The 71,406-nt window shown below is 44.7% G+C and overlaps 3 protein-coding genes across 11 annotated transcripts in view; 1 reads left to right on the forward strand and 2 right to left on the reverse strand.

The window, feature by feature from the left end:
- magi3a (membrane associated guanylate kinase, WW and PDZ domain containing 3a) overlaps positions 1-12,094 on the reverse strand; it is a 29,158-nt gene extending 17,064 nt beyond the window's left edge. For all 5 annotated transcript variants that reach the window (XM_042342099.1, XM_042342100.1, XM_042342098.1 and 2 more), the window contains exons 1-3: positions 11,824-12,094; positions 928-1,044; positions 23-142 (exon numbers count right to left, since the gene is read on the reverse strand). In XM_042342099.1, the coding sequence (XP_042198033.1) occupies positions 23-142; positions 928-1,044; positions 11,824-12,094 (508 nt within the window). The remainder of the gene's footprint in view (positions 1-22; positions 143-927; positions 1,045-11,823) is intronic.
- A 5,019-nt stretch (positions 12,095-17,113) lies between these two features.
- Positions 17,114-35,291, reverse strand: lrig2 (leucine-rich repeats and immunoglobulin-like domains 2). Of its 3 annotated transcripts, XM_007899398.2 has the most exons (20): positions 35,010-35,023; positions 33,647-33,754; positions 30,428-30,499; positions 30,224-30,298; positions 29,615-29,749; positions 28,903-29,046; positions 27,915-28,058; positions 27,246-27,389; positions 26,046-26,189; positions 25,592-25,672; positions 25,407-25,478; positions 24,937-25,005; positions 24,582-24,745; positions 24,145-24,465; positions 23,117-23,398; positions 21,900-22,343; positions 20,639-20,791; positions 20,352-20,498; positions 19,771-20,040; positions 17,114-19,103 (listed from the first exon to the last, which is right to left on the reverse strand). In XM_007899398.2, the coding sequence occupies exons 3-20, from the start codon at positions 30,460-30,462 to the stop codon at positions 18,904-18,906; spliced, it is 3,024 nt and encodes a 1,007-aa protein (XP_007897589.1). In that variant the 5' UTR covers positions 30,463-30,499; positions 33,647-33,754; positions 35,010-35,023; the 3' UTR covers positions 17,114-18,903. The 3 variants fall into 3 exon arrangements, with proteins under 3 accessions (XP_007897589.1, XP_007897587.2, XP_007897588.2); XM_007899396.2 differs by lacking the exon at positions 33,647-33,754 and having other exon boundaries at positions 35,010-35,291; XM_007899397.2 differs by lacking the exons at positions 20,352-20,498; positions 33,647-33,754 and having other exon boundaries at positions 35,010-35,291.
- Positions 35,292-48,149: 12,858 nt separating this feature from the next.
- Positions 48,150-55,803, forward strand: LOC103182398 (monocarboxylate transporter 1). Of its 3 annotated transcripts, XR_488317.2 has the most exons (6): positions 48,150-48,272; positions 48,648-48,883; positions 51,284-51,427; positions 52,726-53,535; positions 54,316-54,618; positions 54,727-55,803. XR_488317.2 is itself a non-coding variant. In XM_007899399.2 (5 exons), exons 2-5 carry the CDS (start codon positions 48,676-48,678, stop codon positions 54,543-54,545), a joined length of 1,392 nt encoding a protein of 463 aa, XP_007897590.2. In that variant the 5' UTR covers positions 48,150-48,272; positions 48,648-48,675; the 3' UTR covers positions 54,546-55,803. The 3 variants fall into 3 exon arrangements, 2 of the variants coding, with proteins under 2 accessions (XP_007897590.2, XP_007897592.2); XM_007899399.2 differs by having other exon boundaries at positions 54,316-55,803; XM_007899401.2 differs by having other exon boundaries at positions 48,150-48,251; positions 54,316-55,803.
- Positions 55,804-71,406: the final 15,603 nt, after the last annotated feature.

Genomic DNA, 71,406 nt, shown 5'->3' on the forward strand with positions numbered 1-71,406 from the left:
TGAATTACAAAATTTAACGTACCATCAAACGTCCCACTTTCTAAAAGTGCTCCACTGTCCTCTAGCACTTTGAACTCTTCAAGAGAAATAAAGTTATAATCAACTCCAGGCACCTCACCATCCCTTGGAGCCCTGGTGGTGCCTGAAACAAAATACAAAATAAAATCAATTAATATTGATGCTCAAGATTCCATGAACTTTTCTTTAGTTTTTTTTTAAGCTTTGCAGTTATGTACAAACATAGGATTTACAGACCCGGAAAAGACTAGTTCTGTTAATCTCACCAATCCCAAAGTAAAGAGGGGACTATATCACATATACCCACACTCAATTTCTATGCCAAATGAGAATGGAATTCCATGTTGAATCACCCCACCATATCCTTGAGTAGTCCATTCCAAGAACACACTCAGGGGTATGATTACTGTGAAGGATGGGCAGTAACTGTTGAGCAAAACCTTGCCCATGTTCACATACAAGACCTGTTTTTAGAGGCTTTGCTAAACATTAATCAGAAGCAGGAACACTGGGCTCAATAGCTTCTCTCATCCCAGGTCTCCAGAGCAACTGAGGCAGCTCACCACCAATTTGCCTGCGATCAAAAGCCTGGATCAGCAATCGAATCTTAAAGATTTTCTTAATCTGTATGGCTCTGTACCACAGCACATGGTGGATTTATTCCACTGAATCCCTGGGGTATCTATCAATTCTTACAATGTCGGCCTCTCTTCCAATTTAGTCTTTACCAATGGTATTGCCATCAAATCGTGTAATAAAAATTTCTCATGGTAATAATCCTTGTATTTGATACATCATCTTTTTAAAATTATCAAGATGTCTCAAAGTGCTTCACAAGATTTTACCGTGTGTTGGGTAGTGTGGATGTGAGGGAAAGGCAGGGGGCAGCTTTGCGGAGGCTGGACTTACATGGAATTGTTCTCAGGTACAGATTGTCACGGATGACCTGCTGAAGATGATGGTCTACTGATCCTTTCTGGAACTGCAAACTGAGGTAGTGTCGAAGATCCCGATTTATGATTCGGCCTGTAAATAGTACATCAATCAACAAAACTTATAAGGTAACACCCTGTAAGAAACAGAGATTTTTTTCCCCCTCAAGATTGCTCCGTCTCACTTGCCCTTAAATTCCAGGATCACAAGTTAGACTTTCCCTTTCCCTGGATTTGTTATTTGGTTAACATTTATACAGCATCAGCTTTGAATATGTAATGCCTCCAATTTAGAGTTCCTGAATATTTTAAGTATAAGCTTTAGCAACCCTTCAGGCTGCAATTAGAATCGTGGAAATTACAGCACAGAGAGAGGCCATTCAAACCACTGAGCCCATGCTGGTGCTGCTAGTTCAATAACAATGACAAACTGTATTTACACAGCGCCTTTCATGTCGATAGGACATCCCAAGACAATGAAGGTTTGCACCTGAGCTGTGGGTTGGAGGTATGGAGGGTAAGAGGGAGTAGAGGTGGGAGGGTGACCAAAGGCGCGGTCAAAGAGGAAGGTGTTGAGGCAGGCCTTGAAGGAGATAAGAGAGGGGGGTTCTGGGATGAACTTCCAGAGGGTGGGGGCAAAAAGGCTGAAGGCCTGACTGCCGATGGTGGAGAGGGCAGGGCGAGGGACATGAAGCAGACGAGTGTCCACCGATTGGGAGGAGCAGACAGGTTGATAATATTTTAATAGGTCCTACAGGTAGGGGGGAGCAAGATCGTGGAATCCATTAGTGGATATAAAGGGGGCTTTAATGGATGGAGAAGCCATTAGTGGATATAAAGTGAAGACGATGGGAAAGATAAGAGTGAAACTACGCAAGGACGGAACCTTGAAAATGGAGGAGAGACACGGTTCATCCACAGAAGCCAACTATTAGATTACCAATTCCCCACTCTTTATATTTCCTCTTCAAATTCAAATAATTATCCAATATCCTCCCAACTATAATCCCTGGCATCATCAATGTGAATTTATGCTGAAAAGGTTCCACATAGACTGATTAAAGAGATCTGTAAACTGATTTCTCGCCCAAACTCAACCTTCCCATAGCTTTAATGTCCTTTGTATAATGGAGTATTTAGAACAGCATATAGCACTCCAGCTGTGGCCTAACCACAGCCTTTGCATAAGTGTAACCACTTGTTTGATTATATATTCTATGCCCTTATATACTAAACCCAGAATATAATTTGGATTTCCCATAAAGGTTCATGTATCTGCACTTCTTTGATTGAGGTCCCAGCTGCCTGCTCAGCTAGATGGTAAACATCCCATGGCCCTGGCAAAGAGAAAAGAGAATTTCTTCTGGTGTGTTGGCCTACATTCCCCAGATAAACCTGGTCATTCATTGGCTGTTTGTGGAAAATTGTTGTGCAAGTTGCCGTTGTATGTGGCATCTTCCAGAGGTAGAATATGTACATCAGCAACTACATTTCAACAATTTGTACAACAAGACCTGCCCTTCATAATACTCACACAGATCCCTGTCTTTCTAAGTGTTTACAAATTCCATCTCATGACGTGGTCTCAATTACCAGGAGTATTGCTTGCGCTTGTGCTCAAGAGTATGAACCAACATTTCACAGGAATTGTGCTACCAGATGGTTGTAGGATTCACACATTTGAAAATGTTATTAGCTGCTTGATCAGAAGGCTCCTACCTGAGACAGCATGGGTTCAGTTGAGGCAGGTTTAAAACCGAACACCATCAGTGTCAGGTCTTACATCCTAATGGGACTTTTGGTTACTGATTATTTCTGAATTCACTTGAGTCAACAACCCAAGAGTTGAGACAAACTCTCCCACTTGGCACACCATCCATTATAGTCGTGGCAGGTTAAGTGACTATATCATGTCCTGCTCAGTGGTGCTGATGGGGCCGAGGCACAAGCTCCTGTCGGGACAACACAAGAGACACTTTTCCAAAAGTTTCTCTAGTAAACACAGGCAGGATGGTTCCAGTATTAGGAGTTGTTCCAGTATTTGCATGAATATGATTTCTATTCTGAGTGTGAAGCTAACAATGACTGGGTGGCTTCACAATCTCTACATACTTCAGTAGAACTTGTGTAACTGGAAAAAATTAGTTGTAAAGTGCAGAGAGGAATCTGTCAGCTGACACTGCCAGTACTAGCCTGTCTTCTTCCCGAGCTTTAGCCCTCGTTAGAAGCAGGTGCCATCCACACCTCAGCCCCTGGCAGCACCACATCCTAGCTCAGCCCCTGGCAGTGTTAGACCTCACTCTCCCACTTTTTGCCAGAGGTTTTGCTGTAGGCAGTGAAGGTGGGTGAAATATCTTCCATGGGCTGGTCCCAAAATGGCTTCATTCCCTGTCCAGCTCAGTCAAAAGCTCAAAGACTCAGAAATGTTTCAAAAGTATTTTTGAAATCTAAGGAGTCAGGTAACAGTGACACTCCTTATATTCAGAGGCATCAATGTGAGGAATGCAATGTGCAGATAACAGAACTGGCTTGTTTAGTTAATGATTACTTCATCTCCTTTGTGAAAGTAATCACTGAACAGAAGCCTCCCAGCTCTGGAGAAATTGCTATTAATTACAGAATCTTCAATGCTGACTTCAGTCACTATCATGGTAATTTGCTTTTGTGGACAAAATGCAAGTTAAAATTTGTGTCAATCTGCAGCTGCCGTGTGTGTGCTGCCACTCTCTGCATAAAACACCTCTTTCCCATTTGGCTCAGGATAACGGAGCTTCATAAATTAACTATCAACAAGGTAAAATTAATCAGCAAAATGTGAATGACAACGGTCCCAAAAGAATTCAGACTCAAGGATTCGGAGCTCTGCTCTCCTGCTTCTTAGCCACAAGCAGAAGAGAATGGATGGCCTTTTGCTTCCACTGCCTCACTTGCATTAGTAAGCTGATGATGTGCATACCACTGAAACAATCCACTTAGCGAGCTAGATACTCTACGAAGGTAATATATTATATATATTTATTGCACTTTTATAATAAGTTCAAAGTGTTGACTCACTATAAAAATTCCCCTCAGCCCAAGCTGATTAATCATTTATAAAATGTTAGTGCAGAGGAAGATGGAAAGTAAAATATTAGATATAAAGAGGCATAATAAATAAACAGGTGTTACACCCTCATAAACCATCGGTCCCATTTGCTCAGTAAAACCATTTTCCAATCAGCTGATCTAGGTTAGGTTTAGAAAAAAGACCCTCCTTCCTATCCCATTACACACAGCTACACTGAATTTTAGCTATTAATGGCAATTGTAGAAGATACAATGCAGACTTGTAATCAAGCTGCCAATGTTTAATAGCAAATTGTGGCACTCATTAGATAATCAGGTACTTTATTGGGGGAAGATAGGGCAGAAGAGAAATAAGAGTAAAAAAGGGCAGCATGGAGAGGATAGAATCTTGACAGCTACACAAGCACAGGGTTAAAAATCAATTCAGGAGGTAGCCTGCGGAATAACAACTGCAGGACCTACGATTCTCTATTCTTAGCTTCAGCAGAATGCTCAACCTCTGGTCACTCAAGCGTGGAGAATAAACAATCACAGCACCTAATGCATTAACCTTAATGTCTTTCTCTGAAATGGCAGAAACCTTTTTGAAGGATTGAAGCTCCATCAATCATTCTGTACACATACAACAACTTGCATTTATACAGAGCCCCTCACGGCAAGGTAAGCGTCCCAGAACGCTTGACAGTGGCAAACAATCTTGTAATGCTGTGCAACACATATGCTGTTTAGGGCTAGGTGACTGCACTGGATGTTGTCTGACATACACTGAGGGCTTATGTTTTTGAGGGTTTAAAATGTCATTTTTCAGGTTATTTTTAGCATTTTGGGGGGGGGGNTCTATATATACACCTATAGAGAGAGATACACTGTATATATTAATATATTAGCGGAGGCGGGGAAAGCAGGAGGGGAAGAGCGGGGGGGGGGGAAGGAAGAAAGGAACAACAACAATAACAAGGTTCAGGTTAGGATGGAGGTGATAGGGTGACGGAGGACACAGGCTGCAGAGTTCTGGATGAGGAAGAGAGGGAGGGGAGGGGAACGTAGTCAGGACAGGTACCATTTACAAGGTTTTGCTGTGTTTATTCGGTAAATACTGATTTCATATTGGGGTCTTTTACCTGGGTTTGTCGGTTAGAACTAAAAATCAGATGACCGACATACATTCTGCCTAGGAATAATTAAAGTTTCCCTGTGTAGTCTAACGTCAAACTTTAAATTTAAAGCCCTGATTGGTGGAAATGAAAATCTCAGAATGAATGAGTCGAGGCTTGAATCACAGCACATGGAAAAGCTCCAAATGGACTGTTCTATTTTGTTATCCAGCTCAATGCATGAGGTCCTGTATCACAATAGGACACAGTTATTAATGCCACACTTACCTTACAGCCCAGATTCCAGCTGCAGCATTGCCTTTGGAGACAGTGCTTTAGCTTAGAGAAGACGGGGTAAGTTATTACCAGCTTCTGAAAAGCTTAGTCCTCCCCCTTCGAAGGCTAAGACCATGGCTTTTGCCAGGGGCCGTGTTTCTGGCAATGGGTGGGGGGCGCAGGAGGACACACACTATTTATCCAATTCTGGAGAATATTATACGTAGATTATTGAGAGCCATAAGAGGGGAATATTGGAGTTTAACCAACCAAAGGCTCTTGTTTGAGTTCCCTTACAAAGTGTAACAAGAGCTGAGTGGCTGGACACTGGACACTGCTCCAACAGCAGCTCTCACTGAATGCATTTGTGTTTCCTAACAAATTGATTTCCTATTCTCTTGCTAACCACAGCTCCAGACAAATGAAAGCACTACACATGAAGAAGCCACGTGAAGCGTAAAGATGTGCACTTATTTCTGAAATATGTCCCTTAAAATTAAAAGTCAAGAATTGATGCCTCAATGCAAAGCAAAGTAATTTATAGCACAATTTCCATACAGAAATGGACGATCAGTTCATGGAACAGTTCTTTAAGTCAATTTTGCATTTTATTGAAGTTTCACATGTGCCTAGAGGGGGACACAAGATCAAGCAGCCATGTTGGTGATCTTAATCCACTTCCATAAAAAAAATTTCAGCCCCAAAATAAATTGTTCTCCAATAAATAATCTAGATTTCTTCCTTGAAAGGCCATCAATATCTCACATTCTGGGCTGGATATTAAGGTTTTCATTCACAGAATACCAATCCTAGACCCATTACTGCACAGAACAATTCAGGATTAATCAATCATACGGTGAATAGTCACAGCAAATTCAAAAATAATTTCTATGACATGAGCTAGTTCAACAACAACCTGTGTTATAAAGCATCCTTTACACGGGACTGTGCAACAACACAACAGTTGGCAAAGCTACAATACACTACAGTTAGCAATTCAATTGCATTTACGGGAATATCTTACATACATTCTCCCTTTTGGCTTCAAATTTTCGTTCCATAGCTTAGCACCTACTTTGATTGGTAAATAAAGAGACAAACCCTCATCCACGCTTTCATTTCGTCCAGGCTTGACTACACAAACTCCCTGCTTGCTGGACTTCCTAACTCTCCCCTCCATAAACCTCTGCAGTTCGTGTCCTCTCCTGCACTGAGCTCTCTGAGCCAATCACGCCTGTCATTGCCTGACTTCACTGGCTCCCCACAGGATTCAGTTCCTAAGTATTTGTACTGTTATGCACAATAGACCTCACCACAGCTACTTCAGAGCAAGTAAATACAGTTATTATTATTACCACAACAACAAATACAGTCACTGACATGACATCATGCCTTGTTAATAGGACTTTAAATATGAACACTTCAAATGCTATTTATTGATGTTTGTAGTGACATTTTCTTGATATGGTTGAAATTTCAGAGAATCCTTTAATGTGGATTTTGTCCATCACAGACATCAAAAAAGCACCATTCTTCAGCCATTGTTGAAGCAGCAGAATTTAATGCCATTTAGTAGCCAGTCAGAGCAAACCCTAATCTACCTAATGTTCCCTGTAAGCGAGCAACAGACCCCATACCTATTTTAATTAGATTTCTATTCATTAACTTTGTTTATCTAAACTCGTTCACAAAAATGCTTCACAGAATGGAGAGACAGCTTCAAATTACAAAAGGCAGTGAACCTGCTTGGCTGCTATTTATTGTCACAGTGTGTAAATCAACAACAATTACTGTGTGGCTATGCCAGGGTTAACAACACACCTTTACCTTCAAGTTACACAACAATGATGCAGTCAACAGATTCTAAATATGTGACATTACGGGTTACAGGAAAGCAATACTGCTTGCTAACCTGACTGCAGACCTAGATGTTAAACTTGTGTCTCTCCGGGAATAAAATCCAAGGCTGGTAATTAGTTTTATTAAACAATCCCAACTGGTTTCCACTTACCTGTCAATGACCCAGTGCTCAGGAGATGGGTGGCAGTATTTGTCAAGATACACCAGTGACTGAAACGTAGAGAAGAATTTCACTTCAAATTCGTATGTGCTTATGTCAGCAGTGTGGGAGCATAACACATTCACACAGACACACAATCATAAATAGTTACGAAATCCAACAAAAAGACTTTCTGCATGCAGCCAGTGCTAGCACATCAGATAGCGTCTGTGCACCAAGTAACCGCTGTTTAGTCCATTAAGTGCATTTCATTTAATGGACTGGAACTGCAGGCAGCCGTGAGCCCTATTCACATCATTCCCATCTCTCATCAAATCTATCACCATCATCTTGTTTTACATTTAAAGAGAAAGCTTCACCATGAACATCTTCCCAGAGATGACACGTGACGCTGAAGCACCTGGTGAACTGGCCAAAGCTTCCATCAATGTTGCTCCTGAGCTGGTCTCCCAGGAGCAGGCCAGAGGCAGCCTCATCCATGGAGAAGACTTTAGCTTCCTCTCAATGTCTCTTCCTAATTACATGACTAAAGTCAAGAGCACATGACCTAGGCGACACAGATGGAGTATTTGGATTAGCATTAAGAATCACCAAAAAAAAAGATTCTTACAATCACGTTAGAAGAGGAAACATAGAGCGGTTGGCATTTCCATTTACTAAAAACACAGCTGATCTTCATACACAATTCCAAAAGCCAATAGCTGGTTAGGGTCTGGTAGGAGGGCAGCACCCACCATTCACCCACTGACCTGACTGTACTCACACTCAGCAAATCATCTTCATAATCAGACAATGCCACAGAGATGTGGGTGAAGCTCAACTGCTGCACAAACTCATTGTTCTTTAGCTGAGAAGTGCTTCTGAAATATAAAAACTAAAGTTCGTGATGTTGGGCAGAAAGGTCCTGGTGGTTCTATTGGTTTTGTAGAATCAAATTTTTTTTACGTTTTGTAAATGAACGGACGAGGCTGGAGTACAATCCTGACTGCTTTGTATTAAAACAAAGTCTCCAGCATTAATATAAGAAATGCTAGACGAAAAAAGACCACGATCCATCTGGTTCACCTTCCACCTTCTTGACGGTCGCATATACATAGGTCCCGAACTACCTATGTACTATATCCCATAATGTTTTTTCATTACAGGTGCAAACAGCTGAACGAATATCAGAACTCTCTGATTAAAGAAAGTTGTAAGCTCTTTATTGGCAGCATTTTAAAGATCGGATTTACTAAATCCTCTTTAGTGAGGAGTGCAACAATGTGTAATCAGAAGACCTGTTACCCACCAGGGCCAAGTATCAACACATACAGGAAATGAGCAGCAGCATCATGTTTGGTGAAGAGGCATCTCACTACAGGAAAGTGCTGAACTTCACTGCAGCCATTCAATACCCACAGAGATGCTCAGCTGTGCAGAAGTAGACACCAGAGCAGATTAAAACACAAGCCTCTCACCTGTAAGGTCTTCATTGAATTCCAGTTCAACATATAAGATGGAAGTGCACAGTAAGGCAAATTAACTGCTCACACAGCAAGGATGGTCAGGTTTAAGACAAAGTGTTGGGACAGTTTATAAGAGAGCTTCACTAAACCTAATCCACTCTATCTCACCTGCAAGTGACAAATGGTGTGGAGGAATCTTTATTCCATATCAATCTCCTGTGGCATTTGATCTAGGAGTGCAGAACTGTCCAATGTAGAGGGACCTGTTTTCTGTCTTACCCATGAGTCTGACCTGGGAGTAGTTCCTGCAATAACTAGGTACCAACATTAGTCAGTGTTGGAAGTATGCTGTATTGGTTGAAGTGCTGTCCTTTGGATGAGACATTAAACTGAGGCCACATTTGACTATTCAGGTGGATGTTAAAAATCCAATGGCCAATAATCCCACAAATAAAATCAGTCATTTGCTTCATGGCTGTTTGTCAGACATTGTTTTGTGTTCATCCACAAAAGCCAGTCACTCCACTTGATGGTATATCCTGTGAAGCATTTTGAAACATTCATTCTACCGACTTGGAAAGCACTATATTAATGCAAGGATTAATTATTATTACTCATCTCAATCCCACCCTTCACTTCACCAACTGCATCAAAAATAGTTCTGCAACATCAATTGAGAATCAATGTGAGCCATGCCTCACAGTTGCCTTTCCCTCTCCCATCCCTTCCCAAAGTATGGATCCCGGTTCCAGCCAGATCCTGCTCACATCTGCCAACAACATGTTTACAGTGAACAAGAGAATTTTTTTAAAAAAAAAACAACTTTCTACTGGGAACGTGGAATAGATTGCACACCACAGACTCAGCTCGATAAATCTGCAGTGTGGCATTATTTCTAACATAGGAAATAACTTTCACCAAACGTTAATGCTGCTTGAGACATAAACCTCAAAAGGAATAATAGATGTGCTTCCACAAAATACTGAATAATACAAAATCATTCTTAAAAAGATGGGAATTTATCTAAATCTGCACATAAAATATTGTCCCCCCCACCCCCCCAATTCTGACCCTTTCTGAAGGCAGCATCTCATCCTGGAAACAGTTCCAAACAGCAGCAAATTTGTGGGACTTCATCCAAGTCATTGTCCATTTGAGCTTAGACAAGGGGCAATAAACTTCCTCATCTGTCCCTCCTCAAGGGTCACCGAGGAGAATTTCACATTCCTGCTGCTGTCTCAGCACAGAACCAGACCGGGGTGTGGGTTTGGAAGCCTCAATCAGTACCACAGCAGGCAATCCAATTCATCATTAAGTGATTGATGGAGCTTTTAGAATTATTTACACAGTATTGGGAAACACTCAGACTACAAGAGTGGATCTTGTTGTAGGGGCCAGTGAAAGGTTGTCTATGAAATATTAAACATCAAACAGTTCAAAATGAACAATGCTTATGACAGTAAATTCTGGTAATAATACTCCATTCAGGAACTTGGTAAGACTAGAAGAAAATGCAAATGGCATTTAAGTATTTCTCACAATTTTCTTAAATTACATTTTAGATAAAAATCAGCCTTAAACATTTAGTGAATAGGCTTTTAACCAAAAAGCAAAATACTGTACTGCAGATGCTAGAAATCTGAAATAAAAATAGAAGTCGCTGGAAACACTCAGCAGGTCAGGTTATCGATCTGAAACATTAACTCAACTTTCCTCTCTCCATAGATTCTGCCTGACCTGCTGAGTGTTCACACATTTTAACCAAATATGATTGAATCTTACAGATTCTCATATGATCCTAAACGTCCACATTGGTAAAATTGACCACAATCTCAGTCAGCAATGATGAGGCAGCAGAATGACACAACTGAAAGGTCCATTATCTCAATGAGCAACACATCTTTCCAGAAGCAGAGAAATATTTTGTTCAACTGGAACACAGCACAGAATTGGTTATATTATTGCTCAACCGATTCTCAATAGATAACTATAATACTCATGAGACAGTACGTGCCTCCAGTATGAGATGTCCTCAGAGAGGTGGTGGGGCAGCGGAGCTGTAGAGGGAGAATACAGTATCGTTATGAGGACCACCGTATAATAATGATAATAATCCTTCTCCAGTTTCTAAGATGTTAAAACAATCAGCAATCGGGCACCGTGTGGGCTCACACCGTGTATTGGGTGCAATTTCTAAGTCATGCAAACGAGCCGCAGTCTCAGCAAAACTGGAGAACCTGGAGCGAGGACCACCCCCCGGGACCCCGGGACCCCGGGACCACCCCCCGGGACCGGCCCCCGGGACCCCGGGACCCCGGGACCACCCCCCGGGACCCCGGGACCGGCCCCCGGGACCCCGGGACCAGCCCCCGGGACCAGCCCCCGGGACCCCGGGACCAGCCCCCGGGCAGTCGGGACCACCGGCGGTCAAGTCTGCAGTCATTTGATCACAAAAATACCTCGGATTCTTCTGAATGTTTGTCAAAATCCAATGTCCTTTCTTGTGACCAATAGAAAGGATTAGAGGCAAATCAGACACACAGTGTGTGCGCAGCTCTGACCGGGATTCCCACCGGGAGAGCGGCGGCACTGAGGCCTGTGCGGCTGTGACAGGTTTCGCTGCAGCGCCGCTCACGGGAACGGAAACACAATCCACAGAGACAGAAAGGACTGTTTCAAACATTCGGGAAGTCGCTCATTTTGAGTCTCATCAACAAAAGCCTTTCCCGCGGAGCGGCGCCGCGAGAGGGCGGAGGGACTGAGGCTCGAGCTGACAGCACAGGGGCCGATGGTGGAGCAGAGAAGCCCCGGGGGGGGGGGGGAGGCCCGGGGGGGGGGGGAGGCCCGGGGTGGGGGGAGGCCCGGGGAGGGGGGAGGCCCGGGGGGGGGAGGCCCGGGGGGGGGGGGAGGCCCGGGGGGGGAGGCCCGGGGGGGGGGGCCCGGGGGGGAGGCCCGGGGGGGGGGGCACTGACCTGGTCTGACGGTGCGGACCCTCACGGGTTCGGGGAAGTGCCTGATGACGGCGAGGACGTCCCGGCTGGTCAGGCCGCTGACCGGGGTGTTGTTGACCTCCAGGAGGATGTCTCCGGGCGCGGGGCCGGGGCCGCTCACGGGGCCGAGGAAGGGGAAGTGCCCGAGCTCAGCCCCGCCGCGAAGCAGCAGCGCGGCCCCCGCCTCCCCGGTCACCGTGACGTCCTGAGCCCGACTCAGCCAGTGCCGCCGCCGGCGCAGCGTCTTGGACATAGCGGGGCCGCGGTCAGTGGGAGCGCATCGCCTGTGGCTCAGGTACAGGCGCCGCCGGGCGTCACTCAGAGCCTGCGACGTGATGACGTCATCACATGGGCTGGACGTTTTGTTTTGGGCGGGGCGTATAACGGGGGCGGGGCGTGTCGGAGAGGGCGGGGCGTGTCGGAGAGGGCGGGGCGTGTCGGAGAGGGCGGGGCGTGTCGGAGAGGGCGGGGCGTGTCGGAGAGGGCGGGGCGTGTCGGAGAGGGCGGGGCGTGTCGGAGAGGGCGGGGCGTGTCAGGGACTCAGGTGTCTTGTTCGACCCTCAACTGTCTTTTCTTCCCACATCTAAGCCATGACCCGCTCGGCCTTCCCTCACCTCCGTAACATCTCCCGACTCCGCCACTGCCTCACCCCTCAGGCGCTGAAACTCTTGTTCATGGCTTCATCACCTCCGGGCTCCACTATGCAAACTCCCTGCGTGTCGGCCTTCCCAACTCCTCCCTCCACAGCTGCAGATAATCCAGAACTCTGCAGCCCGTGTCCTCTCCCGCACCAAACTCCCCCAGTGACCCCATCTCCCCCACTCTCGCCCGACTCCACTGCCTCCCTATCCTTCAGAGGATCCAGTTCAACATCCTGGTCCTCACATACAAAGCCCCCCATGGCCTCGCCCACCCCCCTACCTCTGCGAGCTCCTAACCCCCTACCAAGCCGCCCGTTTCCTCCGCTCAGCCGGCTCTGGCTGCTCCACGTCCCCCGAACCACACGCCCCACCATTGGCGGGAGAACGTTCAGCCACTCTGCCCTGAACCTCTGGAATTCCATCTCCCAATCACTCCCCCTCGGCCCCTCCTTAGCCTCCTTCAAGTCCCGCCTCAAGACTCTCCTCTTCAACCATGCCATCGGCCACAGCCCCCTTCTCCAACCCTCCTTTACCCCCCCAACCCCAGCTTAGTTCTGAAATGCTGTCACTGGAACATCCTCCCAACGTGAAAGGCGCTATACAAATGTTGTTGTGTCACATGGGCGGGGTGTGTCGTGGCTCAGGTAAACAGCTGATTGGGAGTTGCTGCAATTTTGGGGGGAACCTTTTACGTGGCTTCACCCACATCCACATGGAAATCCCAGATAGTTTATTGTAATAGAATTCTTTCTCCCTCTCTCTCTCCCTCCCTCCTCCCTCCCTCTCTCAACAACAACTTGGATTTATATAGCGCCCTCCGGACGGCGTCTCAGAGTGCTTTACAGTAACGGATCCTGGGGCCGAGCCAGGGGGGGAGGGGGAGGAAGGTGACCAAAGGCGCGGTCGAAAAGAAAGGACTTCAGCAGAGACCTGAAAATGGGAAGAGAGGGGACGAGACGAAGGGAGTGAGGAAGGCAGTTCCAGGGCCTCGGGGCATAGTGGCTGAAGGTACGGCCGCCGAGGGTAGAGCAGAGGACTCGGGAGACGAGGAGGAGGCCAGACCCAGAGGAACGGAGGCAACGGGTACTGTTTTGAGGAGAGAGGTCAGAGAGGTAGGGGGGTACAGAGGAGTGCAGGGGCTTGAATACGAGGGTGAGGATCTTGAAATCGATCCTATCTGGGATAGGCAGCCAGTGCAGTCTGGCCAGGACTGGGGAGCGGAGTTTTGTGCGGGTGAAAACGCGGGCGGCAGAGTTTTGAATGATTTGGATTTTATGGATGGTGGTGGATGGGAGACCGATGAGGAGGGCGTTGTAGTCCAGCCGAGAGGACTGCTCTCTCTCTCTGACTCCCTCCTCCCCTCTTTCTCTCTGCCTCCCTCCTCCCCCCCCCCCCCCCCCTCTCTCTCTCCCCCTCACTCCCTCTCTCTCCCTGGTCCTGACTAGGTGGGTCTGCAGTTCTTCAAGGGTCTGTAGGGAAACCTGGCTCCTCTGAGTTTCCTATATGCACAGACTAATGATTCCTGCCCCCGCATCCTTGTCACCCGCTGTAAGTGCCTGATGTCACTGTCCTGTTGCCAGGATCCATGACACCAATAATGGCTCCTTGAAACTCAGATAATTTGGGAATATAATTAGCCTCAAAGGTCCAGGGGGAAGGAAATCAGACAGTTCCCACTGGTGGCCAATATGTGAATTGCCAACAAGGCAGGACTCGGGTCAATTTGAATCACTCATTGAATATCCTGCTTGGCTCCCACCTAATAATAATAATAATCCTTGCATTTGATATACAACAACAACAAGATTCCATTTATATAGCGCTTTTCACGTCAGGAGGACGTCCCAAAGTGCTTCACAGAACACACTGTAAAGTGAATTGACTGTATATTTGTGGGCGAACGCAGCAGCCAATTGCGCACAGCAATGTCCCACAAACAGTCGTAGATTGTAAATGACCAATTTATTATTGTTTTTTGTTTTGGAGGGATTATTATTAGGCTCTGTGTGGAGTAAGGAAACTTGCCCAAGGTTTCGCCCTCTGCCTGGGATTGAACTCAGGTCTCTCGCTTGCAAAGCGAGTGCTCTAACCACTGAGCCACAGGACTCCACAAATGAAATGATCACATGGGCAAAGGACAGAGTGTTTGGGTTCCTCATAGAACCATATCCAAGATAATAATAATAACAGACTTTAAAGACTTTGGATGCACCAGAATGAGACAAGATACAACTCATTACTTCTTTAGCAAACGCACCATCTATTGTTTGATAAAGTGAACAATATAACACAGGAAATCTACATAGCAACTGACTTAGACAACAACAAGATTCCATTTATAGAGCCCCTTTCACATCAGGAGGACGTCCCAAGGCGCTGTACAGTTGGGTCAGGACCCGAGCACTGGGGGGAAATGGTCAGGGGGAGGGAAGGGAGGAAGCGAGGAGGGGGTATAGAGTCGAGAGGGGAGCCGACGGCACGGTCAAAGAGAAAGGTCTTGAGACCGGCCTTGAAGGAGGAAAGGGAGGAGGCAAGGCGAAGGCACTGGGGGCTGAGAGCTGAAGGCCCGACCACCGATGGTAGGGCGGTTGGGGCGGGGAATGTGGAGCAGACCGGAGCCAGAGGAATGGAGGGTACGGGCAGGTAGGTAGGGGGATAATAGGTCGGAGAGGTAGGAGGGAGCGAGGCCGTGAATGGCCTTGTAGGTGAGGATGAGGATCTTGAAATCGATTCTCTGGGAGATGGGGAGCCAGTGGAGGCGAGCGAGGGTGGGAGTGATGTAATCTCGAAGCCTGGTGCGGGACAGTACACGAGCTGCAGAGTTCTGAATGACCTGCAGCTTGTGGTGGGAGGTGCTGGGAAGGCCGGCGAGGAGAGAGTTCCCATAGTCCAGCCTTGAGGTGATAAAGGCGTGGACCAGGGTTTCAGCCGCGTGAGGGGTGAGGTAGTGCCATAGTCTGGCGACATTCCGGAGGTGATGGAGGGCGGTGCCAGTTGTGGCGCGGATATGATGGAGAAAGGACAGCTCAGGGTCGAACAGAACGCCGAGGTTCCTGATGGCTTTGAGAGGTGGAGAGTGCAGCCTTGGATGCTAATGCTGTCAGCGCCTGAGGTGCGGAGGCACTGACGTGAGCCAATCAGGAGGGCCTCAGTTTTACGCACGTTGAGCTGAAGAAAGTTGTCTCTCGTCCAGGACTCAATGTCGGCCAGGCAACTGTCAGGACATCGGGGGTCGTGGAGTTGAGGGTAGAGGAGGAAAGGTAGAGTTGGGTGTCATCCGTGTACAAGTGGAAGTTAACTCCATGTCTGCGGATGATGTCACCAAGGGGGAGCATATAGAGGGTGAAGAAGAGGGGACCGAGGACAGAGCCTTGAGGGACACCGCATGAGACAGTGCGGGGGCTGGAGGAAAAACCATTCGTGGAAACAAAGTGAAGACACCTGAAAGAGAAGTGTAGGATGGGTTAAGCTCTTCACAAGGTTAGTTTTTTTTTTTTTACAGATTGCGTTTTTGGCCAATTGCCTTCTTCAACCACCCTGACCTCTCTCTCAAACTTTGCATTCTGTTTGAATCACTGCTCTCCTTTCTTTGCATTCGGTCACTGTCAGACTGCTTTTCTTCACTTCCATCACATTGGCCAACTCTATCCCCATCTCCCCAAAATTGCTGATAACCTTGGAAACTGTGGCACTCTACCCCTCTGTTTTGCTCCCTTCTCAAAGTCTAAATCTCACCTAAAAATCTCTATTATAAGGCCACCTCCCACTCCTCCCTTGCTTGGTTTCCATTTAGTCTTTGTAAAGTTTCTGAGACATTATCCTTGAGTAGGCTATTAAGCGCTCTGGGATGTTGCCCTGCATGAGGGGCATTTCAGCGCCTCGGGGCGTCCTCCTGACATGAAAGGCGCAATACAAATGTAATCTTGTTGTTGTTGTATATAAATGCAAGCTGTTTTTTCTTTTCACAATCAAAGCTGAAGTTTGAATTCTGGGCTTGGGCTCCGAATTGAACCCAATTAATATCAGACAGGCATCACCATCCATCAAACAAGATTTCTTCAATGTATATACTGAATATATTATTATTATAAATCTATTAACCCAAATCTTTTTAGCTCACAGGAATGTGTCAGGATAAATGGGTTGTTGTCCTTCAATTTCTACACAACAGAAAAACTTCTCTGAATTCAAATTTTTAGAAACTAAGGAAACCTCGGCTGTCTAAATTTTGAACTAATCTGACAACCCCCCCGCTTCATTTCTCCAACAAACTGAATATCCTTTTGAAATTGTGAGAACCAAAACAGCACAAGACATGTAATTTTATAAGTCTCCTCTCTCAGCTTGTACGTTACCTCTTTAGCCCACATACACACAGTCAATTCACTTTACAGTCTATTCTGTGAAGCGCTTTGAAGACATGAAAAGCGCTATATCAAATGCAAGGATTATTATTATTAGCTATATAAGACATTTTGTTTGGTTTTAAACTACCTGTGAGAGGAACACTGTCTACCAAATCTCAAGGTTGCTTCAAGTACATAAGAACATGAGAACACAAGTACATTTTCATTTAGCAAATACAGAGCAACCTCATTAATAACACCCACTGACTCAGCTCTCAAACAACATTACTGTCATTTCCTGGATTTTATTGTATACAGAAATACAAGCTATTTTACAGAAGTTTATTTTACACATGCCTTATAGAACCCAGTAAGGTATAAATATACATAAAGGACAATGGTTAACATAGTCTGTTAATCTGCTATATGCAGGTTTTGTTCAAGGAACCTGTTCAATCACTTAACCCTCCGAAAGCAATACACATCAGTTAGAGGTAAATTCTTCAAAATAATCAGCAGATTTATAGCACCTCTCACCATCACTTCTTGTTTATTCCATCTTCTCCCTCATGGTTTTCAACAAAGATAGTCCTGCACTGTGGGCCTAGGTTTCTCAAATATAAAGTTTTACAAATATCTGTTCCACTATAGAAGATTCCCATTTGTCTCTCCTTCCATCAGAAATCTGCTATGTAATCGTGGCATCTGAAACTCCTTCACAGCTAGAGAAGCAGGTGCAATCGAAGTGGAAGATATGAGCACAAACCTCTAGTCCAAGCACACATCATATTGACACCTCTGACCATTTAACATATCAAGTACAAAATCTCCATCTACAGAGCTGATAGAAATGACAGGTGAAAGGCTCAGGCGTAGGAAACAGAACTTCAGCAAGGCTGAAGAGTAGATGAGGTGTCAACAAGTTTTGAGGAGACAACATTAGAGTAGGCAATGTCTAAGATGATAAAGGCGTGAATAAAGATTTCAGCTGCTCAGGGAAAGGCAGAGTTGGGGATGTTGTGGACATGAGAGAAAGCAGAGAGTAATGCAAGATTATGAGGCAATACAAAATGAGGCTATGAGATTAGGAAATGTATATACAGAAAAGGCAGAATCAGAGGATAGTGAGAGAGCTCAATGTTTGGTCACTTTATCGAGATTGGTTAAGTTATGGTTCACTGTCACCCTAGACAGCATCCCTTGCTGCTGATGTAGAATATAGCATTATATGTGTATGTCACTCATTAAGCTCTGGAGGACCATAATTATAAAAGCAAAATGATTTACAAGGCTTTTCACTTCAGTTTACTAGAGAATATAAAAGTTATAAATGCAATAATCAGTTTATAGCTAAAGTTCCAGCCTGTTGTTTTGCTGAAAATAAAACAAGCCACTTGGAAGATACTTGATGCAGAACTGAACAGTTTGAAGGGTTTCAGCATCAGCAGGTTATCTGCCTCTGGCCACGAAATGTAATCAACATTTTGCAAAAATAAGATGTGCGTTTATGATCATCTCCAGACCTTGGCCACAGTATAAGAGAGATTCGAGCTGGGGCCCAGTCGCTGGGGCTCACTCCTGCAGTACAGACTTTGTCTTCACCTCTTCTTTAAGCAGTGTTAACATTTGGAATTTGAGGTTCTGTTAATAAATTCTCCCCAAATACGAAGTACAGGTGTCAGCTGTGACTGGTGATGCTTTGTGCCGACAGATCTTGAAATTCCCATTTGGGAACATGAAGAGATTTTACCATTTTTAACTATTAGTACATTCTGTCCAACACAAGACACAAAGTAGAACCACAACCCAGATTACCATAAAATCGCTTCCGATGTAAGAACACATACAACACATTACTTATCCATATCCTGGAAATTGTGTGGGAGAGCAGCATGGGAGAGTAAACTCTCATCTCCCCTTCCATATACTGGTAAAACCGCTCAAGCACAAGCTGCTCAAGACTTTAATAAGTGAAGCTAATCCTAACAGACATGTTTGGTTTCAGTGTCAGCATTGTGAGGTAGTCGGTGAAGCTTCAGGTGTGTAGTTTACCATCAGTTCTGCACCACAGTGATCTACGTGGTGGCACCGTACAGCTGTACAGCGAGAGTCCTCTCACTGCTTCTGTGGCTCAGGCTGGCTGTGCTGACACCACGATCTGCCTCATCCTCACTATCCATAGGCACCTGAGCAGTCACTGCTTGTTGGGAATAACAGGAGCGAGCGAGCAGTCCCAAGTCCATATTCAAACTCCATGGACACCGGGAGCAAGATTCTAGCAAAGAAGAAAAACAGAAAATTAAGAGATTGCGACTGGAGAATAATAAAAGTGTAACCAGCCTCTGACATCTCACAATCACTCGTTGGTAGGAACCGTTTGCTTTGTTGAAATACGCTTAAATTCGTATTCATCACAAACACACAGCTGAAAGTCAAAACCCAGAAGCTGGCCGCAGGTGTTTGAAACTTTCCTCAGTGAGTTTACCCCAAGCAGTCGAGTCATTCAGATAGGAAGGCCTGAGGTCAGCCAAGCCTCAATGCTTTGGGTTAGAGAGCCATAATTAGTCAGACACCGGCTTGCTATTGTGGTCCTCAAGGAGTTTGGGGAAGGTGAGGACAGAGTTTAGTGTCAAAATCCTCTCCTGACAGTTGCTGTCAAGGCTCACAGAAGAATAATAGCCACTTGTGAAAGGTATCAGAGGGCATTGTCGCTCAGTGGAGGGAATAACAACATTAGCAGCACTTCAGGAGGAAAGGCATTTCAATGCCAAGAGAACTCTCTATTGTGGATACAACTACAGTAAAGACAGTCTCACAGGACAGTCAGCCTGACTAAGCCAACCAGGATTCGGGGGCAAACAACAGTCCGCATTGGCCAATTGTCTGGTATGTAAAAGCAGTTGGACATGTGATAGACATGTAACAGCATGTAAACTGCTCACCAGTACTGTGCTGTGGAGCAGCTCCTGGATTACATATCCTGTTGTGATTAGTTAGATACCCCGACAGGTCAATGCCTGTGTCCACTGCCCCGTGCTGCTCATGGGCAGCAGAATTCTCTTGTGTAAGTTGTCCTGTGATGTTGGTAATAAGGTGCTCTGAAGGCTGGTCCTTGTGCAGGTGTGTGCATGGGCAACAGTCTCTGCTCCTGGACACCATGTGAACGCCATCGTAACAATCCGAGCAGATCACCAGTGGTCCAGAAATACTGCCTGAAACAATAGATTGAAAAACATTCAGCTTTTCCCAATCATTTGGGCCACACACACTCAGTCCCCTCAGCTGGCCGGTGTAGGTGGATGTAGCAACACATCAGCTTGATGTCTTGGATTCCAATACAATACACTGTGAGATGATCGGTCTGATCCACCATCTTCCCTGTACCATGTAAGGCAGTGAGCCAGAGTCGTGAGACGAGTAATGATCTTAGACAGATCTTGCATTGCTCCTGATATTGGGCAGGGACTGGAGGGGGGGGGTTTAGGGTGGATGGGGGAGGCGGGGGGAAAGGGGGAGAGGTTACCTGGAGCGATTTGCTGAGCAAGGTCTGTTGGGACATCACTGGGGTGGAAGCCGCCACCTGTGCTGTACATTCCGTGCAGACTCGCTGCCAGTGGGGGTGTGAGAGCATCTGCTTCCATCTCACTCCCAGTGTCTAGGTAACAAATACCTAATAGGTGAAAAATAATAGAAATTCAGAACAATGTTGTTCAGGGGGGTTGTGGGGGGGGGGGTGGGGAGGAAGTGGGAGGGGAGAGGCGGGTGGGGTGAGACAGGGAGAATGGGCACCAGCCACCAAGGACTCCTCACCATCCATTCCCTTGTGTATGTAGCCGCGCGCTGTGGACGCCATGAGCTGCTGGTGGCTTCCAGCCTCGGAGTTGCTGTAGCCTTCCTGGGGCTCAGACAGTGTTCCTTGAGAGGACAGGTAGCTTGGGATATCCGCTGGTAAATTCATCTCATCTAGGAAACACGAAACACTTCATTTCATTTAGAATACTTAATTTAGTCTTAGCTGGTATTACTCTGGTTTCTGAGTCAGAAGTTGAGTGTTCAAGCTTCACATTAGGACTTTAAGCTCATAGTCTAGGCTGACACTAATGCATTGTTTGGCTGAGACATTAAACCAGTCTGACTGTTCAGGAGAAAGATAAAGATCCCATGGTACTATTCATTAAGTGCAAGGAATTTCTCCCGGTGTTCTGGCCAACAATCGCCCATGGCTGTTTGTAAGATATTGCTATGTATAAGTTGGCTGCTGCATTCACCTTCAAATACACAGTCACTGCACTTTACAGTAAATCCTATTAGGTATTTTTGTGACATTTCAATAATATGATAATAAATAATAATAATAATCCTTGCATTTGATATAGCGCTTTTTCACGTCTTCTCAATGTCTCAAAGCGCTTCACAGAATATACTGTAAAGTGAATTGACTGTATATTTGTGGGCGAAACGCAGCAGTCAATTGTGCACAGCAGCTTTCCACAAACAGTCGTGGGTTGAAAATGACCAATTTATTATTGTTTTGGGTTTTGGAGGGATTATTATTAGGCTCTGTGTGGAGTAAGGAAACTTGCCCAAGGTTTCACCCTGCCAGGAATTGAACCCAGGTGTCTCGCTTGCAAGGCAAGTGCTCTAACCACTGAGCTACAGGTCTACTGATAAGGCACTAAATCAAATGCAAGACTTAGCTTCAGCTATTTGTTTCAATCTGTTACATGCAGTTTTTTGTTTACTGTATATTTAACGTAAGCAATTCAATGAAAGCATTTGGGTTATTGCACACTGTAAACATCCACGTCCCCACAGCAATAAATCTCCATCAAAGCCTCCTGTAGACAGAGTGATGGGCCCTGTGCTGGATGCCATTGCTTTTAAACAAGCAGCTTCACTGGAGTTTTGCACTGACCAGAAGAACTACTTCACATCTCAATGATCACAGAACCCAGGCTTGGTATGAGCTCAATCCAAAACTCTGACTCAATACAAATTCAAGCCCCTCTCACTTGGTAGATGTTATTAAACAGTCATGACTGTGCACTGTATGTGTGAGAGGTGTCCTGACCTGTGCTGGTCATCCTGTACTCCTCGCTCTTCCTCCTCATGTGATATATGACAATCACCCAGACAAGCGACGTCCCCACCACACAAACAACCACAACAATGATCACAATCCCAATGGTTGTCCAACCGTCCTCCTCAAAGCTTTTCTGCAACGGGTTACAATTTGAAGCGAGGACCACATTCAGGTAAATGTGACCACGTGCAGTCCCGAGTGTATTTGACATAACACACGTGTATTTCCCGACATCCCCTGGACCTGCATCAACAATAATCAGCAGCTGGTTGCCAGCAACAAAGAAGTGTCTGTCGGTCACAGCCAGAGGGCCGTCATCCTTGGTCCAGTTCAAGCGAGGAGGAGGGCTCCCGCCTGCGATGCACTGTAACACGGCCGTCTCCCCTTTAGCAACTGTCCGGTTTTCCAGAGGCCGCATGAATGAAGGCGTTTCTGAGAAGGGAAAAGGATCCACTGCATTAAACTCCAACACAATGTGTTTAAGATTCTTATATGCATCAGTATGTGTATCAGTGCACGTATGAAAGCAGAAGATTCAATCATAACCAATGCATTAGGTAGTGCTTTCCGTATTAGGAAGACATCTCAAACAACTTCAGAGGATGGACTGTAATGTGCACGGGTACTGCATATTTTATATGTGAACAATAATAGGATCTACAGCTCTTCAGTCTTGAGACATTGTGATTATGCCAAGTAACACGGTCACAGTACGTGTGAAACACCAGAGACGCTCTGATCCTATTTTCATAGAGATTCATGCTACCTGAGTGTCTCTCCCCAGAGCTAAACATTACTGTTGGAAAAACAACAACTTACACTTATATAGCACTCTGTAAGTCGGATAATATGTAGGAGTGCTTCACAAGGACAAGCACGGACACCGAGCAAAGGTGGCGGGAGTGGGGGGGGAAGTGACTAAAGCTCCAAAGCTTTGTTATAATGCTAAACAGAATGAAAAGTATTCACTTTGGTTAATTATCATAATAATAATCAGAATAATACTAATATATTGTAAAGTGAATTGACTGTATATTGTTATGGGTGATTTGTTAATTAATTTAATTAACATGTTTTAATCACTGCTCACTTAACAATTAACAGGGGAAGGTGTTTCCTGTTTGTGTGATTTCAGGAATACGACTCCCCATTGTCCATTCTCTGCGATGTCCTGTGGAGAGCCACAAGCTGTCTGCAGCACTGACCTAGGATAGTGAGGGTGGCATTGGCTGAGATGGTTCCAGCAGCGTTTTGAGCTGTGCAGCTGTACATCCCCATGTCCTCACTCTTCACCTTCGCGATAAAGAACACGTCATCCTCTGGCATGACATGCATGCGCCTCTCTCGAGCTGCAGGGAAGTCTGTGCCACCGTCCTTCTGCCAAGCGATCTGTGGTACTGGGTGTCCCTCTGCCGCACACTCCAGCCGCGCCATCGCCCCCGTGCGGATGGTCAGGTCCATTGGGGTTTTCAGAAAGGAAGGAAGTTCTGAACCAAAGTTTTAAAAAATTAGAAAATTCTGTGAAGAATCAGCTTCTTAACGAGATGTTCTCAGCAGATTACCTTTCACAGCGCAAGGCACAGAGCAGATTAGACAAGCCTGCGGTAGGTACAGAATCATTGGAACACGAGGCCACCTTTCCACAGACTATTCAAAATTAAATAGCTTTGCACAGATCTGCTGCTGAGGACTTTTGTTCTGACTTTACATCACATAGAAAGTCCAATCACACGACTTTCATGTTAATTCATGTTTGTATGAAATCTAACCAAAAGCAGATTGACGATGCATGCTGTGGGAATCTGAAGTGAACAGGTGATTTCCACATGTTTGCTGTCAGTTCATTGTGTCCTCCCATCACGTGAGTGAGTAAATTTATCCATAGCTAAATAACTCATAAGTGTGCTTGTCGGTGAAGCCACAGTGTAGAACCCGTGCCAGGACCAGCCAGTGTGTGCACAGGTAAATTCTGCCCCCACAAAACACTCACACGCCTGGCTGCTCACTCACCACTGCTCACACTCACAGTCATAGTTGGTCAGGTCTGCCCCTCAGTTTGGAGAAAAAATGAGCTAAAATCTTTCAAGCTCATTAAAATCCCCTTGTAACCCTGTCCATCACAAGGTGTGTGTGATGTGGTTGGCTTTACTTGGGGTATTACACATTACATTTACACAAAGATGTATGAATGATACCCATTCTGAGAAAAAACAGCATATACAAAGCCACGTACCGTTGACAGTCAGCTTGGCCTTGTTGGAGTAATTGGAGCCAAAGTAATTAGTGACAACACACTGGTACCGGCCTTCGTCAGTGAAGTTTACGCTATGGATCTGGAGCACTGTAGTGTGCTCAACAAACTCGCCATCTGGCCCTCTCACTCTCGAATAGTTCTGGATCTCAGCATCGTACAGCACCTCACTGTCCTTCCGCCACACGGTGGCCATGGGGGAGTCACTGCTGCTGCCGGCTGAGCAGGTGAAGCTCACGTTCCTGCCCCTCAGGGCCACCATGGTCTTCGGCTGCACCGTGATCTGTGGCTTCGGGAAATCATCTGCACAGAAACAATCAGTCACTGAGGGAAAGCGGGAGCCACACGTAGGCAGGTCTAACCTCGGCCTGTGAAGGGTTGGCCATGAGGAGCAGCTCAGCTAAACGAATGATACAAACCACAGATGAAGTTGTCTGCAGCCACACTAAAGATGCTCCTTCCTGTGAGCCAGGCCGGGTGTCCACAGCTGGCATGAACCTGGTGTTCAAACCGTGTGCTGAGCAGCCATTGGGGCAGCCACCTGAGCTGGCAGTCACAGAGAAGACTGCTTGTGTTCAGCCTCCTGAAAGCAGCAGAGAAAGAATGAACAGACGGTCCGGTTTTACCAGTTAAACAGTACTGAAGGATTAAATTCCCAAACTCAAGCCAACTCAGGTTACTTTACAGGTTATATCTCCTCGCTCAAACTCAAATCCGAGCAAATGTGACTCGTGATAACTGGCCTTTACAAGTTGTCATTGTTTAAATACTCACAGTTCCTTCAGTTTCATTTGTGTGAAAGCGTTTGCTTGAACAGACATGATGGAATTGTTACTCAAATCCCTGAAATAAATAAAATTATGAATTTAGATCCAGTTTCATATTACATACTGTAACAGTCCCTTCCCCACAAGCTACAGCACTGAACGATGGTATAGAGCGGGTTTATATATACTGCTCCAATAATCTAATGTATGTGCAATGTGATTAGCACTGGAGCCAATGCAGCAGGTCTCCTCTCTTTATAGACCTAGATTGCACCCCAGTTTGTACAGTCTGCAGCAAAATCTGCATACTAAATCATTAGGTCTATTAAATCAACGGACTGCTTTCTAGATTTGATTTCTTCGAGAATGCCTTTATTCCACTGATTTCACTTTTGAAAATCAACCAAAAGTGAAACTTTCCCCCTCCCCATGTGGTGACTGAGTCGCACGCACTCGCCTGATTCCTTTCATACTTACAGGTATTCCAGAGCTTCAAGCCCAGTAAAAGCTCGCCTTGTAATGGATGTTATTTTGCTTCCCTGCAGGATCCTACACACAAAAATATGTGAAATTAGCATTCAATAATTAATAGGTGGCAATGTCTGCCGAGGAGCATGTTAGTTAGAAAGAATGGGAAAATGATTCTGAAGTGTGTTACGTACAGTTTGTTGAGCTTTTCCAAACCAGAGAAAGCTCCATTTGAATCTTCAATTGCCCATGAGATTTCATTATTCCTGAGATCACTGCAGCAAGAAAGAAAATGTTAATATGGTTAATCGGGGCAGTTACTGTGCACAGCGCTCAGTTATAAGCTGTGTGGAGCGTGTGTTAGTGCATCAGTGAATCGTATTAGGAGCCGTTCTCTTCGACCGTGCCTTCACCTCCCCTCTCGACTCTCTACCCCCTCCTTGCTCCCTCCCTTCCCTCCCCTCACCCTGACCATTTCCCCCCTGCTCGGGTCCCAACCCAACTGTCCAGCGCCTTGGGACGTCCTCCCGACGTGAAAGGTGCTCTATAAATGCAATCTTGTTGTTGTTGTATTCCGTGTAGTTTTGTAACACAATAGTTTGTTCGGTGCGGATGTGCAGTATAATTCAACATGTCCTATGTACTTACAGTGTGAGCAGGTTTGACAAGCCAGTGAAGACTCTGTCGGCAATGTAACTCACTCGATTGTCTCCCAGGTACAAACTTTCCAGTAAATTCAAGCCCAGAAAGGTGGACTCGTCCAAACGAGTTAGTTGGTTATAAGTCAAGTCCCTGAAATAAAATTAAAATTGGGTATTAAGATCTGAAGTACATTATCAAATCTAAGTCACACGTCATATATCCAGACACCTCCCAGATTAACAGATATCTGCACACAGTAGATAATCTAGATTTATTAATATTACAGTTTTTATGCACCAGTTTCAAATTATGTTTAAAATAAGTTGTTTAATATCAGACAGGCCAGAACCTTCCTCATTACATGCCGTAAGAGTTGCAGAAAGCGATTTGGTTTGACATTTCAGTAGCTGGCATTTCAACTTTCATCCAAGATAGCTGAGAAAACACACTCTGCAAGCTTGCTATACCATCCTGACATGTAGAGGAGGCCAGAGGTGGAGCTGCAATCATCAGCAATGATTTAATGAAGCTCTATCGAACATTTTTTGCAGTGCAACTAACGATAGAGGATATTTTCTAGCTTGTACTACTTCTAAATTGTATTATCTGAAATAAATTGATCTGCATCTTTTTATAAACTCAATTCAGGATTCAATGCCAATTTACAGCTTTGCTTTGAGTTACTGTAGCAATCCCACAGCACAAACACATTCCTGCCTGAATGAACAATTCAACTTAAAGCTGTGGGGCGTTTGCAACAGCCACAAGGTGGTGAACACCAGAGAAAGAGGAGGAAGTAGCTTAGTTGGCTCTAAGGTGACACCGCTGAAATGGAATGTCACCTTGACCCCTCTGCAGTCGTCACAGCACTGAGTCGCTGCCCTGTGTGGAGGGTGCTACCTAAGTGCAAGTTGTTGTTGTCTCAGTAGTTTGGTTCTTGCAGGTCCACAGTTACCTCAACACACACTCTGGGTTTCCCAAACCTCAACTCTCGCCAACCTGCGCCTAATCCTGGCCAGAATTAGGTAGATAGGTTCGTCCCTTGAGGGAGAAAATGCACATTCCATTGTTGACAAGAAGGGCAGACCGATGTGGAGCTCTCAGGCTGGTTTGGATTCTCTGATGCAGAGTCACTGATGACACCAAACACCTGCAGATCAGCAAACATCAGATTTTCACGTAAACTACGGAAGAAATGGAACTCACAACTCAGACAGTTTCTGGCAGAATTCCCAGGCCCCTGTCCTGATCCTGGCTACAGCATTTTGGCTGAGATGCAGACGCTGGAGCAGTTTGAGGCCATACAGCCAGCCTTTGGTTACCTCGGTTAGGTTGTTGTCCTCTAAGTCCCTACAAGAGAAAAAATAAATGATTCACTAATTTTCCAGCTACCTCCATCAGGAAGAGTGTCCAGAATGGATTTAGCAGTAAGAGGTGCACAAGCTAACCTGATCACAAGGTTCAAACAAACAAGATTAAATCCAACTTTGTTTCAGACAATACTCACTTTATAACCAGTTCATTTAAGATTCTAATTTCTTTAAAATAAAGACCAAAATGTATCAGAATAAAAATTTGCAGAGTTTAATCACGTCAAAATATCTCAAATAATTAATAATACTCATCCTTGTATTTGATATTGCACCCTTAACCATCTCAAAGTCCTTCACTGAATTTATTGCAAAGTGCAGAGACCATACATTATATTCGTAAACATGGCAACCAATTTGTGCACAGTAATTTCCCTCAGACACTTCTGAAGTGGTTGACCAATTTTATCTTAAGTTTGCTACACACGTTAATTTTCCTAATTACTTCACATATCAAGAGAAAAGGAGAGAGACTCAGCAAGAAGCTGCAGAAACCCTCACTTACAGCTCCTCAATTTCATTCAATCCCCAGAAAGCTCCATCCTTTAACTCGCAGATTCCGTTACGCTTTAATTTGAGAGATTTCAGGGAGTCCAGTCCCTGAAAGGTTAGGCTCTCAATGACTCTGATTCTGTTCCGCTTCAGTTCCCTGTTAACAAAGAAATGCACAAAGTTAACCCCGTAATGAATCCTTCATCCAAACAAACAGGACAGAATTAGTTTTACAATAGATTCCTTCATTGAAGAACTATATAACTGATAACTTCCATTTATACAACAACTTTCACTTCATATCAAAGTGCTTTATAAATTTGATTAGGAATAGAACGGAATGTTATACAGCAGGTAATTTATATCTGACTCAGTTATTTGGTAATAAATAATAAACTTGAAATGAATATAGAATATTATTAAACAAACAAACATTAGATGAGAACAATGGACATTGCAAAAATTAATCCAGTTTCTGCAGGTTTGAAACTGCAATGTTTATTCATACCTTGACATGGAAGCAGATTCAATGGAGAAGGTATAGAGTGACAAAAGTATAAAGGTATAAATAGTGTCAAAGGTATAAATAGTGACAAAGCTATGGTCCCTGTTGCTGCTGACAAACAATAGGCAGAAATTCAGTGCGTATTTGACACTCAGTTGGAATAGTTTTCTTAAACAGTTAGGACAAAACTGCTACTTTGGTAAATATATTCAAGCCAGGCCTGAGAGAGCTTGTCCGGGTCACAATATAGCAGCCTTAGCATTAGACACACCTGATCACTTCAACTCAGACCATCAGAATAACTGCATGGGTCATTCTAACTATAGCTGGACAGTGAGAACGATCTGTTTATATCATGTTACAAATGTAATTGGTTGGTTGTTATTGTTAAAAGCTGCATTGGGAGCAAAGCTTCCTCATGGAGCATTCTATCGCCATTCGTACTGTATATATAGTATACCATTAGTATATCAAAATAAAAAGCTAAGCTACTTACAGGTATTGGAGCTGAGGCAACCTGAACGTCTTTGGCTGAATAACAGTAATTCTGTTGCGGTTCAGCTTGAGGACGAGTAAAGTCCTGGACAGGTTATCGAAGCAGCCGAGCTCCATGAAAGTGACTCGGTTATTATTGAGGTGTCTAAAAAACATTTGAGAGATCAAGTCAGTCAGTCCCACTGGAGGTAAAGATTTGTTATGGTCCTGATTGATACAACTTGAGTTTTACTGTTAACTGCAAAAACACCCAAAATAATTTCAATCTGAAAGGGTTGCTTAAATGGGGCACAAATTCAGCAATGGCACTCATACCCCCACCCCTAAAAATACATTGTATTATGTTTGCATGTGTTGCACATCCCCTTCCCAAACTACCAATTTGCCCAGTTACACTCTGGGACATTAGTGTCTATATAATAATAATCCTTGCATTTGATATAATGCTTTTCATGTCTTCTTGACGTCTCAATGCGCTTCACAGAATAGACTGTAAAGTGAATTGACCGTAAATATGGAGCTTGTGCACATACTGAGTCTCAAATTGTGCCTCTCTTCTCACTGTAGAGACTACCTGCTGCTGAGGAGGTTTGTTCAGCTCTCACCTCACGTGTGGCTGAGAAGCACCCAGCACGGGGCATGTATCAGCTCCAGAGATGGGAGCCTAGCGCAAGGGGACAGAGCAGTGAGCTTTTAAATACCAATTTACTTACAAATATTTCAGCTGCATTATAGGAAATGAAGACGTTGTCACTTCAGAAATGGAATTGAAGCTCAGATCGAAGGTTTCCAAAGAGCTGTAGGGTTGAAGATCTGCTGCTATGATCTCAAACACCTGATTGTGTTTTCTGTCAGAGAGAGAATAGTCACAACAGGTTCCAACTTTCAAATTTTTCCACCCTAATGACAAGAATTAGGAGCCTTGCAAGGGGCTGAACTCATTGCAACCAATATCTCACAGGGGTGAGGGAGGAAAATATGTGTGCATACACATCTTACACATTTGTGCGCATACATGCATTTATGTGCGCAGCGCATGATTAAGATCATTTGGGCATGCTTGTAGGAGTGTCAAGAGTTACATGGAAAGATACATCATGGAAACATAGCATTTGGCCAAATTTGTTTGCGCTGGTATTATTTTCCTTATGTTATTCTCTCCTTGTCCTTTCTCCTAAACCGCTCTATTCCCTTGTCTTTCACATATGTTGAGGACAATACTTAATTCAGGTGAAGATTACCGTTTATCAGATTGCAAAATGTAAAACAATTTGTTGGTTTAAAGTGGCGCCTGGTTACAGGATGTGGCTGGAAGTACTTACAGAGACAGTAGTGTGAGGTTCGAGGTTACTGCGCCAAATGATGGGATTGTAGACAGTTCATTATAGTTCATTTTCCTTAGTTAGGAAGAAAAAAATCTGAGTTAGCATCAGGAGCCTCATAGTTGGTCACTACCTGTAGTCGGGGTTACTTCTCTTAGACGTTCACAATCTAATCTCGGTATTTAGTAATCGGTGGACACTTACACTTCCTGAAGTCTGTGAAGACCATCAAATTTCATCTCTTTTGTAGAATGCAACTGTTTGTGACTCAAGTCTCTGGAGAAGAAATGGATGAAAATAACTAAGGCTGTGTCACAGACAGTTTCTGCCTCTTTTATAATATAATAGTATTGCTTGCAATACATTACATATATATATATTTCTATAGCACTTTTCACATTGGGAGGACACTGTAATGATATGGTTGGGACAAGTTAATAAGGCTGGACAGAAGCATCCTGCCGGTAAGATAGAGCAGTTGTGATATGCCCAGAATTTCCACACATGACAACAGGTGCTAACACACACACACATTCACACAAACTCGGGAGCTGATCTCATCATCACAATTTAAAAGTGATAAATGTTAAGGGTCTGAACCAATATGTCACTGTTCATAGCTGCAAAGAATCATGAATTATTCACAGCTTCCATATTATACAGGACATAGGTTCTGATAGTATAGCCTTTTAGTGCAATCAGTGTCTGAATTATTCAGATAATGGGAGCACAAAATACATAAGAAACAGAAGCGTACACCATTAAAAACTCCACCATTACTGCAATCCCCACTTCCAGTCTTAGCCTACACAGAGACCCATATTGGAGAGTGTTTATTTGCAGACGTTCCAGTTCACAAACAGCCTTTTATTCTTCAAAACCCGAGAAGCCAATCCAACGCAGTTTATTGATGAGCTCATTCAGCCAAACCTCCAAGACAGATATTTTGATCTCTGACCCAGATTTATCATTTCAAAACTATGTGAAGCCACAGAGTGCTCGTTCCCCACAATCACTGTAAATCAACACCATCTTCAGGACAGATTTAATAATACATAATCAAACATCTCAAACTGGATCACAGGATATACTGTGAAGTGTGAAGTAATTGTGCATTTATAGGCAATGCAAAACCAATTTCCACAAAGCATTGTCCCACCAAGAACTCAGAAGTGAATGAGTAATTATATCTGGAGGATTACAATCCAAGTTACCGGAAATTACACTGATTTATGTGTTTAAACTCTTGATTCAGTGATATCTGCTCAGGCAAAATAAAACCTGGGTTCAATTTTAATTCATATCAAGTCATGGTTTTACCCAGATCCATTCCAAGTGAATAATACAGTACCATCAACCTGAGATTTAAATTACTAGTAATTTAATATCAATGCAACTTCACACGGCTAATTTGTAACACGACCAGCACTGATATTGATTATTCCTAGCCAAGTTATTTTAAAAGATACAATACTTATTTCACATTTATATATAGTGCCTTTCACATTGGGAGAATGTCTCAAAGCACTTGCATCACATGTGTCTAAATGGGCAGTTTGTGAGGGTTCTCCATTCCAGAGCCCCCTCCCCACTCCCTCGTTCACATTGTCCAAGAGCATCTAAACAGTGTATTCATTCTTACATTATTGAGATCCAATGACATCCTCATTAACTCTGAATAACTTCCTTCTACGTATTGCAAAATAATAATTCTGATTCAACAAAACATTCAGAATTAATCTGGTCTCTACATCAGAAGGCAGTGAATTCCAGACCCACAAGGAGATTTGTACTGACTGTCTAGGCTGTCTGTGCAACCCTGCGGTAGTGCTACACTGTCAGAGGATGAGACAAACTGAGGACCCATTTACTTCTTTGGGTGGACGTTAAAGATTCAGGGATACTGTTAAAAAAGAGAAGAGTTTCTCCCTGGGTCCCAGCCAACAATCATACAGATTAATTGGCCATTCACGGTCTGTGAAGCCTAACTATGTCATAAACACAAATGTCTGCCACATTTGTCTATAATCGCATGTCCTTCCATGAAAAGCCATGAAATTAGTAGGTATTGTATACTGCTTTAGTCCTACACTCTCATTACCACATCCCCTGAAAACAGTAGAAAAGGAATTATATTTCACAGTGAAAATTACAAAAGTCAATCAGGCAAATCAATACAGACAAGTGCCTGTAATCCATATACTGCAAAGGCAATAACCATCAGTGCTTCCAAGGAATCATCTCTTTGTAGAGGTATTATTCAGCATCCATGTCAGGAGCAGGTTTTAAGCCAGAAACAAGATGCCAGGAAAATAAAATACCCAAAATACACATGAGACAGCAACCAATGCAAGAGCAGGTCTGTGTAATATAATAATAATAATCCTTGCATTTGATATAGCGCTTTTCACGCTTTCTAGACGTCTCAAAGCGCTTCACAGAATATACTGTAAAGTAAATTGACTGCATATTTTTTTCACCCTGCCGGGAATCAAACCCTATACGTGGAGTTACAGGACTCCACATACAGAAACACAGTGAGAGGACACATTGTGTGACACAACTGGAGCAGAAAATGATCCCCGTATTTTAACCTGGATCTAAGACCACAAATCAAATTATACAAACTCTGCAAAGCCACCTATCTTCTCTTTCTGCTGGAAGAAGTTTGCTTTTATCAGTGAAACAACAATGTAATCACAAAAGTGACAGATTACAGACAGTGGGAAACTGATGGGATGTTAAGGTACCCCTAGCCTGGATATCCACTGCTCAAAATGGAATAGCTAGTGTCTAGAAAAAAACTATCATAGGAATCAAACTCTTAAACAATTGCCATCACTACCAATCTCAAGTGCTATAGTATCTGCTCTACAATTGTAGCGTAATCTCTCCACCATTACATTAATCAGCCTCATCCTCACTAAGAGACATTCAACCAGATCAGAAAGGTGCTTCCCCTTCTCAGCAAAACTTCTCAACAAGATTTTCAGAAATCAATGTTTTAAAGATGCTGTTTTGATTTGCATCATTAATTGTTTCTTGGGCAGTGACAGCAACTTTAACTAACAATATACAACCAATATATAATCCTGCAATATAAAACAAACACTTTGTGAGACAAAACTAAACTAAAACCGCAAGGGTGACCTATTTAAAGTTTTATTCTGTTGGGAAAGTAGAGAAACATTTATTGTGGGAGCCAAAGCTAGTGAAATGTTTGATTATTGTTAGAGCAACTTGCATTTGCTCACAAAATACAGTCACTACACTTTACAGTACGTTCCATGAAGCACTTTGAGACGTCTCGAAGACATGATGAGGCACTGTATCAAATAAAGTATTATTATTACTGTTAGGCTTTTTCAAAGACTGAGGTTAGAATTGAAGTGAGAACCAGGACTTTGATTTCAAAGCCGTTACCTTCATCTCTAAATCTCTTCCCTTCCCAGAGCATCTCCTGTCTGTGTGACCTCCTGCCCGAGCCTCCAACCTCGTCACACATCACCCGAAACCATCAGTGAGACATGACTGTGTACAGTGTGAGGGGAGAGTGTGGGGGGGAGAGTGTGGGGGGGGAGTGTGGGGGGGGGAGTGTGGGGGGGGGAGTGGGGGGGGGGGAGTGGGGGGGAGGGGGAGAGTGGGGGGGAGGGGGAGAGTGGGGGGGAGGGGGAGAGTGGGGGGGGGGGAGAGTGTGGGAGGGGAAGAGTGTGGGGGGGGGAGTGGGGGGAGGGGGAGAGTGGGGGGGGGGGGGGGGGGGAGTGTGGGGGGGGGGAGTGGGGGGGGAGGGGGGGGGAGAGTGGGGGGGGGAGAGTGGGGGGGAGGGGAGTGGGGGGGGGGGAGAGTGTGGGGGGGGGAGTGGGGGGGGGGAGTGGGGGGGGGGAGAGTGGGGGGGAGGGAGAGTGGGGGGAGGGGAGTGGGGGGGGAGTGGGGGGGGGGGAGTGGGGGAGGGGGAGTGTGGGGAGGGGAGTGGTGGGGAGGGGGAGTGTGGGGGGGGAGAGTGTGGGGGAGGGGAGAGTGTGGGGGGGGGAGTGGGGGGAGAGTGGGGGGGGAGGGGAGTGGGGGGGAGGGGGAGTGGGGGGGGGGAGTGTGGGGAGGGGAGTGTGGGGGAGGGGGAGTGTGTGTGGGGGAGAGTGTGGGGAGGGGGAGAGTGTGGGGGGGGGAGTGGGGGGAGAGTGGGGGAGGGGAGTGGGGGGGAGGGAGTGGGGGGGGGAGAGTGGGGGGGAGGAGTGGGGGGGAGAGTGGGGGAGGGAGAGTGGGGGGGGGAGTGTGGGGGAGGGGGAGTGTGTGGGGGGGGAGGGGGGGGGGGAGGTGGGGGGGGGAGTGTGGGGGAGGGGGAGTGGGGGGAGGGAGAGTGGGGGGGGGAGAGTGGGGGGGGGGAGTGGGGGGAGGGGAGTGTGGGGGAGGGGGAGAGTGGGGGGAGGGGGAGTGTGGGGGAGGGGAGAGTGGGGGGGGGGGAGTGTGGGGGAGGGGGGAGTGGGGGGGAGTGTGGGGGGGGGGAGTGGGGGGGGGGAGTGTGGGGGAGGGAGAGTGGGGGGGGGAGTGTGGGGGGGGGGGGGGGGGGAGTGTGGGGGGGGGAGAGTGGGGGGGGAGTGTGGGGGGGGAGTGTGGGGGGGGGGGGGGGGAGTGTGGGGGGGGGGAGAGTGGGGGGGGGGTGTGGGGGGGGGGAGTGGGGGGGGGGAGTGTGGGGGAGGGGAGAGTGGCGGGGGAGAGTGTTGGGGGGGTGAGTGGGGGGGGTGTGGGGGGGAGTGGGCGGCGGCGCTGTCCCGGAGCCGCTGATACTCACAGTTTGGAGACCCAGGGCGGCAGGTGCTGAGGGGGAGCGGCCTCCCGCGCGCTACAGTCCAGCCGCCCGGCCCCACAGGCGCAGCGCGAGGGGCAGCAGCGGAGCGGCGAGGTCCAGGCGGCCAAGACCAGGAGCAGCAACACGGCCACCATCTTACTCAGGCCCCGGCCAGGGCCTCGGCTCCCCCTCTCGCTCTCTCTCTGTCACTCACTCCCGGTGCGGCCTAACCTGACGGCGCCGCCCCGGACTCGCCTAATCCCGGACTCTCGCTCCCGCCCGCCCCGCCCCACCCAGCCCGCGCCTCCATTGGCTGTCATCTCTGCTAATCACACCCGCCATTAGTTAGTATGAATGTCAATCACCGGATCGGCGATTGCGATTGGCTGCTAAGACCGTCTCTCACCGTAGCGATACGCCCTCTTAAAGGGGTCGCGCTCTTAAAGGGGTCGCGCTCTTAAAGGGGTCGCTGCTCAGCACATTGTGTCCCTGGCTCTAAATTGGGGAATGAGCATCACTGAGCCAGTGACTGGGCTAAAGGCATCCCAACCGGGCAATAATATAATATTAATATAATATAATAATATAATCCGTGCATTTGATATAGAGCTTTATCACATCTTCGAGACGTCTCAAAGCGCTTCACAGAATATACTGTAAAGTGGAGTGACTGTATATTTTGTGGTAGAAATGTGGCAGCCAATTGCTCACTGCAGCTTCCCACAAACAGTCGAGGATTGAGTGAACACATTTTTTTGAGGGATTATTACCGCCGGAAAGCGATCCCCCAGTTCGACTAACAACTGGATTCCTACTTACTGCTAGGTAAACAGAGGCGTGTGGAGTAAGGAAATTTGCCTAGAAACAACAACAACAACAACAAAATTACATTTATAGAGCACCTTTCACGTTGAGAGGACATCCCAAAGCGCTGAATAGTCAGGTGTCGGGGCCCGAGCATGGGGGGAGGTGGTATAGGGGTGAGGGAAGGCAGAGAGGTAGGAGGGCACCAAAGGCACGATCGAAGAGAAGGGTCTTGAGACCAGCCTTGAAGGAGGCACGGGAGGAAGCGAGGCGAAGGGACAGTGGGATGGAGTTCCAGGGTGCGGGGGCAGAGAGAGCAGCCGCCGATGGTAGGGTGGGTCGGGCGGGAGACGTGGAGCAGACCAGAGCCCGCTGAATGGAGAGAGCGGGCAGGTTTCTAGGGAGTCAGCAGGTCAGAGAGGTAGGAGGGGGCAAGGTCATGGATAATAATAATAATCCTTGCATTTGATATAGCGCTTTTCACGTCGGAAGGACGTCCCAAAGCGCTTCACAGAACACACTGTAAAGTGAATTGACTGTATATTTGTGGGCGAACGCGGCAGCCAATTGCGCACAGCAATGTCCCACAAACAGTCGTAGATTGAAAATGACCAATTTATTATTGTTTGGGGTTTTTGGAGGGATTATTATTAGGCTCTGTGTGGAGTAAGGAAACTTGCCCAAGGTTTCGCCCTCTGCCTGGAATTGAACTCAGGTCTCTCACTTGCAAAGCGAGTGCTCTAACCACTGAGCTACAGGACTTCACTAACCACTAAGCCGCAGGAATCCAGGATTTTTGCAATAAATTGAAGAAAAAATGTAGGCCTACTTACAGCATAATAGAAAAAAATTATTAATGTTACATATTTGTAATAAAGATACAAACCCAAATAATCCATAGCAAAGAAAACAACATCTGAAACAAGTACTTGTTTATATATATAGTGCCTTACACGTGCAACCTGCTCTAATAAATTCACCAAAAAAGTAGTGATTGTTTGTCAGATTTCATTCATATGCTTGTTAACCAGATGTCCTGCAGCTACACATTAAGTGGCTCATTATTTGCCATTGAAAAATAAGATTCGCTTCCTTAAAAGGAAATACACCTCCATACATTTAAATAAATGTAGATATATTTAGATATATTTAGACCTATTTAAATAGGCATATGACCATGGTCAAGTCAAAAGAACATTAGTGCTTATTTTGATACCTGATTTTCTCAAATGGTTTTCATGAATTGTGCTGTTCTTGTTACTGTCTGTGCAAGGTTTTGTGTAGAAACGTTTTTTACAAATGTGGTTTGTTAAATGTACAGAAATAAATGAAAACTATTTGAGATGTGCTTATGTCTGTAGTTCCTTTATTTTTCATATGATTAAGTATTTTTAGGAAAAACTAGCACCGTGTAAATATTAGTGACCACACACTGAGACCACAAAGAAATTTTGTTTGAAAACCAATGTAGTGTAACTGCATTCAAGAGGAAGCTCGACCATTATGGAAGAGAGAGGAATTTGATCATAGGAGAGAAGAAGGCGTGGGTGGAGGCTCGTGTAGAGTATAAACACCGGCATGGATTAGTTGGGTGGAGTGGCATGTTTCCATGCTACATGTACATTGACCATAGAATCATAGAATCGTACAGCACAAAAAGAGGCCATTCGGCCCATCGAGTCTGTGCGGCTCTTTGAAAAGAGCAATTAATGTCAGTCCCACTCCCCGGCCCTTTCCCCATAACCTGCAAACCCGTCCTCCTCAAATACCCATCCACCGAGTTTTTAAAAGTTGTTATTGAATCGGCCTCGACCGCCCTTTCAGGCAATGTATTCCAGCTTCGAACAACTCGCTGCGTGAAAACATTTCTTCTCACCTCCCCATGGCTTCTTTTAGATACTTTTTAAATCTGTGACCTCGAGTCACCGACACACCCACCAGTGGAAACAGTTTTTCCCTTTCGAACCTATCAAATCCCCTCATGATTTTGAAGACTTCTATCGGGTCTCCTTGTAACCTTCTCTGCTCCAATGAGAATAATCCTCACCTCTCCAGCCTTTCCTCATAATCAAGGTCCCTCATTCCTGGTACCATCTTCGTAAATCTCCTCTGTACCCTTTCCAATGCCTTAACATCCTTCCTATAGTGTGGTGCCCAGAACTGGGGCAGTATTCTAACTGAGGCCAAACCAGTGTTTTATATAGGTTAATCATCACCCCTTGACTCTTGGACTCTATGCCCCTATTTATAAAGCCTAGTATCTCATATGCCCTTTTTACAGCTTTATCTACCTGTCCTGTTACCGTCAAGGATTCATTTACCGGAACCCCCAGGTCTCTCTATTCTTTTACTCCCCTTAAGATTGTATTACCGCCTATATTGCTTCCCCTCATTGTTTCTACCAAAAAGCATTACTTCGCATTTCTCCACGTTGAAATTCATCTGCCATGTGTCGCCCATTTTACCATTTTGTCTATGTCTTCCTGCAGTTGGCTGCTATCCTTCTCACTGTTTACCGCCCTACCTAACTTTGTGTCGTTCGCAAACTTGGAAATGGTACTTGCTATACCCAAGTCCAGATCATTTATGTATATTAAGAAGAGCAATGGTCCTAATACCAATCCCTGGGGGACGCCACTGGACACTTCCCTCCAGTCAGAAAAGCAGCCTTTCACCACAACTCTTGGCTTTCTGTCTCCCAGCCCGTTCTGGATCCATGCTGCCACTGTCCCTTTTATACCATGGGCTTCTATCTTTCTTACAAGTCTTTCATGTGGCATTCTGCCCTTTGAGCCTACATGACATGAACAGCATTGAATCAAATGAAGGATTATATTATTTTTACAAGCTGTTTTATTTGTTGTTTGAAGGACTTTCCTGCAGTTGCTTTTGTAAATTATTGACCTGCATTATTGGATTTTATTGATTCCATAAACGCATAATGCAGGAAATACATACTATAATTTTGCACAGCTTTAGTCACCAGTAAATGTCAACTCAGAATGAAGTTCAAAGTTGTGAAAGCGGTTTTCAGAGTCTGGGGTTGATGAATAAATGATTTTTCTCTGCCCAGCCGGGTGTCTGACACATCCAGAAATCCATCACCATGCCTAAGAATCTCCAAGCCAAATTGAGAATTCCGTGCATCCTACCTACACATGGAGATTCCAGAGATAAATTGATGAATGGAATGCTAGCTATATTCATGGAGGGACGCATCCTTCTTACCTAATTCCAGAAAGTATTAGGCACCAAGGCTGGGGGACCCCAGAGTGTGCGTTGTGATAACTGCTAGAGTCTAACCAGCTAAAGCCACATAGTTTGCCATTGATAGCACTGTCTGGCAAGCTTTCCCGCTGCTTGTCCAGCTGGGACCATCCGACCTGCTCGGCCTTTGGCTTTCAAGCTTAACAAGAGATGAGTGGGATGACTCCCTATCCCCAAAATGGAAAATAAATAACTCACCAGAAGAGGGAGCAGCTCTACTGCACAAGGGAGAAAGTTCCATATCTATCTGAACACAAGATTAGTTTGGATGAAGATTAGTTTGCCTTTTGGAGATCCTCAGTGATGCTTTGCTCTGCAGTGATGCTGGGGCCAAGGCTCTCCCTTATGGTGCGGGGACCAGATCTACAAACAGTAATTCAAGGTCTGGTCTGACCAGAGCAGTAAACATTTCTGTGTATGACCTCTGGATATCTAAGCTCAACCGATTTAGCAATATATCCCAGCAGTCCGATTGTCTTATTGTTGGTTACTTTCTCTCTCCCTAACCCACAGCCAATTGCAGCTCACAACTATTGGCCCAGCTAAGTTCATGGAATTGCATTTGAGGCTCTCTGAGGTCTAAAATTCCACATTGTCTTAGCCCATATTAAAATGTAAGTGTGCAGGATTGTGGAACATTCTTAAATTCAGTCTTAATTTGGAAGCTTTTCTAAAACATGTCTATAAAAAGAAAACAGCTTCCAAATGAAGGAGGAATTATTTGCTGGGTTCTGGAAGCAGTGTTCAAACCATTATCTGGGTCACAGAACAGTCATATCTCATTCCTTACAAATCATCTGATCCCATTCTATTAACTGGATAATGTATTCTCGCAGCAACCGATGACAGTCTTTGTGACAGGAGAAAACTTGCACCTTTGCTGGAATCACTCCTGGCAATGACATTAAGCGCAGCTACGGGCCCTGGAACCAGCATGCCCTTAGCACTGGGTAGATAATACTGCTGCTGAAACTCTGGTCCACGCCTTTATCACCTCAAGGCTGGACTGTGGAAACTCTCTCTTCGCCGGCCTTCCCGGCACCTCCCTCCACAAGCTGCAGGTCATTCAGAACTCTTCAGCTCGTGTACTGTCCCGCACCAGGCTTCGCGACCATATCACTCCCACCCTCACTCGCCTCCACTGGCTCCCCATCCCCCAGAGGATCAAATTCAAGATCCTCATCCTCACCTACAAGGCCATTCACGGCCTTGCTCCCTCCTACCTCTCCGACCTACTATCCCTCTACTTACCTGCCCGTACCCTGCATTCCTCTGGCTCCGGTCTGCTCCACATCCACCGCCCTAACTGCCCTTCCATCGGTGGCCGAGCCTTCAGCCTCTCAGCCCCTAAGCTCTGGAACTCCATCCCCAGTGCCTTCGCCGCCTCCTCCCTTTCCTCCTTCAAGGCCGGTCTCAAGACCTTTCTCTTTGACCGTGCCTTCAGCTCCCCTCTCGTCTCTCTACCCCCTCCTCACTCCCTCCCTTCCCTCCCCTCAACCTGACCATTTCCCCCCTGCTCGGGTTCTGACCCAACTGTCCAGCGCCTTGGGACAACCTCCCGACGTGAAAGGCGCTCTATAAATGGAATCTTGTTGTTGTTGTTGTTGTTGTGCTGACAGTTAGTGAGTATTTTCACTCAAAGGGTGGTAGAAATCTGAACTCTCTCCCCCAAAAGGTCATGCATGAATGCTGGATCCATCCACACCTTCAAGAAAGAGATTGACAGATTTTTGGTAGATTGGGGTATTAAGGGTACAGGAAGAAAGCGGGAAATTGGATTTGAAATTCTAGTAAAGATATAGATCAGCCATGATCTAATTAAATGGCGGAACAGGCTTGATGGGCTGAATGACCTACTCATGTTCCTATGTTCCTATGTGAGTGTGTAACTAGGCTCAAACTAGAGATGAGCTACTGCCCCTGTGCAGGTAGGGCTGCTTTGTAACACTTGGGTAAAATCCAGTTGCTTAAGAATAAGTCCTTTAGTTTGACACCAGCTAGCACTGAGGGTGCGATTCCTTCCCCTTGTCACAGTACAGTGCATGCTTCAACTCAGTGTCACACCCATGCCCTAGATACAGCAATGTTATTTTTCTCTCTTGAAGGCATTGACTTCTTGCAGGGTCTAGTAACTACTATAAGCAGTCACTATTCTTATATGAGCCCAAGGACAACCCCCTCCCCCCACCCCCAGGTAATGGCCAATGCCTGTGTAGTGAATGGAATGCATCACAACGCCTAAGACATAACTGAACTGCAACGTGTTTGTCTTGAAAGTACCTGGTGGAAAAATCAGATGTCCAATAGAGCTTCCAGTGCAATGATCATAGAATCATACAATTATACAGCACAGAAAGAGGCCACTCGGCCCATCGTGTCTGTGCCAGTTCTTTGAAAAGAGCTTCCAAATCAACCCCACTCCCCCGCTGTCTAAATGATGTCTGCAGCAGAGGCTTGTTCAGCATAGTTTCACACACATTTGTCACCAGCTTGGTGACAGACATGTCTCCAGCGTTTACATAAGGTTTTTATTACCTCCGTTACCTTTTCACCCCATCCTCGCCCGACTCCACTGGCTTCCCATCACACAGAGGATACAGTTCAAGATCCTGGTCCTCAGCTTCAAAGTCCTTGCTCCCCCCCTACCTCTGTGACCTCCTAACCCCCCACCATCCTGTTCACTCCCTCCACTCAGCGGGTTCCAACCTGCTTCACGTCCCATGCCTCGCCTGCCCCACCATTGGCGGGCGGGCCTTCTGTCACTCTGCCCCCATCGTCTGGAACTCCATCCCACAGTCCCCTCCACTTCATCCCCTCCCTCGCCACCTTCAATACCCATCTCAAGACCCTCCTCTTCGACTGTGCTTTTGATCACCCTCCTTTCCCCGCTGCCCTCCCCCCTCCCAAATCCCGACCCAGCTTGGATCCGAAACTCTGACTGTCCAGCGCCTCGGGACATCCTCCTGACGTGAAAGGCGCTTTGCAAATGTAATTTTGTTGTTGTTGTTATTAATGCAACATGGTACAAGTGATACAGGTAACACTCTGATGTCAGCAGCAATGGAAACAGCTAATTGTAAGCAATGAGTTTACAGCGCCACAATCTCAAGGTCATTCATAGCTACAGCAAACGCTAAAGCAACATTGTTGTAATCCTATAAAATTTTACTTCAGTGTTATAGAAACATCTCATCTTACATTCCATCTCAGGCTGTGGTGTAGGTGGTTAGCTACAGGTTGTGACATTGTGCAGTTTAGATGGTAGGTTTCAGGCATTTTGAAGCATGCCCTTTGATATCTCACTAATTGCGTGTGTTGGCTAACCTGAGGGTAGTCAACATTACAATGCTGAGGTCAGTGAGTTGCTCAGGATTAGGGTTTGGGTCAGTGGTTAGAGCACTCGCTTTGCAAGTGAGAGACCTGGGTTCAATTCCCGGCAGGTCAGGGCGAAACCTTGGGCAAGTTTCCTTACTCCACACAGAGCCTAATAATAATCCCTCCAAAATAAAACAAAAATAAATTGGTCATTTTCAATCCACGATTGTTTGTTGGACGCTGCTGTGCGCAATTGGCTGCTGCGTTCGCCCACAAATATACAGTCAATTCACTTTACAGTATATTCTGTGAAGCGCTTTGGGACGGCTAGAAGACGTGAAAAGAGCTATATCAAATGCAAGGATTATTGTTATTATTATTGCTGCACAAGCCTAACTTAGGTTAGCGTATGGCACAGGATTGGAAAGATATAATCTGTGATCTCTCTCTGTGTCCTGCTGTAGGTGACAGGGCACTGGGTTCAAACATTGTCCTTTGGACACGGGTTTGAATTTGGTCAAAATACTTCAGAGGTCCTTCATCTCAGATCAAATCGTACAAAACTAAGTACAACTCTCAGCTGTGACACAGGTGACTGCAGATTGTTTTTCTCTCTCTCAGAGGGAGGAGCTGCAGGAATTTAAGCAGGGTGTAAGACAGCATTTATAAGTTAATTTGTGACCTATAACTGGGGTTTGAGCTGTAAGCATTCAGGACATGACCATATAGCACAATGAGGGAACAAATATTCACTGTGTAATTCAACTTTTATCACTAATGTCCTGTTTACGTTGGCCACATTTCTCAATCAGGAAGGGTTTTGCTGATGCATCACATGTGAGCATTGCCAGACATGCGATGAGCGGAATGGCATGTTTCAATGTAAACTGTGCAAGAACAACAACAACAAAATTACATTTGTATAGCACCTACGCCGAGGATTCCATCATGGGGTCACTCTGACTCAATTCCACCCCTCATTCAAAGCCCATTTAAAAATGTAGCTCTTTCCCCTTCCCCACTCTCCTGGGCTCTCGCTTCCCCCCACACCCCCCCTCCCCCCCCCCCCCCCCAGTTCATGTGCCCAGCCAGCACTGGAGATATTCTCCCGACGTGAAAGGTGCTAAAAATGTAAATTGTATTTTGCTCCCATTAATTATCCGGTTGCTGAAGATGGTTTGGCAGTGTGATACTTACAAAATGGAAGAGCTTTTGGGATTATAGAGGATTTATAAGGCGTTGCCCAATTTGATAGCTCTATGTAGGATATAGGAATGACTAATCCACAACTAGATCATATTCTTTAATGCTGTTGCAGGTTAATTTTCTAAAGTCACACAGTGGTGTTTCAAATTTATTTTAAAAGGATTTCATATTCTCGGGGCTCAATGGTTCCTTGTTGAGCAGCTATACATCTGTCAGCCTTCTGCAGGGCACGGCTAGGTCCAAGAGCATGGACAGAAATATGACAGTAGATGTGATGTAAATCCATGTATAACACTACCGGGTGTGAGTTGACTTACTGTGCTCTGCATTTTCACTTTTGCCCGCAAAAATATACAGTGAATTCACTTTACACTATATTCTGTAAAGCGCTTTGAGATGTCTCAATGAATGTGATAAGGTGTAATATATGTTGTCTAATTATCTCAAAGCTCTATCCAGGATTCAATGAAGGTTGTGGTGGCTGTAAGTTCTGCAGGCAGGAGAGGCAGCCATTTTGGGCACTAGCTTCCCAGGCAGGGCACAACCTTAGGCAAGTTTCCTTACTCCACGCACTTCTTTACCTAGCAGCAAGTAGGAACCCACATGTTAGTCGATTGGCAAATCGCTTTCCTGAGGTAATTTGAACCCCTTCAGTCGGGTTTCCGTGCTGCCCATAGCACAGAAACCACCCTGGTCAAGGTCACCAATGACATCTTGACCATCTGCGACCAGGGCTCCCTCTGCCTCCTCGTCCTCCTCGAACTATCGGCAGCATTCAATACGGTCGACCACGCTATCCTCCTCCACCGCTTGTCCTCCCATCTCAAACTTCAAGGCCCTGTCCTTGAGTGGTTTAGGTCGTACCTCTACCACCATCTTCACTTTGTTTCCACAAACGGCTTTTCCTCCACCCCCGCACTGTCTCGTGCGGTGTCCCTCAGGGCTCTGTCCTCGGTCCCCTCCTCTTCACCCTCTATATGCTCCCCCTGTGGTGACATCATCCGCAGACATAAGATTAACTTCCACATGTATGCGGATGACACCCCACTCTACCTTTCCTCCTCTACCCTCAACTCCACGACCCCCGATATCCTGACAGCTGTCTGTCCGACATCGAGTCCTGGACGAGAGACAACTTTCTTCAGCTCAACGTGCGCAAAACTGAGGCCCTCCTGATTGGCTCACGTCAGTGCCTCCACACCTCAGGAGCTGACAGCATCAGTATCCAAGGCTACACTCTCCACCTCTCAAAGCCATCAGGAACCTCGGCGTTCTGTTCAACCATGAGCTGTCCTTTCTTCCCCACATCCGCGCCACAACTGCACCGCCTTCCATCACCTCCGAAACATCGCCAGACTACGGCACTACCTCAGCCCTCACGCGGCTGAAACTCTGGTCCACACCTTTATCACCTCAAGGCTGGACTATGGGAACTCTCTCTTCGCCGGCCTTCCCAGCACCTCCCTCCACAAGCTGCAGGTCATTCAGAACTCTGCAGCTCGTGTACTGTCCCGCACCAGGCTTCGGGACCACATCACTCCCACCCTCGCTCGCCTCCACTGGCTCCCCATCCCTCAGAGGATCAAATTCAAGATCCTCATCCTCACCTACAAGGCCATTCCCGGCCTCACTCCCTCCTACTTCTCCGACCTACTATCCCCCTACTTACCTGCCCGTACCCTCCATTCCTCTGGCTCCGGTCTGCTCCACATCCCCCGCCCCAACCGCCTTACCATCGGTGGCCGGGCCTTCAGCCCCGAGGCTCTGGAACTCCATCCCCCAGTGCCTTCGCCGCTTCCTCCCTTTCCTCCTTCAAGGCCAGTCTCAAGACCTTTCTCTTTGACCTTCAGCCTTCAGCTCCCCTCTCGACTCTCTACCCCCTCCTCGCTCCCTCCCTTCCCTCCCCTCACATTGGCCATTTCCCCCCTCCTCGCTCCCTCCCTTCCCTCCCCTCACCCTGACCATTTTCCCCCTGCTCGGGTCCTGACCCAACTGTGCAGCGCCTTGGGCCGTCCTCCCGACGTGAAATGCGCTATATAAATTAAATCTTGTTGTTGGTTGTTGTAATGATCCCTCCACCCCCAAAAATGTGGTCACTTAATCCACGACTGTTTGTGGGACACTGCTGTATGCGATTGGCCGCCCACAAAATGTACAGACCATCCACTTTACAATATATGCTGTGAAGCACTTTAAAACATCTCAACATTGTGATAAGGCGCTAAATCAAATGCAAGGATTATTTTTATTATTTTACTGTGCTTTGCCTAGCTGTGGTTTGCATTACCACTACCACTCCCTCATTTTTGAATTCAGGATAATTTGCTGCAGGCTCCAACAGTAACTGACTTTGTTCCATGATCTGGGAACATTCAGAAAACTGCAGCGTTAAGGCCATTCATTGTGAACATTTGATTGGGTGTAATGGTGGGAGGGGAGGGGTGGGGTTAAAGTCGTCTGTCTTATCTCAATAATTGACTGGGCTGACTGATTTGTTACCCTGCTTCTTGTGCTCTGAAAAGTATCACCAGGCTCAGATTCTGTAGTGTCTGGGCACAAGAATTCATGAATTAAGCAAATAAAGCAAGATGGTTGAGTGGGCAATAGAGCATTAAGCTGCCTGGCCAAGTGCCGTGGGTCTCAAGAGGCTGCGTTTAGTGTGCTTATTCCGTCATTATGCAGGTGGCACAGGGCTGTTTAGGGCCTGTTACGTTCCAGCTAATGAGCTGTGATCCTTCCCTGAGCCAAGCCTCAGCTCTCAGGTTACTAAGGGGTTAATATTTTCCATGACTCAATCACACACATATGTGTGACACACCACACGCTCAGGTAATTCTTTCCCTGCTGCGTGTACCACCGCAGCCAATGCTTCTCTCACACATTTACCCTAAACCTGGAGAATCCATATTTTCTGCAAAGTCTGGTTCCAATTATAATAATAAATAAATAATACTTACATTTGATATAACATTTTGCACATCTTCTAGACGTCTCAAAGCTCTTCACAGAATATACTGGAAAGTGAATTGACTGTATATTTTGTAGACGAAACAAAGCGGTCAATTGCGCACAGCAGCGTCCCACCAAGGAAGGATTATTTTCTGGCGTGGAGTAAGGAAACTTGCCCAAGATTTCACCCTGCCGGGAATCAAACCAGGTCTCTCGCTTGCGAGTCGAGTGTTCTAACCACTGAGCTACAGGACTCCTACAGTTTCCAGGGAATACGCTTCTGTATTGTTAGGCACAGATTGTTCCAGAACATGGCTGTTTGGCTGTTCCTGGGCTTCATATGGTGGTAACACTGATATTTGTGCCACCACCATGTTGTGATAAGACTGACTGATGAGTGTGCATTGTGAGGGTGTGGGGTATGAATGTGCTGTGTGAGCCCTGAGTGTGTAGTGCGAGTATAAGCTATAAGGCTAGTGAGTGAGTGAGAATGCAGTCACAGAGTGTGAGTTATGTACACGTGGTGTGAGTGTGAGCTTTTGTGTGTGGTGGGAGCACATAGTGAGGGCATGAGGTGTGTGCATATCGGCTCAGGAAGGTCAGTGCTGAAAGTTTAATTTTTAGTTCACAGTTTCAGCAGTTTATAATCAACATTTGTGCAAACGTTGCTTCCCGAGGGTTACTCCCACTTTAAACCCATAACTGCTTTACTGGCAGGAACATGAAACAAATGTCTCCAACATCTGTCAACGAGACCAGGAAAACATCCATTTGCACAACTGGGCCTTATGTGTGAGACATTCCCTCCCATCCAGCACTGGAGCTGAGCACATCAACTCGATCTGTGAGATACTGAGCCCAGCCCTGAGCTGCTGATCCATCAGAATGTTTTCTCGTCTGTGAGGGATGCCTCAGTACACTTAAACAATGTGGACACAAGAACTCACAGTCTGTGATCACACTGACAAGCAACCTGGTACAAAGTCTGTGAACTCAGGGCCACACAGCCCGAGCACATGTTGGCACACACCATATGTACACGCTGACATGCAACCAGTGTGCATATTGTCGGTGTACATAACGGCACACAGCCTGTGTACATTTTGTCAAGCAGTCCAAATACGCAGTGACAAGTAACTTGTGAACATACTGATATGGAGCCTGTGTACAAAATGACACCTGATCTGTAAATGGTGGCAGGTAGCGATGTATATCAAATGCAAGGATTATTATTATTATTATATGCTGATACACACTGACACTGTGTTGTGTGCTTGCTTACACACTGACATATATATAGCTTGTGTATACAGTGACAGTCCATGTACACACTGACTGTATACGTGGCAATGTTTTTATTGCTATAATTTCTGTGTTTTTCTAAAAGACAATTTGTGACAAAATCACGTGGACAGGAAGCCACTTGATAGCACAGCACAGATATTCACAGTCTGAATAAGGAAAAGATCAGAAAATCTGGAGCTGTTCCAGTTGTTGATTCATTCGTTCAACCAACAGTACAGAAAAATAGCCCGTGAGCCAAAGGGAGACCTGGATCTGAGTCTCTCTCATGGTTTGGCGCAGATCCTTGGCTCTCAGTGGTTGGGGAGGGGGAGGGGAGGCTTTCTCTCTTCTGCCAGAGGTTATTTCTGCAGCTGCACAGCAGGAGAAGGTTCCACAGGATCAGCTCTAACACTGCTCAAGGTTATCGTTATTATTATTAAGGTGCAACATTTTTTAAGGCGATGATTCGGGCACCTTAATGACATTTTACTTAAGTATTTCCAAAGGTTTTGCCGCGTGTGCGCTGTTGAACGTGACCCTGAGGCTGAACAAGTTCCTGATGTGAGGGAGAGAGGGAGTTGCTGTCGCTGACGCCAGTCTCAGCCTTTGGGACACGGCGCCGCGTGTAGAATTGGTCTTTCTGTTTGAAAGCTTTGGGTCAGGAATAACATTCCCATAACGACTGCAAGTGCGTGTGTGTGAGTGAGAGTGTGGAGTATTTGTGGAGAGTTCTGTTTCTCAGGGTTTGTGCTGTGACTGTGATACTGACCGACTGTTGTGACTGGTGCCCGACTCTCACCATCTTCTCTTCCTCAGACTCCGCGCTGTTCCTGATTGAGGTGCAATGGCAACAGCTGATCAGGAGGTCAGCGTCCCAGATGGAGGGTGGGGATGGGCTGTGGTCATCGGTGCTTTTATTTCCATTGGCTTCTCCTACGCATTCCCGAAAGCCATCACAGTATTCTTCAAGGAAATCAAGGAAATCTTTGAATCTACCGACAGCCAAGTGGCCTGGATCTCTTCCATTATGTTGGCCGTGATGTACGCCGGAGGTAAGGAGCCATCTCAGTCTGTGGCTGTGCCCCTCACACACACACAGTCTGTGGCTGTGCCCCTCACACACACACAGTCTGTGGCTGTGCCCCTCACACACACACAGTCTGTGGCTGTGCCCCTCACACACACACAGTCTGTGGCTGTGCCCCTCACAGTCTATGGCTGTGCCCCTCACAGTCTATGGCTGTGCTCCTCAAACAGTCTGTGGCTGTGCCCCTCACACAGTCGGTGGTTGTGGACTTTACACAGTCTGTGGCTGTGCCCCTCACACACACACAGTCCGTGGCTGTGCCCCTCACACAGTCCATGGCTGTGCCCCTCACAGTCTGTGGCTGTGCCCCTCACACAGTCCGTGGCTGTGCCCCTCACACAGTCTGTGGCTGTGCCCCTTACACAGTCCGTGGCTGTGCCCCTCTCACACACACACACACAGTCTGTCGGTGTTCATCAGGTTGCTCCTCGGCTGGTTTATGGTATTTGCTTCCTATCATTTCCGCTAGTTTATTGAGTGATTCACGGCAGTTTAGCAGCTTGAACCAGTTTAATCTACAGCAGAATGGTGGATGTGGTGGCATTTTGGCTAAACTCCCAAAACCCACATGCTAATTTGTGGTCTTTACATTGAAATGAATTGAATACTTCAGGCCACCTTCCCTGGGGCTCAAATCATGAGACTGCCATCAAGAAGTAATCTTTGTTTCTAAAGCAACTGGTTTCATGCCTATTGGATCTGAGGCTTAGTGTTGGTGCATATACTGGCCTTATGTAAACTCCCTTCCATTAGGCTAAGACACATGCAGCTAAACATGATATCCTGGGAACCACTACTATCTGATAGGTTAGTAACTTTAGTGCAAAGTTTGATCATTCCTGTTTCTCCTCACCACCTCCACACCTGGGGGCGAGGGGACTTTAGACAACCCGATCAGAATTCCTATTACATCAGGAATCTTCAATTATAATTGACTGATTAGTAATCCACAAACTAATGGATACCAATCACTGTGTTCCCATGTAACCTGATCCCAAGCTGTTTAACCTGAAACCGGAAGCTGCTTTCAGCCATTTTCCCCGAAACTTTCTGATACCCTCTTCCATAGAGTAATAGCAAAGAGGCGGAATTATAGGTTAATAGGTTTTCATTGTGAAATTAAATGTTTCCCCTTTGACTGGGCATGCACACAGGCCAGAAACTATAGCATTCCAGGTACTCAGGTGTTACTCTGGTCAAGCAACTACCAACCACGGCAGTTTGTGTCGGAGTAGATATTACCTCCTAATTGCATCTCCAGAGAAGGTCCAGATAAAAGTGTGTGAATCTGGTTCAGTCAGCAGAGGAGAGTCCGTCTTAGTTCCAAGTGGAAATATGGTCAGAACCAGCTTCCAACAACAACAACAAGATTCCATTTATAGAGCGGCTTTCACGTTGGGAGGACGTCCCAAGGCGCTGTACAGTTGGGTCAGGACCCAAGCAAGGGGGAAATGGTCGGGGAAGGGAGGGAGCGAGGAGGGTGTACAGAGTCGAGAGGGGAGTTGGAGGCACGGTCAAAGAGAAAGGTCTTGAGACCGGCCTTGAAGGAGGAAAGGGAGGAGGCAAGGTGAAGGCACTGGGGAATAGAGTTCCAGAGTCTAGGGGCTGAGAGGCTGAAGGCCCGGCCACCGATGGTAGGGGGTTGGGGCGGGGGATATGGAGCAGACCGGAGCCAGAGGAGCGGAGCGTACAGGCAGGTAGGTAGGGGGATAGTAGGTCGGAGAGGTAGGAGGGAGCAAGGCCGTGAATGGCCTTGTAGGTGAGGATGAGGATCTTGAAATCGATCCTCTGGGGGATGGGGAGCCGGTGGAGGCGAGCGAGGGTGGGAGTGATGTGGAAACAAATGGCGAGCAGCAGGTCTTCAGAGCAGAGCATCTCTGGAGCAATGGTAGAAAGACTTCTGTTCATCGTTTAAACTTTGTGCCAAATGTTATCGGAGGCCATGCTGAGAGAGGGGTGGGAAGGGGCTAACTGGTTGCCCAGATCAATCTACGATGTACTGACACCAAAAATCACAAGCCATTGCACGAAGTCCTGAACGATTGACTATTGTATGCAACACTGATGTGTTGTTAAATGAGTGTTTTTACAACCTGCCTTTTTCATTTTACATGTCACGTTTTTCATAAAATCTTTTCACTCTAAGAATCTTTACCTTGTGAAGTTGGTGTGAGGATTGGCCAGAGGATTTTTTGCTTCATGGCTGGCTGTGTTTCGCCCACAAAATACACAGTCACTACACTTTACAGTATATCCTAGATAGGGTTGCGGTGCAAATTGAAGCATAGGAAATGGAGTAGGAGGTGGAAGCAGGTGATGAGCAGAATCTCTAATAACAAAGCATTGAATGTTATCTCCTTCTCAGGTCCCATTAGTAGTGTTCTGGTGAACAGGTATGGGAGCCGGCCAGTGATGCTGGTTGGTGGAGCACTCGTCAGCACCGGCCTTGTGGCTGCTTCCTTCTCCACCAGCATTGTAGGGCTATACATCTGCATCGGGGTCATTGGAGGTGAGTCCATTCGGCAGGGAGTACAATGGATAGGGAGCTAACACAATCACTGCATCAGAAATACTGTAGTCTATGTATATTCTCCTCTGTGTATCATTATCTCTCCCCACTCTCCCATTGCACTACTCTCTATTCCCTTCAATCATTGCTCTCCCTCCTTTCACTTGTGATTTCTGCTCTAGATATTTTGTAATAGTATCCACACAGTGACCTTCGTTGCTTTAACGCACACATTACCTCAGGGGACACGTATATGATTTGTTGCTGTGAACAAACGCTGTGCAGTGGAGTTGCTTTTTTGTGCTGGATCCAAATTTGCACCATTCCTTCAAAGTGAATCTTATTAAACTCTAAAACAGAATTGATTTGTAACTAATTTAAAAATGAAACAGGTCATTCATTTTGTTCTTTAAACAGAAGCTTTTTATAAATTCAATACAATCTTCTCCCTAAACAACTTCCATCCATGTTCTTACTGAATTAACTTTGTGCTTACTTGTGGGCCTGGCCCAAGTCTCCCACACATCGCCAGGTTATGTTCAATCTTAGAATTTCAGGTCAGTGAATTTGTTAGAAATTCCATATTTTTAAATATAGTAAAATTGCAGCACAAAATGGAGTGAAATTCCACCTAGTCTCAGTTTAGTGTTTCAGAGCTATTAGTGTTTCAGAGCTTCCAGCATTTGGCAATATCTTAAATACATTCTTACTTCTGAGCGGGAAGATTGTGGGTTGAAGCCCCATATTGGGAAGAGGATTCAAGGCCAGTGGTTCTCAAACAATGTATTTTTGTGGCCAACAGTGTACTGTTGGCTGCAGTGTGACTTTTCATAATCTGCATTACTCCAACTTCTTCTCAAACCAGTCAGCTCATACCTATTTTCCATGAAACTGCACTAATCCTGTCAATGACTGAACCAAATCCAGCCGATTTCCAATTTTGGACACTTTAAAGTGCAAAGTAAATAGGGTAAATCTAAACCCAGTTTTAATTTCTCCCCAAAAGTAGGCCCTGGGAAAGAGACTGGCACCTGAAAATCTACCAGACAGGATCTTGGTTTAACCAGAACATGATCTGAAGGATAGCATTTGTGTGGCAATGAAGCAGAACTGAGTGTCATCTTAGCCTGTGAACTCAAAACCGAATGTGGGGCTTGAACCCCAACCTTCTGAACTAGAAACAAGAGTGCTACTGAATGAATCAAATTGGAACTGAGGGTGGGTGGATTGCAGATATACTTTGCCTTTAATCAACATTGTTAACCATTGAACTACAACTTAACTTTGTTTCTCTCCAGGTCTCGGGCTTGCATTTAACCTGCAACCGGCCCTGACGATGATCGGCAAATACTTTTACAAGCGGCGTCCCCTGGCCAATGGCCTGGCCATGGCTGGCAGTCCAGTGGTGCTCAGTACACTGGCTCCTCTGAACCAGTACCTCTTTGACAACTTCTCCTGGAGGGGCAGCTTTCTGATTCTTGGTGGTATTCTGCTGAACTGCTGTGTGGCTGGATCACTCATGCGTCCAGTGAGCCCTGCACCAAAAGCTCCTGTGCAGGAGTCTGGAGCCAAAACTGATCTCATATCCCGGGAGCACAAAGAAAAGACCACAGTGCTTCAGATAATCACCAAGCACCTGGATTTGACCCTCTTCCTACACAGAGGCTTCCTCATCTACCTGTCGGGAAATGTCATCATGTTCTTTGGCCTTTTTGCTCCTCTCGTCTACTTGTCCTCCTTCGCCAAGCACATAGGTATCGATGATTACTCAGCGGCCTTCCTGCTTTCTATCCTCGCCTTTGTGGACATGTTTGCCAGACCCTCCATGGGCTTTCTCGCTAATACCAAGTGGGTGCGGCCTAAGATCCAGTATTTTTTCTGCTTCTCCATCTTGTATAACGGCATTTGCCACATGATGGTAACATTTGCCACTGACTACACTGGCCTGGTTATTTATGCTATCTTTTTCGGCTTTGCCTTTGGGATGCTCAGCTCGGTGCTATTTGAAACATTGATGGATATTGTGGGGGCGCAGAGGTTCTCCAGTGCTGTCGGCCTGGTCACCATTGTGGAATGTTGCCCTGTGCTTCTAGGACCACCACTCGTTGGTAAGCTGGGTCTCTGGGAGAGGAGATGGTAAACTGGGTCTCTGGGCGAGGAGATGGTAAGCTGGGTCTCCGGGAGAGAAGGGAGGGAAGGTAGAGACTTTACAATAAAACCATAAAGCTACTGGTCTTAATACTTCTAGACTGTTCTGTCTCTAACAATTTATTGCCAATTTCACTTTATTCTCTGCACAAAAGCAAAAGGAAACCATGGGGAATCCTTTGTTTCCACTCTCCTTTCCTTCATTCTTTCGTTACCTTCCCTCTGTTTCTTTTTTTTCCCTCTCCAATTTTTGATTTGTTTTAACGTCTCTAAATTTAAATGAAAATGCAAACAACAGCAACAAATGCATTGTGTGCTGGCCAATATTCCTTGCCAATCTAAATTCACCCCCCCCCCCTCAAAATTCTAATTATTTTGACTCCTCATTTTATTATTCTTAGTGGGGTTATGAGTTCAAAGTCCCAATTTATGGATTTCCTTCAAGAACATTTAAGTTTAATAAACTTCCTTTCTCTTTAAATGCTTAGCCAGGAAATGATGCTTTTAGAGTGGGGACAAAAGGTAGCAGAATATTAATTTAAAATGGACAAAAACTATTGAGGTTTTCCACATGCTAGACATCAGTAAACAGAGACATAAACCACTGCAAGCTCTTGAGATCATTGGTGTTGATTCGCTTAGTAAAACAATGGCTTTTATTTCAGAAATAGTTCTGTTTGATCAGACCCAAGGTAATGACAATCTCAGAGGGTGTGTCTAAGAGAGGCTTTGTTTTGCAGGAATGCTGAAGGATGCGTACAATGATTTCCGTTATGTGTACTATGCATGTGGAGCTGTCCTGATCTTTGCCAGTATCTATCTCTTCATTGGAAATATCATAAACTACCGTATGGTTGCGCAAGAACGAAAAGCCCAGGAAGATGACAGCAATCGAGACCAGAGCAAAGAGATTGAAGCCTCAGGAAAGACGTACCTGGATGGAGCTGCAGAAGAGGAGACAAACATATAACGTGGGATGTTATATCAATAATCAGTGCTATATAGTCTTCAGTGTCACACTGCCACCGCATTCCCTGATCAAGGTAGTAGCGACACCATGGTACATTCAGATAATCTGTTGGGAACAGTTTATTGCTGGAACAATTAATCAATTTTAATTTTCATTCTCTTCCTTATTCCCTCCCACTTAGGCCATCAAAGAAATATGAAGACGCTCCTTTGGCCATTTACTGTAACTCTCCTAACATCTTCCCATTGCAGCATCAAGCTGCTTCTTAAATAAATCTAGCAACCTCGGCTCAACCTGGTAATCCATTCCACTGTTGATTCCTCTTCTGTTGATTTCCCCCCTTGTGTAAAGAAACCCTCAGGCAGCGTCACCCAGAGTTCCACATGGAGCCAGGCATATCTGGTTTTACACCCAGAACCAAGCACTCGGTCTTAATCCAGGAGTCAAGATCACCCATTGTTACTCCTGGAGTCAGACACTGCAGAGCTACAGCCAGAACCAAGAACTGCAGTCACTACTGACAATTTCTGGCTCTTTTGATTCTGATACACAGTGACACAGCTGTTCCCACTGGTCCTAAGAGGAACTTTTCATTGATTCAGTCAAGAGTGAAATTAAAGGAAGATAAGATATAAAAGCGGAGGTAATATTAGGCCCATATAAATATCATTAGGCCACAGGTGGAATAATGGGTTCAGTTTTTGACACCTACTATAGGACGGATGCCTGGGCCATAGAGAGGGTATAGATACAGAGGTGAGAGGTATGTGTTTTGAGGAAAGATGGGCTGTTTTCCCTGGAACAAGGAAGTTTGCGAGGAAACCTCATAAAGATTTTTTCTAAAATTATGGTTTTGATAACTTAAAACAAAGAAAAAATATTTTGATTGCTTGGTAAGCCAATAACTAAAGGGCACAGATATAGGTAATTACCAAAAGAACAAATTGAGAGGTTGTGAGAATTTTTTTGATACAGAGGGTTGTTCTCACATTGAATGCCCTACCCAACAACAACTTCCATTTACCTTACGTTAGCACTTACCCAGAATAATGGTTCAGGTGATATTCAGAATTGCTTTATAGAGGAAATTGAATATCTGACAAGACGTATATGGGTCTAGCTATGGGCTTACCAGGTTCAGATTTACCTTCTTTATATAGAATTTCAGAGCATCCAGAATTTGGCTAATAAAAATAGTAATAATCCTTGCATTTGATATAGTGCCTCATCAAGTCTACAACAGTGTCAAATAAAGCACTTCACAGGATATAGTGTAAAGTGAATTGACTGTATATTTTGTGTTGAAAATTCTTAAACACAGCCCTAATTTTCAAGCCAGTTTTTCTGTAAGTTTGTTAAGATTGAATTCACAAATTATCAAATTCAGGACACTCCAATATAATAATCCTTGCATTTGATATAGCACTTTTCACATCTTCCAGACGTCTCAAAGTGCTTCACAGAATATACTGTAAAGTGAATTGACTGTATATTGTGGAGTCCTGTTGCTCAGTGGTTAGAACACTCGGCTCGCAAGCGAGAGACCTTGGTTTGATTCCCAGCAGGGCAAAACCTTGCTCAAGTTTTCTTATTCCACACGCCTGATAATAATCCCTCAAGAAAAAAAACACAATAATAAAACCGGTCACTTCAATCCACGACAGTTTGTGGGACACTGCAATGTGCAATTGGCTGCCGCGTTTCGCCCACAAATATACAGTCAGTTCACTTCACAGTATATTCTGTGAAGCTTTGAGACGTCTAGAAGATGTGAAAAGCACTATATGAAATGCAAGGATTATTATTTATTATATTTTGTGGGCGAAACGCGGCATCCAATTGCACACAGCAGTGTCCCACAAACAGTCATAACACGTAAATAGAGTAAATCTAGACCCAGGTGGAATTTCTCTCCCAATAAGAAGAGTACAGAGAAGACAGGAGAATGGGACTAAACAAATAGCTTTTTCAGTGAGTAAGCACAATGGTTCTCATGGTTTCACGAGGAGGCTTGCATCATGTGATACTGACTTCAGGCAGAAATAACATTACTGTATTTATCTCCACATTTAGTGTCAGCATTCATGTGACCCAATTTAGTGCCTTTCATTTTTAAACCCCATCCTCCAGTCCTCTTTCCACGTCCATCTTAAGTCCTTGTTAAACCGAGACTTTGGGTATCTTTCCCCGTTCACCTCGGGAGCCATCCTCAGCTCAGGAGGCAAACTAGGAATCACAAATGCTTTGGGACATCCTCCTGATGTGAAAGACTCAATATAAATATAAATTTGTATTAAGACTTGGTGCTAAATTTCTATAATTGTAAATCAATAATTGCACAATGCAAATGTAAATTCCTCAGTTCACGATTTCAAAAGTTATGAAACTATAAGAACAAACTTTCTGAGTCAATCTGTGTCATATTTGTACTCTCTACTCTGCAGTTTTGAATATGTTCATTGTATTAAATGTCTGTATTTTTAAAATCTTTAATCTATGTTGTTATGTTTGGTTGCCTACAGTTACCTGTGTAACTATGGTGCGATGGATAGTGTGATCAGTCCATAAACTGATACTAGGTGGGAGACATAGATCAATAAATGACCCGATTTCACTACAGGTTGTTAGAAGTTTCCTCAGATATTACTAATACTGCAGCTGCATTGAAATATAGCATTGAGAAGCAAGTCGGATCCGATGCACAAAAAAAGTAGCATCAAATCAACTGGGTTTACAATAAATACTGCATAAAAGTAACTACATCTCCCACAGGGCCTCAAGGCCATTCTCTACAGTTTGTATACCACCCTCTGGTGTGTTTGAGCAACTGTCCATTGACCCAAGTGGAACCCTCTGCTGCCTCAGTGCCCAATCACAGCCCATCAGCAGCAAACACCCCCCACCCCCCGCTTCCCTGCTCACCTTGGAATTTGGTGGTGCTCTGACAATCTCCTCCACTGGTGGCTAAACACTGGGGCGCGAAGGTAAGCAACGATAGCCATAGACACATGCAATTGCCTGGGGCCCCAAGGCAGCGAGAGTGCCACCTGTTGTCATGAAACCCATTGACATTGTGTCCCCACCAGCCCAAGCCAGTGTGTGTGTGTTTGATGGATATCGCGTCACAACCAATCAGTGGTCGCTCCAGGCTGCCAATCCAGCCAATAGCCAAAGCACCAGGGTGGGCTCAGCTGGAATTGAAAGGCAGATTAAAGTGATCCGAAACAAAACCAGAAGTGGTTGAGACCACTCAGCATCTATGGAGAGAGGAAAGGGAGTCAACGTTTCGGGTCCATGGCCCTTCGTCAGAACCGGGGCATGTTGGGAAGGAGAGGCTTTTAAGGGCTGAGGGGTGGGGGGGTGCAGGGCAACGCCCACAAATATACGGTAAAGAGAGAGCTCTTAAGAGACAACTGGATAGGTATCTGGGGAAGACAGATTTGCAGGGTTATGGGGAGAAAGCTGGTGATTGGGGTTAGTGAAAGTGACGCTCTGTCAAAGAGCTGGCACAGACTCGATGGGCCGAATGGCCTCCTGTGCCGTAACATTCTATGAATCTGTGAATTCACTTTACAGCATATTCTGTGAAGTGCTTTGAGACGTCTAGAAGACATGAAAAGCGCTATATCAAATGCAAAGATTATTATATTACTATAAGGAAGGCAAAGGAGAAAATGAGGTAGAGGACAGGGGATGATGGGTTAAAGAGGTGTTAATATTGCAGAACAAAGGGGGGGATTGCAACAAAACAGGCCGACCAGAGAGAGAAAAGGTGTGTCTGGGACCCAGATGATGTGGTAACAGTCACAGCAGAGAAGGAAGGGGGAAAGGTGAGCTGTTATTGTATGAAATTGTTGAAATCAATATTGAGGCCAGAGGCTGCAAGGTCCTGAGCAGATAAATGAGGTGCTGTTCCTTGAGCTTGCGCTGTGGCTCATTGGAACAGCGTAGACCATGGATGGAGAGATCAGAGAGGAAGTGGGAGGGAGAGTTGAAGTGATCAGACCCGCTCACTCACCAGTCACTGGGAGCAGGGATTCCTCCCACTCTGCTCCTTCCCACCACATACACTGCAGCATTGAGTGAATACAATGCACTGCAGCACCAGCGTGTAATGAGTTACATTGCCACACACTACAGGCTTTGAACACTCTGAAGGATCAGAAAGTCCCTGTGCTGTGCCACTGCCTGTGGTTGGGACAAACATTCTCCTCCTGGTAACCCTATCATTCAGGTGGTGTTTCCAATACACTTTATAAATGACTTTATACGCTGTATTGAAAGACGTCACACTGAACACTGTCTCGAATCAATCTTCTGTGATCTCTGGAGCTTGGTCCGTAAAGCAGACTGGTCTGTAGTGCTCCAGGCATTGTTGATGGCAAGTCTGGTTTGTCAACAGGACTTGGAGGTGCAGGCCATTCGAGCCAGGGGTTTCCCCACTCTGGTCCTGTTAACCTTGCATTAAAACAGAGCGTGTTTCTGTGCTCCTGTGTGTTGTACAAATAGGAGGTGGGAATTTCTCACTGTCGCCCGTTATGATAGATTTAGACTGAATCTCAACACTTAATCTTGATCAGCCCCAATGTGTGGCCTGTGGTTCCCCTTGCCTAAGAGGGACTGGAGTTTCAGTTGGTGCCGTCAGCCAAGCAATAAGATAGGCGTGAAACGCAGATCCCCACAGTGGCTGTGCTCCTGGGCTGTGCTTCGTGGAAGCATGTGGGCAGAGGGCCCCCTAATGGTGATGTGTCTGCATATTAATGGCATAAAACACAACTAGAAATGATCAATAACCACAATCACAACTTGATTATTTATTGATTTGCGATTGTCAAACTTTTAAAAATTGTCACTAATTTAGTTCCTGATTACCTTACAACACATTTATATAGCGTCTGTCAAGGATGTTTCAAAGAGAGGGCCAGAGCTGGGGGTGGGGGTGCTGATCGAAAGCGGTCAAACAGGTACGTTTACGTTTTGTGTTATTTGGAGCATGTTACCGGCCCAGATTAGCTCCACGTTTGCTTTTATAACATTAATTTTATTTCTAATAAATTTCAATCTATAAAATGCTTCGAGACAATATATAAATGCATTTTTTTTGCTGCAGCTGTTAAGCTTGGAATAGAAATGCAGAAGTAAAGTGATCAGATCCACTCGCTCAGCAGCTCTGCCCCACAACCTATTCTAGTAGTCTCAATATAATCTGCCGGGATGCTGCACACACCACATGCAGCTGTCCTCAGATTTCACATCGAAACCGAGGAGTAGATATCAAAATAAATGTCATTCAAAAACAAATTAGTGCCTACTATAATGCGTTTTAGGAACTAGTTCTATATTCAAGGATAAGAAAATTGGAAGTGAAATAATTACCACAATTAATGACGCATAGTTAATGACCTATTAACCTGAAGATGTTGACTATTGATTGCAATTTTAATTAAATTCAGGGTTAATTACTAAATTGCTGGACTATTAAACTCATCAGAAATCATAACCTCCCAATATTTTTACTAACAGGAACCAAATGATCAACAAGTGACTATCCTTTCAGGTTAGTAAGTGATGGGGCGGGAGGGGGGGAGCTTGGAGCTGAGCTGACTGTAAGGTGATGGATGTGCTTGGTAACGGAATGTCAAAATCCAATCAACCCTCTGTAGCTCCTTGAACCAAGACTACTCTCCATAACCTGGCCAGCCAACCTCACGGCAAAATCACGGTGGCACTAGATAGATCTAATCACCTGTATCAAACTCCATTTGGTCATCTTCCCAATCTTCACCAGGCTACAATGGCTCTGTGTCTTCTAATGGATCGATTTCAAGGTCTTCACCTTCAGTCATAAATCCCTTCGCACCCTAGTAGCTCTGTGATCTTCTCCTACCTCACTCTTCTGCTCTCTCCCTCTGCTGAGCTAACTTGGGCCTGTTGTGTGTCCCCCTCCCCCTCTGTACCTTCAGCAACTATGCCCCTAACCTCTGGAACTCCTTCCCTCGACCTCTTTGTCTCACTGTTTTCTATCTGTTTAGAAATGTTGCCTAAAAACGTATCTCTTCGACTGCACCTATCTCTTCCCTTCTCTCTTGCTTGGTGGCTAATCCTGTGTTTTGTGAAAGGTTATTCTACAAGAAGGACACCACATAAATGCAAAGGTGGTGTTGTTGCCTGTGGCTCCAGCAATGAGAAACTACTAGTAAGCACTTTGAGATGCTACCTGGGTGAAGGGAGCTAAATATAAATGCAAATTGTTGGTGTTGTACTGACAGATTGCTAAAGTTATTGATATTTTGACAAAGTGGTATCTGTATAAAACATGCAATCTTTTATTTCCAATCCCTAATTCGATAGTCACTTTGCTTCCTATGATGACTGCAAGATGATTACACACCAGTTTTAATCAGTCCTAAGGCTAAGTACTTAATACAAGTTTTAATTCACAGCATCAAAGTAAGAGACCGTTTTAATTCAGGCCAGAAATCAATAAGGTTCAAGTTGAGGTGGAGAAAATTAAGTTTAACCCTCTGCTGCGTTGTTGCCAGTCAGAATGCAATACGTTGCAGGAAGTTTGAAAGAACAGAGTTTATTTTTCAGCTTTTGCGGTTCTGAAACTTGTTTGTTTTACAGCACACAGACTAACCTAGACTGACAGGCCAGTCGTACACTCACAGACACATCATAAACATACACCAACCAGTTCTATGCTTGTTCCAGTAGCACTGACTAATTTTATTATGATGTCTGTTTGGCTCAGTTAGTTGTCTCTATTAGAATTTGTGGTTTTAAGCCCTAATCAGGACGAGAGCTCACAGACTGGACTAATACTCCAAGGCAGTATTGGAGGAATGCTGCATTATTGGACCACTCTGCTTTATGTTACTACTACAGAAATTTTGAGACCAAGGTTTATAATTTTGCAATACCTTTAACAATCACTTGATGTCCTCAGTGCTGTATATACAAAGCAGAAGAGTAACATCCAGGGATCTCATAAAGTTCACACGGAAGATAAACTCAAGGATGTCTATTTCTCTGATACAAAGAATGTGTGAAGAGGCTGCCCTGAGAGACAGGATAAGAAGATGTTGTATCTATGCCGATTATTTTGTACTTCTTAAACTCACTGTGAATTTATCAATACCAGGTAATTAGTAACCAAGGAAGCTTCCTCCTGATATCATCAGGTTATTCATTACAAATTGGTTCCCTTTTAATCAACCTATGAATATCAACTGATGCAAAATTTTATGCCCTGTTTCTGCTTTCTAATAACCTGGTCATCCTGAGGAGGAGCAGGACATAGAATTTAAACCAAGCAATATTTTCAGATATGCCATAGGAGCAGGTCAAGAGGACACAAGCTCAAAGTTGTGAAAGGTAATTTTAGGACAAACACGTCCTATCCCACAGCACCGCCTGGATCTCAGGTGCGAGGTCAGTCTTGGAGCAACTCTTAATATTTTATGTTGATCTGAAAGATCATAAGTTAGTAACCAATCCAAGCAAAGACAGTGCATAACTAACATTTAGAACTACACAGCAAGTAAAATGAGAGACACGTACACAGTGAGCAGTGTCAGTGAGAGTGACGACTGCAGCCCAGAATGTCTGGCCATTTACTCAGCTGATCATTAGAAGCCAGCAACACTGATGATGATTCCTTGGCTCAGATCATCTCTTATCAAATTTAAACGGCTGATTCCAGAGCCCACAAGAGACACGCCATTTATTTGATAAAGAACTGAAGCAGATAATTATTTTAAACAATATTCTCTCCAGCCCTTCACTCACACTTCCTCTTCATAGAATTCCTTCATTAAATATGCCAGAAACACTGAAATCTCCAATTACACTGCAATTAACTCTTCTATGGATTGTCATTTAAGGAAATGTAGTGAAATTCATAAGCAAATTACTCTAATTCGCACCAATCCATTAAACCTGGTATATTAGAAAAACACAATTTAAGTCAGAAATATTATAAACTTCATTCCTCAATGTGTGTATCCTGTGAAGTAGGCTATTATTATCCTAATCTCTGGGTGATAGACACAGTGAAACACTCTGTAGAATAGATTTTGAGAAGAAAGAGGAGAATCCAGCCTGCCATTAATCCACTACTGGAGTAATTATTATTATTTTTGCTTGTTAAACGCAGAGCCAAGAAGTTGCCATAAATACAATAACTTATAATAATAATACAATAATAATCCTTGCATTTGATTTAGCGCCTTATTACATCATTGAGGCGTCACAAAGCGCTTCACAGAATATACTGTAAGGTGAATCGACTATATATTTTGTGGGCGAAACACGGCATTCAATTGCATACAACAATGTTCCACAAACAAAGCGGTGGATTAAGTGACTATTTTTTTTTAGGAGGGATTATTAACCCAGAAAGCGATCCACCAGTTGATTAACAGACGGATTTCTACTCACTGTTAGGTAAACAGTGTAAACAGTGTGGAGTAAGGAAACTTGCCCAAGGTTTCACCCCACCTGGGAATCGAACCCAGGTCCTCTTGCTTGCGAGGCGAGTGCTCTAACACTACGCTACAGGACTCTTTGTACTGTGATCACATAGCACCTTTCACATATCAAAAAACTCTTAACATTTTCCTCACGAGAAATTCAGATGAGGAAGACCCTTCAGCCCATTTTATCTCATCCAATTGGAATATCCATCCAACCTTCCTACCATCACAGCATCAAACTGTGCTTTGTAGCCTAACCCTGTGTCCTCTTGTTCTGCTGTTTCAGAGCATCTGAAAGTATTGCTTTGAATTTGCTTTCTCATTCCCATTTAAAATCTATTAGGTCCCCTCTGAGAAATCTCTTTTCACGACTTAATAGGGAACACTGAGCAGGGAGAGAATTTTGACCGATATAGTCTAGAACATCTGTTTACTTGAAACTTTTGATGGTGGGAAGAAGCACTGTATTATGGTTAGGGATGTGACACATATGGCATCAATTGTATAATCAGATAGTTGATAAATACGTTTATTAGAATTTAATGCTCTGCATCACATGATATTAAAACACAGCCCTGAAGCAACTAGAGCTCAGCAGCCAAAGATGTCTTGACACACACTGAGTGCTGACTGTGTGAGACACTGGGCTCATCTGTTAACGCTTGTTAATTTTACAGGGAAGTGACGGCAGCAAGAGTTACAGTTCTCAAGCTCAGCCTCACGTTCATCACAGAAAAATCCTCATAAAACAACAAACTCTGTAGAGACAATTTACAGTCTCATCTTCTTCAGGATCCCCCTCCCTCCCACTGCACACACACAGTTGATGCAGAGCTCAGACTTCTTTTTGGGGTTCCTTGTGGTTTGCAACTGTCGCCCACTGCTGGCTAAACAGAAGCTGGTGAATCCGATTCAACACCGAATCCAACAAAATTCCCCTCGTCAGCACGGCAATGCCTAGAACAGGAAGCTGCTAACTGATGTCATGCTATCACTTAGTAATGCTTTAAGTGCTATTCCATTTGAATTCCCTGAAGTCAACTAAATGTTAAAGCAATATTCATAAATTAATTGTGCATAAATGCACTTTGTGAGTTTTTACCATGCAGGGAGAGTGGAGCTCAGATTTAATGACCAATTCAATTACTAATGTAAAATCTCTTTTACCCCTTTTACTCTGTTGGTTTGCCACAAACGTTTTTGCTCTAAGTGCCTTTTTTCCCAAACAAAAATCAGTTTAGAATAAACAGAAAGTCCTGCTTAAACAGATCATTAGGAAAGGTATTGTCGGCCAGGACTCTGGATTAGATCAAATGGGTTGAATGGTCTTCTTCATCCAAAATCCCTTGTGATTCCATCCTGTTGCTCTTACACGCAGCCACTAGCCAACGCTAGATATTTCTTCCTGATTGATGTAGCATACTCTACTCTTTGGGTTTTGAATCGCTTCACACAAGAACCTTGATGGGAGTCTATATTGTCAGACAAAGGGGAGATAGATAACTGCTGGACCTGATTGTTAAGATCAGCTAACATTGTAAAATGTTCTGCCTCTAAAAGTGATGTTATCATTATTAATGCTGAGATCACATTGTTTGAATGAATTGAAACTGTAGGAATATTGACATAAAAAACTTGCATCTAATCTAACGCCTAATCACACCTCACAATATGTCACACTACAGGTTACTTTGCAAAGTAGGTACTGCTGTTATGCAATACTCCACAAACAGCTAAGAGAATTAATCATTACTCTGCATTTGGGGAATTTAGATGAGGGAGGAATATCAGCCAGGACATGGGGAGAAACTCTAAAGGAAATTTGTCCTGAGCAACCAGAAGAGATAACAGGAGCTGTTTAATGTCTCACCTGAAGGACACACCTGTGACAATTCATTGCCACCCATTGCTGTACTCCCAATGTGAAAGGTGCTACATCAATGCAATTTGTTTCTTTGTTTGTTTGTTTGCTTTGCTGGAGTGTCAGCCTAGGCTGTAAGATGAAGTCCTGTTGTGGGACTCAAATCACAAACCTGAGGCCAAAGTGTGACCGACTGAGCTAGACTGGCAAAGTTATTAATTTGTTTTCTATGAATATTATGTTATGTCTGCACATTAAAGGCAGAAAATAATTCTTGGATTCAGTTGTCCATAAATGTACATACATGTCTGTGTGCCTATCTGTGTACAGCACTACTTGACCACATACATGTAACTGTGTCCATATGCCTGTGTAACCTTGCATGGACAGATCAGGACACATCCAGACAAAGCATTAAGCAATGAAACCCCACCCTATGTTAGTGCAGAAACCAGACCTCAGCTGTTGTATCTTAGTTCCCACCAATGTACAATAACTCAGCTGCAGATTCAGCATTGACTGGTCATGCCTTCTGTCAATTAATTGTCATTAAACGCACAGGGTGGCACTGAGACAGGAAAGATGATATGGACTGAATTGATACTCACTTGGAATAGAATCGAGGTCTCAGAGAGGGCATTTAGATTTCAATAATGATTTATTAAAGTATTAGACGAGACATATGAGCTGGCACCTCTGGATTGATCCTAACCTAGAAAAGCAGAGACCAATTTTGTTTCTTAAACCAGTTAATATCTGGTCTTTAGTGAATGTGGCAATCTGTATCAGATATATATTGTGTGAATGTAATCCTTTCTCCATGGGTAACTGGAGCTTGTGTTACTTGTGGAACTTACCACCTGGAGGTTGAGACTTGTGCAAGACATTTAAGGCAAAGAGCAAGGTGATTGTTGAAGGAGTCAGGCCAGGCACGTTAATTACGGATTCCGATAGCTGCCCTATATTGTTTGATATTTCAGTGGCACAATCCTAATGTAATCTCCTACGGAAAGGTCAATTCTAACTGTCCCACCAATGACCTGAAATTGTGCCAAATGCATTAATCATTCCTATCAATTATATTCAGAAGTTTTATTAAAAAATTGTTATTCAAATTGCTGAGTGTAGTAGAGATGAAGTGGTTAAACCTCCGAAGTCAATATAGCTTCTTGTGCACTAATGACAAAACCAAGTATCAGATCAGGCAGAAATGTCAAATCTAAAGTTTCAGAAAAATAGTGGCCATCCTAATCGTACAAAATGTTGCTGTGTGGGACCTGGGTATGTTCATCAGACAAGATCCTTTCAGACAAAATCCTGTGCCACATAGGTTTGCTGTGACATGATTGGATCTCCAGGGGCTATTGCTGCAATGGTAAGGGGCAGAGATCTGAAGATCAGGTCAACCTAAGAAGCAGATACCAGAAACTATCTCAATAACAACAAGCCCTCCCCGCTCACATCCCACTCCCTGCTTCCCCCCTTTCCCCATCTCCCTCCACTCCCCGCCGCCCCTCCACTGAGGTTTTTGAAAATGAAAATCAAAAGAAATGATTAATGATATTTCATCATTGCATTGAGGTAACTGAGGTGAAGAACAATTATAATCGAGCATCTTGTGAGCGTCTGCTGCTTTTCAGTGAGTGTGAAGGACAGTGTCAGTGCCAGACACTCAGTCTGTACATCCATTTAATTGAGGAGTTTGGCTTCTACCATTCTACCATACAAGTTTGTGAATGACGTCTTAATTAACGTTGCTCTGTCTTTGTGAGGAATTTACAGTCACAGGCTGTCTTTGATAGCTGACCCCTCACCTTTCCCACCAACACAACCTTTCTCATCTTTATCTCCTTGATGCTACTTGGCATGTCTCCACTGAACGTTCCTCTCTTGTACCTGCCAAGCACAAAATCCCACATCCTACGTGTTCTTCTTTCTTGCTCCTTCACTGTGTTGACATTAAGACTAAAATCTCCTATTCAATACACATTCTTTCCTAGCCCTTTCCCTCTTCCAATTTTCACCAGAAAACACCTTATTTTTGTGATGATAGTCAACTCTCTTAAATTTGATTAAGAAAAACTTTTCTCATTAACCAGAAAGTTGCCAGCATATCAGTTTCTAGGAATGTTTGCGCCCCACATTGTGAACAAAGTTCTACATATTTGCAAAGTTGCTGGTACCCAAAGTAAGCTTATACACATGCCTGCTTGCAATTACATTTTTATAAACCATAGGAATTTACAGCACAGAAGAAGACTATTCAGCCCGTCATGCCTGTACATTTGTAGGTGAATGCAGCAGCCAATTTGTGTACAGCAACAATTGTTGGCCAGATACTGGGAGAAACCTATCTTTCCCCTTCCCACCCCCCTCACTCCCACGCCAGCTCTGGTGCCATCCATTGCCTTGGGACATCCTCCCAACACTATAAAATGAACATTGTACTGTAAACTCCCTTCTCTTTTTGAATAATGCCATGGGATGATTAGTACCAACCTGACAGGCTGACAGGACCTCTGTATAATGTTTTATCTGAAGTACAACACCTCCTACAATGGAGCATTCCCTCATCATTGCACTGTAGCTTCAACTTAGATGTCAACCAATTCCACAGTCTGATTTCTGGCTCATGGTATTGCAGTGACTCTGTGTGTGGCTATAAGAGCAGGAGAGAAGCATAGTGAGGAAGAAACTAACTTCCTCAGTTTGTATTGAGTAGGTGTTTAAATGGCTGTCACTTTGACTGGAATGTCACATTGTGAGGCTCATTTCTTACACAAACAGCACAGGCCACAAACTCAAGGTTCTGGCCTCTCTCCCCTTTGCAGGCTCACCCACAATCACATTTTTCACGAAAGCACATGGATTTGCTTTAATTCTCTTCTAAGAGATGTCCTTGAGTACACAGTGGTAGATTAATTCTCATTAAGAGTTTCAGGACACTGTGGCCGAGATTTTTCATCTTTTCTGAGCTGAGGAGATCTAGAAAAAGACTGTGGCCAGATGAAAATAGTCTTCACACTGATGGGTGATTGGAGGACAAAAATGATTGAGTCACAGGCTGCGAGTTGATAACTTACACTTTTGGAGGCACTGCCAGCAAGGGCAAACTACAGCCAGAGCTTGAGGCCCAGACCATCATCAATCATTCCTCCTCTATAGCCAACCTCTGGCAACTCCCTATTGCCAGACACTGAGACAAGCACCTGTCTAAGATTATTGCCTTATGTTTGTTAAGACAATAATATAGTTAAAAGGATCTGCATTCACCATACACAACCTTCACTCTCCCACATATCTCATACATCATACACACTTGCAGAGACAGGGCTGTGTGTACACACTCCCAGGGACAGGACTGTGTGTACCAAAACATATTCCAAGGGAAAAACAGCTTTGGGAGTTTCACGTGTTTAGTACAAAGCAGAGTAATGGATGTTTACCATAAGAATATTTCGCAAACCAATTGGATTTTAATTACTTATAACAACAACAACAACAACAAGATTCCATTTGTTGGAATGGAATATAAGATGTTGCAGACATGGCTATTAGTGAATTTTTACTACAAGATCATCAGTTGTGTAATTTAAATTTGGTGCGATTAAAACCGCTCTTTTCACAAAACTGTAAATACCTTCTGTTTGGTCAAAACAAGATGAAATATACAGCATAACATTTTTATTTACCTCAGTTAATTATTCATTTCTTACTGTTCTGTTAGAAATTAAGGGCAAAGATCCAGAGCTGGCAATTATTGTAGAGTATGTTTGTATCAGGAGATGGTTTCTTGAGAAGGTGTGTATACTAATCTGGGCGCAAACCAGCTCTGGGATCTGGAGCAGTTGTTGTCTCTCAAAGGGAGTCCTGAATACTTGAGAAGGTAAAAATGGAGTAGTAGCTCAGAGATAAAGAAAAGCAATGATTAAGTAGAAGGAATGTTTATAATGTTGCTGTAGTGGCAATAGGCAAGGATGAAGTCATGTTAGTGTGGGAGGCTGCACAGCCAGTGATGGTCTGGGATACCAGATACTGTGATGGGCTACATCACAGTACTGAAATAAACAATAACAATCCTGAAACATTTGACTCCACAACAAATATGCCATAAATCCAAAATAAAGCTCTTTCTATCCCGCCCCATGCAGCACTTCCAGATGAGGAACAGTATGAGTTAGAAGCAGAGTAAAGCACCCTCTACACAGACAGATACGGTACCTTTCCTTTTGTGGAATTTTCATTTTAAATAAAGTACAGCTGATGCTGGATTACTTGATATAGAACTGTAGATAATTAATCACATACAAAGATTCTTGGCAGAGAAAATGAAAATACTGACAGAATAGTCTTAATTATTTGTAAACATCAGACCTAGCTCTGGTAAACTACACCAAATAAGATGTGTTTTCGGCCTGGTACATTAGGTAATATTGTTATACCTTTCTACAGAATAATTTGTCATGAAATTTATTAATATTATTTGGAGGCATATTTAAAAGTCTAAATGTATCCTTCAACAAAACTCAGACTATATTGCCACAGAATCAGATAATCAATCTTCATTTCAATAACAGTAATTACATTACTGTATACTCTAGCAAAGTTTCCATTTGTTTTCTAGTTGGAGATGTAGGCAATGCTATTGTTCAGTGATTGGATTATAGCTTTCTAAACCTACCTCAGTTCCGCAATGTTTCCTAGACTTTATTCTTTGTGTCAATTAGCTCAAGTAATCAATAGTGATTACTATGATCACATTAGGTTCATGGTGGGAAGTGTTGCAGAAATCATGTGGCAATAAAGCTGTTTTATGCAATGCTCATAAAATGCAGCTCAACAGGACAATCCAGGTCCTAAAGTCAGCACCACAGCTTGGGCTAGAACAAGGTAATTCACTGGGTGCAGGAAATGTTAATGCTACCAACTGGATATGCAGAATTTGACACACAATGAGCACCAACTGCCAAGGTATAGAACAGGCAGACATTGGGCTGACACCAGTAAAGACAGCAGAGAAAATAATATCATGAAAGGCCAGGAGATCATTGTAGCAAACTATGGTCTTTAAGATCAAAGATGCAACATCAATCCCTTGGGAAAGATCCCACCAGCAACTAACAAAACCCCTTGTATTTGATCATAAGATTGGTTTGAATAACAACAATAAGATTACATTTGTATAGCGCCTTTCACGTCGGGAGGATATCCCAAGGCGCTAGCACCAAGGTGATGTGCCTGTTGTACTCAAGTCACCGTTCTGTGGTGGTGTTGCACGGATAAAGACCTGTTTAATGTCTCACTTCCAACCGTGCAACACCACCCCAGAACGGTGACTTGAGTACAACAGGCACATCACCTTGGTGCCAGCTCAGTTCAGCCCCACTAACTTTCCCCGCCTCATGCCCCCCTCCTCCCCCTCACTCATCCACCCCCCTTTAACCACCCCCCACCCCTTCCCCTACTCCCCCCCCCCCCCCCCCCCCCCGTCCCCCACTCCTCCTCCCACCTCAGGAGTCAGTTGGTTAGTCTTTTTCAGTTCAAAGCTACATCCAGAAGCTTAACCAAACACTGAATGCTTAAATAATTTCCAGCTCCTGGCATGAAAAGCTTTAACATCAGAATGTGCAGAGAGGAAATGTGAATAATGAGCTGAGACAACTTTTTTATACAGTTTTATTCAGTCAACCAAGATCCCTGGGGCTCCATTCCTCTTATATTGATAGATGAAAGGCTGTTAATCCGGGTTATGTAAATAAGCAGTCTCATCTGTTAGGAATACATGATGTACAACAGCAAATTGTTTCTTTACTTTCATAGAAAATGGCCCGAGTAGAAGCACAGAGACAGGTGCCTCAGCTCCCCAGGCTCTGTGTCCCACCTGAGCAAAGTGACTTAGTCCGACTGTTCCTTGAAGGTCGGCCATGACTGTAGGTTGTAAGTAACAAATACCAATCAAGGAATTCAGAGGCACAAGGAAGGGTCATGGTGGTATTTGATGGTTTGATAGAGGCTGGTATCACTGAGACAGGGTTAGGGTTAGCCCATTTGATCTCATCACCCTACCATCCTCCTATTGCAGAATCAAGTTTTTTTTCAAAATATGTCCAGTGTCCTGGTGTGAACCACTCTTCCTGATAACCTGGTAGTCTGTTACAATTAATAGATATGTTCAATGTGTATATTTATATATACACACTCAACATCATGAGGGCCCAGTTTTCCCTTACTGGGCCTAGCTATCTTTCAATTAGTTATTGTTAATAATAAATATAATACAGGTATGTCATGTGCAGGAGATGTGTCTGTATCTCTTGAAACATTTTTATGTAAACATTGGGCATTTGGCATTTGGAAGCACGACATTAGCTTCAGGCTCAGTGCTGACACCAATTCATTAGCTATTCAGATTTCTGATTAATCATAATCACTTTTATAAAATAAATAAATGACATTCACTAAAACCAGATTCTGATGGATGGATGGATGGATGGATGGAATTACTCAATTGTTGACAACACTT

Source organism: Callorhinchus milii, unplaced genomic scaffold, assembly GCF_018977255.1.
Source record: "Callorhinchus milii isolate IMCB2004 unplaced genomic scaffold, IMCB_Cmil_1.0 Scaffold19, whole genome shotgun sequence".
Lineage (NCBI taxonomy): Eukaryota > Metazoa > Chordata > Chondrichthyes > Chimaeriformes > Callorhinchidae > Callorhinchus > Callorhinchus milii.

What these genes read in the sequence shown, in the direction of transcription:
- lrig2 (XM_007899396.2), bottom strand. Translation starts at nt 35,161, where the DNA reads ATGGTGGCCGTGTTGCTGCTCCTGGTCTTGGCCGCCTGGACCTCGCCG. An exon ending in TTGGAAAAGCTCAACAAACT is followed by an intron (nt 25,479 to 25,591) that starts GTACGTAACACA and finishes TTTTGTGTGTAG; the next exon opens with GATCCTGCAGGGAAGCAAAA. An exon ending in TGCTCAGCAAATCGCTCCAG is followed by an intron (nt 20,041 to 20,351) that starts GTAACCTCTCCC and finishes CTATTGTTTCAG; the next exon opens with GCAGTATTTCTGGACCACTG.
- LOC103182398 (XM_007899399.2), top strand. Translation starts at nt 48,676, where the DNA reads ATGGCAACAGCTGATCAGGAGGTCAGCGTCCCAGATGGAGGGTGGGGA. An exon ending in GGCCGTGATGTACGCCGGAG is followed by an intron (nt 48,884 to 51,283) that starts GTAAGGAGCCAT and finishes TCTCCTTCTCAG; the next exon opens with GTCCCATTAGTAGTGTTCTG. An exon ending in CTGCATCGGGGTCATTGGAG is followed by an intron (nt 51,428 to 52,725) that starts GTGAGTCCATTC and finishes GTTTCTCTCCAG; the next exon opens with GTCTCGGGCTTGCATTTAAC.